Here is a 72089-nt window from a genome sequence, read left to right on the forward strand (position 1 = left end):
GGAGACGGGGACGTTCCAGAAAGTTTTCCCGCTGGAGTTCCTTTACGTGTCAGTAAATATGACGACACGAGGCTGACGTATTTGAACACCTTCCAATATCACCTGAGTGAGCCAGTATTGAACCTGCCAAGTTGAGCTCAGAAAGCCAGCGCTCTAACGTCCGAGCTACTCAGCCCGGCTATGGCTGAGGACGTTGTTACTCTGACCACATGCACGCCATCGTTCTGGCAGTGTGATGATGATGATGATGATGATTGTTGTTTAAAGGGGATAACATCTAGGTCATCTACCCCCATTCTGGCAGTGTGTATCATCTGCTGTTGTAAGATGAATGGGCACAATAGTCGAGTCCCATATCAGCTGTTTGAATGTTATTCTTTAACAACCTGTGTTGATAGCTGAGTGTTACCATTAATGCTTTCAATCTGTGATTAGGAACATCATTACTAAAATTACAGTGATGAAGCGTGTTCTTAGGATATTTACTTCCTGCAATTTAAAATATACAGATTGTTTTTCCTGATCATTACATTTATGGCAAAATTCGTTCTATGTAATTCGAATAAACTTCTGTGTTGATACTTATTTTCAGTCATTCACTCTTCGTCATCCTTTTTTTATCCTCCCCGTGCTACCTGAGCTATGAGGAGTTAGATTGCTAAATTTTTCAAACTAACGATATCAAATGTTCTGTAATGGAGACAAACCTGACCTTGTCTGCTGGCTACTTTCTCTCTGCAATTCCTCGCCCCCAGACATTATTTGCGGATGATATTGTACTCTAGTAGAAAATCTGTTGCAGGAGCGACTGCAGGGGGACCTAGACAATGTGAGGTTGATAGAGGACAATGGTATGATGGTAAATGGGATGAAAAGTCAGATAGTAAATTTCACTCAGTTTTAATTGCTGTGTTGATGGGGTGATAGTACCTCATGGATATCACTGTAAGTACCTAGGTGTTAACATAACGAATGGACTTCATTGGGTAACCATATTAACGAGGGTGTTAAGAAAGATTATAGATCCCTTCACATGGTTATGAGAGTTATTAGGGTGTTAAGAAAGATTATAGATCCCTTCACATGGTTATGAGAGTCTTTAGGGGTTGTAGTAAGGATGTAAAGGAGAGGGCTTAGAAATCTCTGGTAAGATTCCGATTAGAGTATGGTTCAAGTGTATGGAACCCACATCAGGACTGCCTGGTAGGAGAACTAGAAAAGATCCAAAGGAAAACAGCACGATTTGTTCTGGGTGATTTCTAAAAAGGCGTAATGTAAAATTTTCCAAACTTTGAGATGGTAAAACTTGGAAGAAAAAAGACGAGCCGTTCGACTAAGTGGTATGTTACGAGCCGTCTTTGGAGAAATGGCGTGGAAAGACATTCTAGGAAAAGGCCATTTTGAAGGTTACGTTCTTCCCAATGGGCTCTTAATTGATTAATTTAGTATATTTACTGTATGTGTTTAAATACACTTAGCCGTTTACAGAACTATGCTTTAGTTACAAAATACATTATATATTATATAGTTATAACATCTTGTCAACAACTTGAGGGATCCTGACATCTAATGGAAATCAACTCACGACCATTAGAACCGACTCAGTGAATCAGTGCTGATTTGTTCTTAAGGTAAATGCTAGCAAGACCAAAGTAATGATAACATATCACTCAAACAATTTCTGTCAGTTGAATATATTGGTGGTTATTAAGTGGTGGAAAACTTTATCTACCTTGGCTCCACAGTAACGAACTCCGGTAAATATGAGAAAGAAATTCGGAGAATAACTGTGATCGTCAGAACAGCCATGGTAAAACAGACGAACGTGTGGAGATATCGTCACATATCAAGACCGCAAAAATTGAGATTAATCATCTCTCTCATTTTTCCAGTGGCCAAACATCAGTGACCACCGAAGAGTTGATTCAATTGAGGTGTGGTGCTACAGAAGGTTGCTACGCATTCCATGGGAAGCATTTCGCACAAATGACTGAACATCAGTAGACGAAGAAGCGTGAGTAAAGCTTTTAAAAGTAGGAACGATAAAGTTGGAATTCAGGAGGTCGAATTGGGGCAAATATTTATTTATAGGACCCAGAGTAAGGGAATGGAATAATTTATCAAGGGAAATGTTCGATAAATTTCCAAGTTCTTTGAAAACGTTTAAGAAAAGGCTACGTGAACAACTGATAGGGAAACTGCCACCTAGACGACAGCCCCAAATGCAGATCATTAATTGATTGATTGATTGATTGATTGATTGATTGATTGATTGATTGATTGATTGATTGATTGATTGATTGATTGATTGATTGATTGATTGATTGATTGATTGATTGATTGATTGATTGATTGATTGATTGATTGATTGATTGATTGATTGATTGATTGATTGATTGATTGATTGATTGATTGATTGATTGATTGATTGATTGATTGATTGATTGATTGATTGATTGATTGATTGATTGATTGATTGATTGATTGATTGATTGATTGATTGATTGATTGATTGATTGATTGATTGATTGATTGATTGATTGATTGATTGATTGATTGATTGATTGATTGATTGATTGATTGATTGATTGATTGATTGATTGATTGATTGAAATGTAGCTTAGAGTAAATACAATACAAGTACAGTATGGATGTTGATGTCTAGTCTTTTCTTAGTTGTCACAAGGTGTATTGTTTTTTTCTAATATGCAGTACACTGATGCGTATGTGAATAAGGTGTCCAAAACACCTTCCCTCTTTACATAACACTAAAACATCATTACTGATTTTATCAAGTAAAACAGAAGATTATGACACAAGTTTAGGAGCTCAAAGGCAAGCCTAGATGAAAGAAAGAAGTGTTCAAAGTGTTAAGTTCGAGCGAGTTAACAGAACAAGGTGTACTGGACAAAAACATATTTAAACATCCAGTAAGATAAGGAACTGTAGGATATCCGAGGATGACGTTCAAGCTACGAAACGACAATCACGTTCGGTAGAAATGCTCATATCAAGATAATGAAGGACATGTGGACAAGGATACGCAAACTTTGTTCGAAACCGAAATAAAGTTTATCCAAAGAGGCCATAATTATTCTAAAAATCACTAATGGCTGCTAATAAAGCCTGGTGTTAGCTAACGGACCGACTCCGCTCAAGAATTCTATCAGGTATCAACAAGTTTATTATCTACAAAACACAAATAGCACGTAGCATGTCTGAGAGACATGGCTACAGACAGAAGGAGATGCTGTGATATTAGATGCTTGTGAGATGTAGTTAATCAGCATAATTTCTTTTCTTAAATTTGCTTTACGTCACACGGACACAGATAGGTCTTACGGTGACAATGGGATGGGAAAGTGCTAAGAGTGGGAAGAAAGTGATCGTGGCTTTAATGAAGGTACAGCCCCTAGCATTTTCCTTGTGTGAAAATGTAAAACCATAGAAAACCATCTTCAGGGCTGGCGATTGTGGGGTAAGAACCTACTATCTTCTGAATGCAAGCTAATAGTTACACGACCGAAACTGCGCAGCCAATTTGTCGGTACTCCGCAGAATAGTATGCGTCACTGTGACAGAGGAAAATGGAAAAGGTAATCAATAATTGTGTTCGATATATCCAACAGCAGAATTGTAAAATCAGCGGGACTGAGGTAGGCTGGGCATGTGCTGCGATTGAGTGTTCCAGAGATTCCAAGAAGATATTATGCGGAAATCCTAGTGGAGAAAAAAGGAGGTGGACTGGGAACCAGGAGACTAGATGGAGTCAAGGAAGATCTAAAGAAAATGGGATAAACAGCGAAGGTCATAATATCGTTGCTCTAGGCCCTAGATTCTAGAATGCAAGCGCTACCTGCTTCCTTCGTGACGGCTGGCCACCAAGAGAAAAGGGAGAGTTAGAGAAGCTTCGTGCATATAGTGGCGATACTCCCAGAAACCAAATGGATATAATGGTACGGTAAGAATTCGTTTGCGCATATATAATTATTATTATTTTTGGGTAATATCTATTTTTTGTACCTCAGCGAATATTGTTTGAATTTTTTAGTAAAGCTATCCTTTCCTGTTTCTGCGGATTAACTTTTTATAGTAGTAGCATTTGTGAACGTTTATTTTCCTAGAGATCTCTCTAGACTTCTCCTAATATGTAGATCTAATTGCAAGAAAATAAAACACAATTAAAAGTAACAGTTTGTATTAAAATACATGTCTCTTCCTCTTGGGCGTGTGTTTGCATACGTGTTTCTCTAGACATACTCACGGATAACCTGCAAGCTAGGGCATATACTGTTCCTTCAACTCTCATTCATTGATCAATACGTGGCCGTCTCCTGCTTACTCAATAGGGCACGGGTGGTCAAGGCACTCCCACCCTCTCTTTGGTTAGTTGGGTCCCATTCCCAGCACATCCCCTCTCTCCCTTTTCTTTCTTAACCCCCACGGATGACCAATGGTTGGGAGGACAACTTTTTATATGATTTTATATTGTATTTAAAATTGAACTATTTTAGTTTCCACTCTTCTCCCATAAAAGCTTCAAATCATTTTGCGACACTGTGCTCAATTATCCTTCATGAAGAACGAAATTTTATGTACCCACTGGGCTTCAACGTAGCGTAGTGTCAGAGTTATGTGGAACATCACTGAGCTACAGCACACATGACATCACGAAATTACCCTCCGTTCCTTACTAGGCTCTTTCAACCTGCAACTACCCCCACCCCGTAGTACCGAGCAGGATGGCTCCGAAGATATTATTTTCTAAGTTGACGATATCTGTCAATGCAGGAATTTGAAAGTACTAGTACAAGATCACGATAACTGGTGAAAAATAGTACAACAGATCCACCAAGGACCGTAGGACCACAAAAGAAGAACCACAATTCATTACCAGAACTTATTTCCCGACTTCGAAGTGGCGTGGGTTTTATCATTGTCATTAGTATTATTTATAAGCTGTTTATCGTAACATAAATAATAGAGAGCCATTGCTGCTCCGAAGCATTCATTATAAACAGGTCAGATAATGTGTCTTGATATAAGATTGCTCCATGCGCTACCACGTATATTTCTTGATCGCTTACTCTTAGGATATGTATTACCTGTTAATTATGTGTGAAGTGAATTTTTGTAGATTTCTCTTTTTTTAAAGTTGTTTTACGTCGCACCGACACAGATTGGTCTTAGGGTGATGATAGGAGAGCAAAGGCCTGGGAGTAGAAAGGAAGCGGTTGTGGCCTTAATTAAGGTACAGTCCCAGCATTTGCCTGGTGAAAAACAGGAAATGTCGTATGTTTTTAAGTGCCGGGAGTGTCCGAGGACATGTTTGGCTCGCCAGGTGCAGGTCTTTTGATTTGACTCTCGTAGGCGACCTACGCGTCGTGGTGAGGATGAAATGATGATGAAGACGACACATACACACAGTCCCCGTGCCAGCAAAACTAACCAATGATGGTTAAAATTCCTGACTCAGCCGGGAATCGAACCCGGGACCCCTGTGACCAAATGCCAGCACGCTAACCATTTATCCATAGAACCGAACATTTGCTTGGTGTTAAAATAGGAAACATCGGAAAACCACCTTCAGAGCTGCCGACACTGGGGTTCGAACCCACTATATGCCGTATGTAAAGGGGTAGGTACGTGACCCAAACCGCGCAGCCACTTTCTCGGTTTATGCGAACTACTTTGTAGCTTTAGAGCTATTGTTGTGTGTTCAATTTAAAGTTCTAATTTTAGATTATTTTGATTCGCAGCCCAGATTGTCTGGGAAGTAATTGAACCTTTCAAAATGAATAAAAACTATATGTACTTAAACGTCGAGCTATACTCGTAGATATAATGTATACCAACCCAATCGTTGGGACTCTTACCAATCAGCCCAGAGAATCCCAGAACTGTGAATTCAGTACTGATCTCGGTCATTTTGGACATTTTCTTTCTCATCCCTTAGGACTCCCACGCCGATAGAGACTGAAATTGGACTTAAACGACTTCCAGGACCGCAATTCTTGTCATTGACCCCGAAAAGTATGGATTCGACACTAATACTGGCCGTTTTCAATTATTTTTATATGCCACTCCCTCTTAAACCTCCACGTAGGAGTGCTAGGTGTGTCTTATACCTACGGTATTTCCCTCCAGATTAGTATTAAGTCATACGATACCAATTTTGGTTGAAAATGCTGGTTTGCGTACAGTCGCCGTCATTTCTAATAGTTTAGCTTCGCCTATAGCTTTATGTAAAGATATTGCTCCCTAACTGTATGCAACCCACTAGACAAATAATGTATTACGGATTTGCGTAAGCCTTCGGCTGCAATTGTTGGAGAGATCATTTTATCACTTGATTTTAGTACTACTCAAAGTTCACTGAACTTAGAGACCTATCAATGCCTGATGATTCATTGGCAGGCAATTTCGGAGAGAATAAACAAAAGTGAAGCAAATCGGTCCAGTAAAACGGACGGACTGACTGTACAAATATATTTTCAGTAACCAAAAAGCCTAACCAAACCAAATCCCATGGCACTAGAGCCCTTGGCCTACCAAGCGACCGCTGCTCAGTCCGAAGGCGTGCTGATAGCGAGGTGTCGTGTGGTCAGCACGACGAATCCTCTCGGCCGTTATTATTGGCTTTCTAGACCGGAGCCGCTATCTCACCGTCAGATAGTTCCTCAATTCTAATCACGTAGGCTGAGTGGACCTCGAACCAGTCCTCAGGTCCAGGTAAAAATCCCTGACTTGGCCGGGAATCGAACGCGGGGGTCTCCGGGTAAGAGTCAAGCACGCTACCCCTACACCACGGGGCCGGCTTCTTTTCAGTAACGTCTCCTAATATAGAGATGGGGTGTGACCCCGAAGAGGCTTAGTGCAGGTCTTTCGAGTTGACGTTTTATAGGCGACCTGCGCGTCTGTGATGATGGGGCCAGGAATCGAACCCCGGACCCCTTGAACTAAAGGCCAGAACACTAACCGTTTAGCCATGGAGCCGGGAAAAATTAATTCACGTCCTCGTCTCGAGGTGTTGGAGCTCTTTTCAGGCAAACCCCCAATGGAGGTGATCTGCACGCACCACATGAACCACATACCAGTCCTCCACCATTTTTAAATTTCTGGCAGTGCCGAGAATCGAACCCTGGCCCCCAAGGACGGCAGCTAATAGCACTAAACGTTACGGTATAGAGACGGACGTCATAATGTAAAAAAAGAGAAAGAGAAGCAGATTGTCTCATTCGAAAATTCAGTTGACTAATCATTATAGGCTTCAGGAAAAAGGAGGGTAGAAAGTGAATAGGCTATCTAAAGTAATTGTAGTAAATAAACATCTCGGGAATCATATAATATCCGTGTTATTTTAAGGTGGTAAATCGTAGAACAAATTATGGCCTGTTCCCAATTCAGCCATGGCAGTCACTAACACAAAAGATAATGGCTATGCTATTTATTGAAGTGCTATTTCGTTTACAGTTTTCAGTGCTATTAATACGATTTGCATGGAGTATTTTATATTGTAGCCAATTTGTATATCAGATTATTTCAGACTTCCTGTTACTTTTGGAAAATAATTTTATTTTATATGCCAACTTCGATCTTAATTTCGCGTTGCAGTCTACTGTGGTCTTCCGGCGTAGACTAATCTTGGGAGCCTTCTCCTGGCGAAAGGTCTCATGCTGGCGGACGCTTCATCCCAGGCAGCTTCCCACCCGGGTTTACCAGGCATGTGCACTACTGCCCGTCGAGCAGGTCCCACATCCTCCTCAGCATTGTAAGTAACGATGACCACACTTCCCTTTTCGCCAGGAACCACTTTTGATCCCTTGATAGAAAATCCGGAGTTTGTTTCTATACCTTGGACATCACCAACTTCTCCGTCATCAGTTTCGTACCTGAAACACAAGGACCAATCAGATCTTACGTCCTAATTCTAGTGCTATAAATCCAATATTATTATGATATATTTAAAATTGTACTACTAAGCAAAGTAAGCAAGTAATGTTTGTTTCAAGGCCCACTAATTATTTTTATTGTTTGGGAGACGCCGAGGTGCCGGAATTTCCCCCCTCAGGAGTTCCGTAAGGTGCCGGTCAATATACCGACACGAGGCTGACGTATTTTAATTCCTTCAAATACCACCGGACTGAGCCGGGATCAAAGCTCCCAACTTAAGCTCAGAAGGTCAGCGCTGTACCGCATGAGCTATCCATGTCGGCAAAGTGAGCAAGCACGTAAGTTTGTAGTTTTATGTAGTTGATGATATCGGAAACATAGATACGAAATATCCAGTTTCATATGAAATCCGAACTACGTTTCATTTCAATCTTGTACTTTCATTGGCTAAGATTCGAACAGCGGCCGCCTTGATGGGGCACCAATTATTGTATCACTCAAATATCCCAGTCGGAGGAAATGTTGTAGATTTCTAGTGTTTGTTTTGTGAGCAGAAGCACAGGTTACTACTGTGTTAATTATCCGAGTTAGCTAATAACATTATTTTAAGTACGTAATGCACAGGTTGCCGGCTTTGGAATATATTCATGTATTCCTACTCCTTTTGAGGTAATTAGTCGTCCCAGGAAGGTAAAATCAACCACAAAAGTTGCCGTTATTCTTCGCTTTTTATTGTATCTCAACCCCAAAACCTACGTGAGCCTCGTAGTTGATTGTAGCTACCTGGGAAGGTAATTTACCTTAGTTCGACTTGGGGTACATTACTTGCCGTGATAAATGATACTGCAATGCACTCGACATGTCGATAACTTGTGCATAAGGTACCTAAATAAAGACACGGTTTAACCTATACAAAGAATGTAACAGTAGTTATACCAACCGTAGAAGTTTCAACTGTATGTTAAGAAACACAGGCCGTTAATAGTCAACATTCAAAAGGCTTTTTAGGTAGTTGAGTTTGTTAACGCACTTGACTACTGTGCTCAAGGTTACGGGTTTGAACCTCAACTCGGTTGGTTTTTGTAATAGAGTAAAGTCGTGTTCTCATCCCGAGATGGTGCAGCTGCTTTCAGGCACACCGCCAATGGAAGAGAGCTGCATGTACTATTTCAACTACATACCTGCCCTCCTGCCATTCTTAAATATCTGGCAGTACGGAAATTGAACCCGGGCCCCCAAGGATGGCATTAATAATAACACTAAACATCAAGCTACTGAGGCCGATGGTATTTGTGATAAAAATATTATTATTATTATTATTATTATTATTATTATTATTATTATTATTATTATTATTATTATTTTCACTAACAAATCTATATACTGTATATAGAATCTCTATTATGTCTGTCATTCGCAGTGATATTGAGAAATCGAGAATGTTTCAAGAGCTGAAATTGGTACCAGTTAAAGTCTGGTGTGTCTTCTTTAGAAGAAGAATACAATGAACCTTGTAACCTTTTAATGACTACCAAATAAATAATAATAATAAAATAAAATAATGAATAAAAATATATAAATAAAATTACTCAAAAACTTAATAAAATTAATAAACATAATGAACCGAAATGTCCGTAGTATGGGCGCCAGAGTTCACCAGAATGGATCCCTCGAATTTCGATAGAGCATGATAAACTTTATATCCCAGGGCGTTTACATAATGCTGCGTACTGGTACATCTGCTGCAGGCCTTACCTAACCTCCTGAAAACGACTAAATAGGTAGGAACTGCACCTACGTTCATCAATAACTCCACTGATTCTAAAATAGCTAACTGTATTCTTAACCAAATCCGTGCATGAGCACCTCATCAACACACAAAATTATACATATAATACACACACAAAATATTGCTGGAAGACTCCATATTTACGAAAATAACAATGAAAACAGTGGGAAAACGAAAGTGAGAACTAAACTACAATTTGTAGATAGTCCGATGAACAATGTACATGTATGAAGATAAATACCCTTCACTGTCTCTATATCAGTTCGACTTACCGATTCTCATAATCGGCAGTTATCACATCACACCGATACTGTACCTTGTAATACTGTGTTCACATATTTTAACACTTGTTGTAAAGATATATACACACGTCTGTCGATCCTCAACATAAATTATGGAAAGTCTGAGATAGCTTTCACCAGCATATGCCAGACCTCCACAAGTACTACAATATTTAATGCATACGCCCTCCACAATTTGATGATTATCCACTTTCCACGAACATAACAAGACTACGTTCCATGAACGTTTGAAGTCCAGTCCATTGCAGCCGTATGACTCGAATACCGTATATCAGCACCACTTCCTTCCCGTACAGTGTGTCAGTTGTCGTTCCTTCATACAGTGTTACCGCTTGTAGTTGTAGTAGTTGTCTTCCTTCTCGTTCCTTTACAATCCCCCTTGTTGCCGCCGTATGATCAACCTTTATAGACATCAACATCCCGCTCCTCTCAGATGATACGTCTGGATTGGTGCTTGCCCGCCAATCATGAGTGATCTCTAGTCAAGACTAAGCCCTGAACTTCTCCTATCTCCCAAGAGATAAACAAACCCTGGGGTTTATTACATGAGTCAACGAACGTCCCTAATACAACAACAAGCTCATCTCATCAGGCTGGGATATATACATGACTCATGAAATTTCCCGACACAAGTACATCACAACAAACACTGGGGTAGCCACATGACTCATCCAAATTACCACAGTTATTAAAGCAATGTTTTCCCATTCCTGCAAAACAAATTACTCATACCTACATATGTGGATATCTTCCAGCTTACAAATATAAATGGCAAAATACACAAATGGAATACTGATAATAATAATGATAATAATAATAATAATAATAATAAATCGAATACTGACAATAATATCTCTAACTTCTACATATAATTCGGGGGTGTGATATATGTACTATCACATAACGCCCCCTTGGTGAATCGATGATATCACATATTATGATTCACCATAAAACAGAACTTCATACATAACCTTATAATGACATAACTGAACACTTAATTTACTGTAATAATGATGTATACATTGCGTCTACTGCATTGTATTTGCACACGCAAAATACAATTTGTCCAAACTATAATGATAATAATATGGCTATATACACACAACTCCGATTGTTTCATATACATCCAAGGTGCAGATCCTATCTCTTATATCTGCGAAGGCTATAGATATTAAATGTCCCAAGGACCTTATTTTCAGCGGTTAGGAGCCTATAAGCACACTTGCCTATTCTACTGTCCACAGTATACGGACCCTAATATTAATGAAAAAACTATACATAAACTTAACATCAGCATCGATAAGCGAGGAATGTGTACCGTAATAAAATCCGAACACATCTCTAATACAATCTATCTCACACACAAACATTCATCCCATTCGGTCACACAAGAATTATACAAACTTTCATTCGGAACATTCATAACCAAGAAATCCCTATTTCTGAAATACGCGGGAATCTCACAATGTTTACTTTTCCACAAACTCATAATTAATGCAAGCAAACAAATCACATACTTTTTCATACATTCCACATCGATATTACTCAGCACGTCGTTCACATCATTCACACAACTCTCAGTCTTAAATGAAACATTACACACCCGCTTGAATAGACTTTCTTTCATCTCACGCACACTTCCATTCTCACTCACGTTCACTCCATTACTGAAATTCTTACCATAATTCACTATAATGTTGCTATAATTACCACTTAATGACCCGGCAATCAAGTCATCTTCACCACCTTCCATATCAGCTCCTACTTGCACCACTTTCATGTCAACAACACTGCTACTTTCGACTCTCTTATCAGAAGTTTCATTAATCTCAAAGTCACCATTTTCACACATAATGGACCTAACTTTACTCTCCTCACGTACACTTAAATTAACAAAAACATCCTCATGATGTATACTCCGTGAACACTCTTCACTCACAAAACAACCTTTATCGACTTCACGAAAAACTTCACTTTCAATTTCAGAAACTTCTGTAGGATTATCGATCGCAACACCGCTATTACCATCACCACTAGCACAAAGTAAGACATCCGACACATCATTCTTACTTTCATCACGCCCCCTATACTCAAAATCTCCCTGAACACAAAACACATGGTCATTCAATAATTCCTCTTTCACGTCTAAATCATAACTTACCTGTTTCATCACGTGAATAGGAATTTCGGTATCGGACTGCCTATCTGACCCAACTAAGAAGTCCGATTCCGGTTTAAATTACTTGACGTGGACTGTTCACTATTATCATGTCTCGGCACTTGATCTGGAGGTCTTTGATCCGTACGCCCCCTACTTTCTGATTCTCCTTGATTAGGACTTCTGCCATAATATTCCTGGTGATTACCTCCTTGATTAGAGTGTCTGTTTCCCCTTCCGGAATTACCACCCTGATTCCCTTGCCTAGAATGACTGAAATTCTGATTATTCCTAATGTAACCATAATGTTGAATTGTCCAGTAAAATTGATAATAAGAGTGGAATTACGATCATGACTTTTGTATTTTTTTAAAGAAAACTACGTTTCTGTCAACGAAGTTATTGTCTCATTCGCCATGATGAAGTAAGTGCACAGCTATGTCCATCGGAATGAGTTCGAACTACGTACATCCTGACTTCTGTTGCCTTCCAACTGGTACTACTGTAGACATGGGTTACAAGAACAGTGCAATGTTGACCATCACACTGTTTAATGAAAACTGCTATATTTCATTATAAAATCATTTTTCCATTCTTGGGTAGGATAAGAAATTATCTCCATCGATAAGCACGAAAGTAAACAGCCTGTTTGTGGCCATGGTCGTTAAGACATGAATTCTATATGGTCTGACAATGTGGTTCGCTGGTTCAATTCCAATTGGTTGGAAACAATTTTGCCATTAGAATGTTAACCAGCAGGGTAAGGGAAGGTCGTGCTACACAATTTCTAATCACAATATTGCAAGACTAAAGCTTGGATTAAATTCCAAGCCTCTCCACAATGCTCATATGGAGTCAGAGCATATGACGCTGTTGATGGTGATTCATCCTTCGGATGGCGACGTGAAGTATTCCGCAGACCCCTTGGTGCTATTCGACAGGGGTAGGCTATGTGCCTGCACCGGGCTTCACCCTCTTCTTTCCCACTATCTACATCACATCATTAATTCCATTTCATCTCATTAACTCCTCTGATGAGGTTGTCGTCAGGAAGGGCACCCGGTCGTGAAAGCTCGCTATGAAGATTCATCTCACTTCATACCCGGCCCCGAAGAGAAACGGAACAAGGGTTAGACGTACAAGCACGAGATAAAACGCCTTCCACTGAGTTTGAGGAATGGCATCTTAACAAATATTATTTTCTTTTTTGCTAGTGGCTTTACGTCGCACCGACACAGATATGTCTTATGGGGACGATGAGATAGGAAAGGCCTCGGAGTTGGAAGTAAGCGGCTGTGGCCTTAATTAAGGTACAGCCCCAGCATTTCCCTGGTGTGAAAATGGGAAACCATCTTCAGGGCTGCCGACAATGGAATTCGAACCCAGTATCTCCCGGATGCAAGCTCACAGCCGCGCGCTCCTAACCGCACGGCCAACTCGCCCGGTAACAAATATCTACCTTCGATGCTTCGTTGTACTGGTAGATGTTTCTATGGTAGAGAGATGATTCGTCTGAGATGAAACTTCGTATTCTTGGTTATTTTTCTCGACAAATTACCTGTCATTCAACGACGTGAGGTTGTCATTTTGACGTTTGGAGAAAGATAAATATTGAGTAATGTTAAGACACAGGAAAGTTGATTGAAACTTAGATTTCGTGCGCTTCGATATGTGACAAGTCTTACAGTGGACTTAGATTCTGACAATTGATTGAAACTTAGATTTTGTGCGCGTACAGAAACTTCGATATGTGACAAGTCTTTATAATTGTGGAACTTAGTTTCTTACCACTTACAATTGTAGAACTTAGTGTTGTGAATTCAAAGTGACACACTACTACATTATTTATTATTAACTGAGGAATTTCTTAAAACTCAGTCAGCTTATTTTCTTTCATTTATTAAGTAGAAGTGATCATGAAAGTGTTTAAATTTTTTCACTACCATAAATGCAAGTGATCACCTTCACACAATTTATACTCGTGTGTTTCGGCACAAGTGATTGACTCTGGGTAGAAGTGAACGATACTCATTCCAAAATGAATTGAATTTACAGTCGTGTATAATAATTCCTAACTTTACTATTCATTCAAATTTTAGGTTGAAAGGAACGATACTTAATTCAAACAGTTGAATTTTGAACTGTGCAAAATAATTGTCAACGTTATTATTTCCTCAAAGTGTTTAATAATTTGTTAGTTCGTTACTGACAGCAGTGTCCGTTGGATAAACTCTTGAGCAGTAGTGTCAAGTGCGACCATATTTCAGTGTATGTTCATGAACTGTGATCTATTTTCTTTCCTTAATTTAATGCTATCCGCATCTTCATCTTTAAATAACATTTAAATTCTATCTACAGGTGATTAGTGAAGATCGACTTCATATTACGTCAATATTAGATCAAATGTTGGTGTCAAATAAGTATGGACATTCGTGTGAGTAATGAAGCCAGTGATTACCCCGCAAGATCGTCGGAGACCGTCTAGAACTTCAGAGTTACGAGTTCGATTCCATGTCGGACCAATCTGGTGTTACAGCTCTATTCCATGGTGACGAACGAGGCCTGCAGAACGATTTCCAGTCCAGTTCAGCAGGGTGACCTTGGAGTATGGGTTACCTGATAGACAATATTGAAGACGACACAACTACAGTGATAATATTTCACGTTAAATTCATAAAATATAAAATAACATAATATAACTTAAAACGTTTAACATTTATGTCCCATTAGTGATTACTTTTACGTAATTTAGTACCGGTGGGATTCTTTTTAGTGCTGACACGAGGCTGGCGTGTTTTAACACCTTCAAATATTGCAGAGAAGATCAGGATCCAACCCAACAAATTGTGCGTAGAGAGCAGCGATTTACCGTCTGAGTAACTCAGACCTGGTATTTGAGAGGCTTTTGATTGAAATTTATCGTAGACCATTAAGTCATTCATGAAAATTGTCTTAGGTTCAACTATTACTCCAGTAAGTGGTATTACCTCATTCATTTCACAATTTTCTAAGACGTCCTCTGTAATTTAAATGGAGAATGTAGGCCCTATTGAGCATTTAATTGTTAACAGTCCATAACAAGCTGTTGTAGGTGTTGTTTCCTAACTACAGAAGCCAATGACGTAGAACTTTTCTCAAAAATTACTTGATTACATACGTCGAGAATCCCTATCAAACGTCAGTAAACCGGGCGAGTTGGCCGTGCGTGTAGAGGCGCGCGGCTGTGAGCTTGCATCCGGGAGATAGTAGGTTCGAATCCCACTATCGGCAGCCCTGAAGATGGTTTTCCGTGGTTTCCCATTTTCACACCAGGCAAATGCTGGGGCTGTACCTTAATTAAGGCCACGGCCGCTTCCTTCCAACTCCTAGGTCTTTCCTATCCCATCGTCGCCATAAGACCTATCTGTGTCGGTGCGACGTAAAGCCCCTAGCAAAAAAAAAAAGAAAACGTCAGTAAGACATAAAATATTTCGCACTTCTTTCAATATTTCTTTGACAAAAGAGTAGCGTTACAAAAATGTTGCAAAGTTTGGGCTGGGAAGACTTGGGAGAAAGGAGATGAGCTGCTCAACTAAGTGGTATGTTCCGAGCTGTTAGTGGAGAGATGGCGTGCAATGACATTAGTAGACGAATAAATTTGAGTTGAGTCTTTAAAAGCAGGAAATATCACAATATGAAGATAAAGTCGGAGTTCGAGAGGACAAATTGGGGCAGATATTCGTTTATAGGAAGCGGAGTTAGGGATTGGAATAACTTACCAAGGGAGATGTTCGATAAATTTCCAATTTCTTTGCAGTCATTTAAGAAAAGGCTAGGAAAATTACAGATAGAGAATTTGCCACCTGGGCGACTGCCCTAAATGCAGATCAGTAGTGACTGATTGACATCAATACAGGAGTAAGACAAAGGTGTTATTTTATCGTTATTCCTGTTTCTTCTTCCTGGAGGCTTGTCCAGATGCCCATTCCTTCCACTACACACATATTGGTTCGCTTTTCAGTCCAAGGCAAGCCGAGAATGCGGCAGTTTCTTCCTTTCCGTCTGTTTGATTATTTTAAGTAAACAGCAATGAATAAAAATATTTATAGTATTCCACAATGAATAGCTCGCGTAAAGTAGTTCACTGCTTGGTGAAACAAAGACGTGCTTGAGGAAACGACCAACAGTTTAGATACTGAGGCCAGTAAAGATAGCCTACTTCGAAGTAATGAAACATGATGGTGCTTGTTGTTTAAAGGGGCCTAACATCTAAGGTCATCGGTCCAGTAATGAAACGATAAAATTCACATTGATTTTTCACGGTCAGCATATCAGGACCAATAACAGTACGTAGCCACAGTATTCAACAGTTTGTTTATCTTGGCACTATTTGTAATGTCAGAGGCGCAGACATAGGCCCCAACTGTCGAATTCGATTTATGTCAGCTTTATTTCAGATCATGCACAGCATTTGGTCATCCACCTTACCAATTTCAAATATTCAACTTTGAAACATGGAAATTCGCAGCTTAATATTAAACGGCTAAATTCTTCGGTGCTTCAAACTGTCCTAGATCTCGAATGAGCAAATATTACGAAGATTGCACTCAAAACGACAGTCGATATCTATAACTATGCATCAGATGAAACATTCTGGCAACATACTCTGCACTGTGGTGGACACCCCTGGAGCGAAATGAAAGCAAAGTCGACCACAAAAATCTTGGCGTCAAATACTCAAGGGAAGATCTCAGAACAGTTGCCTCGGGATGTTGCTGACGAGGTTGCAAACCGACAGCGTTTGAGAGTTCTTGCCGTTCGATGCGCTTTACACGAGACCAGATGATGATGATCAAAATTCCGTTAGGGACTGACTGGAAATAGCAATGCAGTTCTCAGTTCTCATTAGCAGGTATTGCTATTTGCTTTACGACGCACCGATACAGATAGGTCTTATGGCGACGATAAGAGAGGAAAGGCCTAGGAGTGGGAAGGAAGCGACCGTGGCCTTAATTAAGGTACAGCCCCAGCATTTGCCTGGTGTGAAAATGGGAAACCACGGAAAACCATCTTCAGGGCTACCGACAGTGGGGTTCGAAACCACTATCTCCCGGTTGCAAGCTTACAGCTGTGCGACCCTAACCGCACGGCCAACTCGCCCGGTCAGCAGGTATTGCAAGTTGCTTTACGTCGCACCGACAAAAGATAGGTCTTACGGCGACGATGGACAGGAAAGGGCTAGGAGTGGAAAGGAAGCGTCCGTGGCCTTAATTAAGGTACAGTCCCAGCATTTGCCTGGTGTGAAAATGGGGAACCATCTTCAGGGCTGGTGACAGTGGAGTTCGAACCCACTATCTCCCGAATACAGCACGTATTGAATATTATTAGTAGGGTTTTTTTCAATGGGCTGTACAGTACATTTGAAATGTATTGACTTTAAGATTTAAAAATATTTTAAACTTCAAAACTTTTTTTTTTTTTTGGGTACAGATATAGCCTACCTCATACAAAAGAGACAAGGCAAGATTCCTTTCCACATACATTTATATTTATCTAGATTTTGACAAAGACATTGAGACTAATTTGCCATTTAGTGTAAAATTATTACTGGAATATTTCTTTTTCTTTTTCTTCTTCTTCTTCTTCTTCTTCTTCTTATTATTATTATTATTATTATTATTATTATTATTATTATTATTATTATAAGTAGTAGTAGTAGTAGTAGTATTTAGTTTCCGTTTCGGCCATCTAAATACCATGTTTGACAATTTTTGCAGTATGATTAACCTTCTCTGCCTTCACTCTCTGCCTGTATCTTTATCTTTTCATTCTTTCCCTTATTTCCTTCTTCTGCTCTGGTGCATATGACCTCCCTTTTCTCAGTAGCGTTTTCCCAGTGTCCTAGAAACCGCGTAACTTCTTGAGAAATTGTCTAAATTGATTTCTGTCCACGATATAATCTTCCGGAACCCCATCTTCGTCAAGTCCAACCTCACTTCTAGAAACCATTTCAGCTCTGTCTTCCTCTTCCTGAAGAATTCTGCTCTTGTCCATCTTCAACAAATGTGCACAGAACTGTACCCTTCTCTTCCTCATCAATTCAAGCGCTCCTTGTGTTCTATGATACAGTTTTTTGTTAGATTTAAGTCTCCATTCCCCCTTTATTACATTTGGACCCAGAATATTTCTTAGCATTTCTCATTCTTTCTCCAGGATGTCTTCAAGTCCACCTGTTCCAATCATGTCCAATGTTTTCGCTGCATACAGGCACTCAAATTTAACAACGGTGTCTAGATGCCACAATTTAGCCCCATAAGGTAAAGGTGCTCGTTGTCATATGAAATGCAATTTCCATTTTTTTCTCGCCCGCTCCTTAGTGGCATTCTTTTCCGACCCATTCTCTTGCAATGTTTCTTCCAAATACTTAAAGATTTTAACGCTCCTTAGTTTTTGTCTCCTTACTTCAACAACTGAGGGGCTTCTTTAATGTTGATCATGAACGCAGTCTTCCTAGAAATAACTGAAGCCCAGTCTTCTTTGGTATCATTTGGAGTTATTCAATCATTTTCTTAACTGTTGCTATATCATTGGATAGCATCACTAAATCATACCAAACAATCTATATTTATACTCTCCCAATCTTGAAAGTCTCTTTGTTAGGAATTCCCTTCTTCCATTCCCTCCTTAATGACATTAGTTCTGATTTCGAATGGCCCAGAGATTTCCCCCCTGATATTTATTTTATTATTATTTCTCTCATTCTTCTTCCCCAGTTGCCGCCTCGGCACTTACATTTTTGAATCATAATATACAGTAGATGGGCTAGATTGAACAGTTTGAACAGTTGTGAGCTGTGATCCCCCTGTGGGTGGGGATGGTAGAATAACACCCACGGCATCCCCTGCCTGTCTTAAGGGGCTGCTGAAAGGGGCCCAGGGGCCCTTAACTTGGAAGCGTGGGTTGGTGACCACGGGGCTCTATTCTGAGTCCTACCATTTCTTCACTTACTTGTGCCAGGCTCTTCACTTTCATCTATCTTATCCGACCTCGCTTGGTCAACTCTTGTTCTTTTGCGACCCCGATGGTATTAGAGCACTCTAGGTCTAGGGTATCTTTCATTTTCATGCCCTTCATGGCCCTTGCCTTCCTTTGGCCGATAGCTTCATTTTTCGAATTGCCAGGTCCCTTCCAGTTTTTCCTCTCTGATTAGTATTATATATGTAGAGGATGGTTACCTAGTTGTACTTCCTCTTAAAACAATAATCACCATCACCACCCACTGTAAGCAGTGAAGCCGGTTTAAGGAAGAAGCATACTGTTACGTGTTCATACGACTGCCAGCCCTTTGGAAGCTCCTTCGGTATTTCCTGGAATGGGTGAGTGAGTCGTCAGGCCGGGGACAACCCCCTTCCTCCCAGCCAGCATGAGGGCATGTGTCGGCCTTTTATACTATGCCTTTCGCCTGCTGTTTGCGTGGATTTTCTGGAAGATGAAACTCGATCGTTCTCATTTCGACCACTCCTGAAGATACCAGAACTTCACCAGCAACCATTGGCGTACGCAGAGGAGGGATTGGGGGTATAATCTCCCCCCCCCCCCAAAAAAAAAAAATTGAAGTTTAGAACTTGTGATTATCCGGCTCCTCGGCGTCTCCGAAAACCGTAAAAGAAGTCAGTAGGGCGTAAAAGCAATAACATTATTATTATTTAGACCTGCTGTGAAGATTGGAGATGTCGTAAATAGCCACTTACTAGTGAACTGTTGTCATTCATTTTCAAGTATAATAAAATTGCTTGTGTGTGTTTGTATTAATTGGGTCATCCTAAATTACATTATTCGTAACAATACGTTCTGAAGTTTAATAATAATAACAATAATGGTTTTACGCCCCACTAACTATTTTTATGGTTTTCGGAAATGCCAAGATGCCTGAATTTAGTCCCGAAGAAGTTCTTTTACGTGCCAGTAAATGTTCCGACACGAGGCTGACTCATTTGAACACTTCAAATACCACCCGACTAAGCCAGGATCGAAACTGCCAAGCTGAGGTCAGAAGGCCAGCGCCTCAACCACCTGAGCCACTCAGCCCGGCTCTGAAGTTTAACATCTATGACTACTGTAGTACGTCTTCATTGTCCATGGCCCCACATTTACAATATGGTTGAGTGTGCCACTGTAACTTGATGACTGTCTTGAATGTGGTATGCCCCTCAAGCATTGAAATTCAAATGCCCGTGACTGTAGGACAGTATTTTCACTTGAATAATAAAGGGCATTAGGCCTTCAGCTGCCGCCTCTAATCTAACTGGCTGAGTAGCGATCTTAATTAGGCGCTCACCTTTTATGCTTAACATTAAGGGATCGAATTCCCGTGTACTCGGTTGATAAGCCGTTGGCCGTTGATTTCGTTTTTATATGATGGGATGATCCAAACATAGGAGACATTTTGCTAATGGGTTTATGTCGCACCAATTCACACTTTGAGTTCAGGATTTCTATTAGGAATGTGCGGGTTTTACGGGGTTATACGATGACACGGACCACTGTCTGTTTTCCATAGATCTCCCGTCACTTCATTTAGCTACCTGGGTCTGAATCAAACTCGTCCTCTTTGTCCACTTCATCTGACACTGACAGGCAGGGGATTCCAAAGTCTGGAACTTGTTAAAACAAAAGAGAGTAGTGCTTTAAAACCTATGTAATTCCGTGCTTTTCCATTTTCACATCGCGCAAATGCTGGGGCTGTACCTTCCCACTATTAGCCCTTTTCCCTATCCCATCGTCACCATAAGACCTATCTGTGTCGGAGCGACGTAAAGCAAATTAAAAAAAAAAAAACTGTGTCAATAGATTTACTGGCACGTTCAGTAACCTTTCTTAAGACAAAGTTATAGCAAGGCGTTTTTTAAAAGACGTAAATCATGGCAAAAGAGACAACCCAACATGAGCCAGAATAGTTACTGCTGCAACAGAAATACGCGAGATAGGCTGAGGATCCCTGTGGGACGTCTGCCTTTCCCCGCTACATCCCGAGGTCAAATCGCGGCGACGTAAAAATGCGTACTTAGCATAATAGAGAATATATCCACGATCTCTCGTTTCTCCTGTCAACGCTGCCATGTTTTATATGTGACATCGACGGAGCCCACTTAGCCCCCCACTAATTTGAGATTTTAAGGCCGGATGCTCTTCATGTCACCACACACTCGTCCTACTGAAACCAAACCAAACCAAACCCCATGGCACTACAGCCCTTGAAGGGCCTTGGCCTACCAAGCGACCGCTGCTCAGCCCGAAGGCCTGCAGATTACGAGGTGTCGTGTGGTCAGCACGACGAATCCTCTCGGCCGTTATTCTTGGCTTTCGTGACCGGGGCCGCTATCTCACCGTCAGATAGCTCCTCAATTCTAATCACGTAGGCTGAGTGGACCTCGAACTAGCCCTCATGTCCAGGTAAAATTCCCTGACCTGGCCGGGAATCGAACCCGGGGCCTCCGGGTAAGAGGCAGGCACTCTACCCCTACATCACGGGGCCGGCGTTCTACTGAAACTCCCCCCCCCCCACGAAATCAACAAGGACTGTCGCGTTTGGACCCGAGTACATAGACAACTGCGCCGTTGTTTTCCAGTAACTTTGCATAACCATTATATCAAAACATGCACCAAGATGGCGGTGGTTCAAATCTCTGTCAAAGTACCACATAATAAATTATGAAATGACACAGAATGAAAGAACTGTAATAGAAGAAACCAGATATAAACTAACAATATTTACAAGTTAACGAATAGGTCTAACGTAACTTACTTGTAATCAAAGGACCCATCAGGATTGATTTTCTTTTCCTGGTGAATAATACTTCCATTCGATTCGTCCACCTGCTTCCGAGCTGTTGATTGCGGGGCCGCACAAGCTACGGCGAAAACTGCACCAATGACAATCTAAAGTACAAAACAGTATAAAAAGAGAAATCATTGAAAATCTAATAATTCCTGGACAAGATATATTTAAATCTACTAAGCCTTATTGTAACCTTGCGTCAGGTTAAGTGTTTGAAAACATCATACGTTGCGTTAAAAAGATGTAACGAAATAACTATTTTTCGAAATAACCCAGGTCAGTATCCCTGACGTACGATCTGACCTACGTCTACCTGCTCTACATCCCTCAACAACGGAAACGTGAGAAAGCTGCAGAGAGTACAGCGCCGCGCGGAAATACTAACTGACCGCTATTCCTCCTCCCGTCTAGCAACATTCTTTCCCATTGGGACAACAGCTCCCTCCAATCCAACAAGGTTCCTTCCCACTAAGACAATAGTCATTCTTCCTCACATCCATGAAGGTTCCTTTCCATTGCGACATTAGTTCCACTGCGGAATAGTCCACCACTCCTCCTCGCATGCAATAAAGCTCCTTCCCACTGAGACATTAACTCCCTCTGCGGAACAGACCGTCTTTCCTCCTCCCATCCAAAAAGGACCCTGTTCATTGAAACCTTAGCGCCCTCTGCAGAAAAGAACACCCTTCCTCTTCCCATCCCAACAACGTTCGCTCACATTAAGAAATTAACTCCCTCTGCGGAACAGGCAGCTACTCCTTCCATCCAACAATGTTCCCTTCCATTGAGATATTAACTCCCTGTGCGGAACAGGCAGCTACTCCTTCCATCCAACAATGTTCCCTTCCATTGAGATATTAACTCCCTGTGCGGAACAGGCAGCTACTCCTTCCATCCAACAATGTTCCCTTCCATTGAGATATTAACTCCCTGTGCGGAACAGGCAGCTACTCCTTCCATCCAACAATGTTCCCTTCCATTGAGATATTAACTCCCTGTGCGGAACAGGCAACTACTCCTTCCATTCAACAAGATTCCCTCCCATTGAGACATTAACTCCCTCTGCGGAACAGAGAGCCATTTCTCTTCACAACCAACAAGGTTACCTGCCATTGAGACATTGTCCCGCAGGAGTTCTTTTACGTGTCAGTAAATGTACCGACACGAGGCTGACGTATTTGAGCACGTTCAAATACCACCGGACTGAGCCAGGATCGAACCTCCTATGATGGAGTCAGAAGGCCAGCGCCTCAATTGTCTGAACCACTCATCCCGGCATCCCTCCTACATCTACTCTAATCTGTTTTACATATCTATTCCTTAGCCTACCCCTACCATTCTTACCGCCAACACCTCGCTAAAAACCAACTGAATAAGTCATGGGTGTCTTTAAATGTGTCCTAATATTTTCTCTCTTTTTCTAGTCAAATTTCGCCAAATCACTTTGCCCTCATCAATTCGATTTAGTATTTCCTCATTCGTGATTTTGATCTAACGACGTCACTTTCAGCATTCCTCTATAACACCACATTCCAAAACCCTCTATTCTGAGCTAGATATAGTCCATGTTTCACTCCCATACGGTACCACGCTCCAGAGGAAAGTCTTCAAAAAGTCTTTATAATTCCTATATCGGTGTTTGAAATGAGCAAATTTATTTCCTTAAGCAAGGCCTTCCTTGCTTGCACTAGTCTGCATTTTATGTCCTCCGTACTCTTTAATCGTTAGTTATTCCAAGTAACAATATTCAGCTACTTCCCTTAAGACATAATTTTATAATCTAATATTTTCTATAACACCTGACTTCGTTCGATTGCACTTCATTACTTTTGTTTTGGATGCATTTATTCTCATCCTGTCATCCTTCTCCAAGACTGTGTCGATAGCATTCAGCAAATTCTCCAGAACTTCTGCAATTTCAGATAAAATAACAATATCACTGGGAAGTCTCAGAATTTTTATTTCCTCTCCTTGGAGTTTCATTCCCTTTCCAAATCCCTCTTTCAGTACCGTTACCAATTTGTAACATTGTGGTGGGGAGGACGTTACAACTTGTTCTATATAAACACAACAGAATTATTTTTGTACAGATCCTTCTTTCTCGGTATCTGATCCCGATCACCTTCATAATATCAAGTAGCTTGGTCTAATCAACATTATCGAATGTCTTTTATAGATCTACTAATACCATGTCCAGCTCCACCGGGGTGAAGCTCTTTTCAGGAGACGCGGCGGCGGCCGTGGCCGCACGAACCGCGACGCTCCCACCCTTCGAACGCAATGTCGCGTTCAGTTTTAGCAACCGACCCTCAGCCAGGCGTGGTCCGGGAACGGAATCCATGGACCGCAATGTGCGTTCGAAATGTCGATGTTCATGTATCCTGCAGTTCACATGTCGACGCGCAATTTGCTGCGTTCTTCATCGACCCACGAGCCGAGTGATCCACCGTTCAGGTTTTTTTTTTTTTTTTTTTTTTTTTTTCATTTTTCGATCGTTCTCTCCACGGTGAGTGGAGGAGAAGCAATTATTTTCATGGGTTTCTCGTCACAGAGCTAAGAAGTATTTCGAGCATGGGCGTTGCGTTAATTTAAAACCTTCCCGCCGGGCCGAAGCCGCGACGGGTACCCTCCACTGAGCGAGGAGGTAGGTACCCAATGCCGAACGTCTGCGTCGTGGGAGACGCGGACCGCGACACTCCCCCTGTCGGCGACGGCCGGGGCCGCCGCTTACAGCGTACGAACAGGACTCGCCTGAGCTCGCAACAGCGGGCTCGGCAGGAGTCTCGCTCCTCGAGGGAGCCTCGCCGGAGGAGAGGACCGCGCGGGGCCGTCCGACTCCTCCTTCTCGAAATGTTTTTTGATAAAACAATTTCGGTAATGATCCTTCCGCAGGTTCACCTACGGAAACCTTGTTACGACTTTTACATGGGATTGTCCTTTTTTAATTCGATTTTCTAAGATCAGACGTAAAGTCAGGTTTGCTTCCCGTGTTCCTACATTTCTTTTGAAGCCGATTACTTGATTTTATTTTTGCGGGTGGTAAATTATTGATGTTATTTATTGTGAACTAACTTATCTTATGCATTGTGTTTTAATACATTAAGTGTGTATGTTTGCTGATAACCGAAAGAGTTGGCCGTGGAGTTAGGGTCGCGCAGCTGTAGTTTTAATTCGGAAGATAGTGGGTTCGAACGCCACTGTCCGCAGCTCTGAAGATGGTTTTCAGTGGTTTCTCATTTTCACACCACGAAAATGCTGGGGCTGTACCTTAATTAAGGCCACGGCCGTATCTTTCCAACTCATAGGCCTTTCCTATCCCATCGTCGCCATAAGACCTATCTGTATTGGTGCGACGTAAATCAGATTATTTCCTGATATGGATCGGGCTTGAGGAGAGATGAAATAAATGACATGTTTTACGGCCGAATGCCCTTCCTGACGCCAATCTCAATAGAAGAGCTAATGAAGATGTAGCTTATGAATAGAAAGTGTCACGGCATTTCACTGGAAGTTACGATGAGAAACTAAAAAAACCATTCTCAGGACAGCCAACGGTGAAGTTTGAACCCACTCTTTTCCCGAATAAAGAGCTATGCTCTATATCCGTAGCGCGTTACGCGGTGTTTTTAATGCATTTGGTAATTTAAAACAAATTTTTTAACCATGTAACTTCTGCCTAAATTGCCTTAAACTATCGCAATGGTATCGTTATGTTGGGCGTAAAATTCTCTATTCAATATACACATATTATGGGTCGGAATTTACATTCAGGAGTCGATACGAAGCAAATTAGGAAATGTTCACATATTCGATCCCACATAACTTTGTAGCTACGAGTTTTAGGGCAACTGTTGTGCTACCATCATCTCGGGCTTAGAGCTTTCTGATGGTACACCACATGAGGGTACGGAATTGATGTTTAGACAGGCAAATGGCTGATTTTTCAAACTTTTTGTGCAAATTTTGAATGTCACAGTCACGTATTTAGCTTGTGGTTATTTCTTAATGGATACAGTATTTTTGCACAGACCAGAGGAAAATGTAGCTTCCACTGTAGTCGCAGTCTATTTTATGGCTGTGACGGTATGGAAGCTGCTGAGGTATGGGTGGTGTTGAGTGACGACATTTGGAGCACATCTAGTGCATAATGACGTTATGAAATGAAGATGACATTATAGGGCGGGTCATGTAGCATTAGCAATCTGTAGCCCATTGAGGATCCAACCAGCCTACGGGCTGAACAGTAATATGCAGACAGTCAATTATTCACGAACTGTACCTGTATTTGCTATAATGGCACTCCTATTTGTCAACCTGTCTAATTGTGAATAACATATATATGTAAATGTTTCACGAAAAGGCATAGAATCATGAATATGTTTTGGGCTTAGAAGACGAGAGAGCGAGTATAGGTTCTTTGGTTGTTCCCCTCTTAGTAGCCTTTTACGACACGCAGGGAGTACAGATAATTAATCCTTTCACTCCACACATATGGGAGATAGTTCCGATAAATCGAAAGAAATACGTAGCATCATGTTCTACGTCCAACAAAATGGCCACTGAGTTGTGGCTATAAATATTCGTGAGATACGTATTATGAGAAAAATTCTGCTGCCTTCGGTGACGTTACCGTGTGTGAGGGGCTTTGCTGTGACCTGGCCAAAACGCCAATCAAAGACAGTGGAAACTCGTTTAAAACACGGCACACGATAATAACGTGTGGAAGAAGATGACGAAGACTTAGTATAGACAAATGACGAACACTGGTTGCCTGGTTGCAACTGTGTCGATTTTTCAAAGACCCATATTATACTACATAGATTGGCGAAAGACTGCCATCTTTGAAGAAAGTTGAATGCTTCTCCGCCATGTTCTCTGGTGCCAGAAAGGAATAAATACTCACTTATAAAATGATATATTTCTTCTTGCATTCCCTCTATTCCTGCAATTAATTGCAGTACACGAGTTAGGTATCTTCCCTTGTTGTCAACTAACAGCTGACGAGTGCTCCAGGAAATATGGCGGATGTGTTGCAACTTTCCTCAGCTAGGAGCGCTGTATGAGCCCCTTCCAGCCAGTCTATGTAGTGTAATATAGGTCGTTGCGATTTTCTCTCTACGCTAAATTGGTGACGTTAATTCCAGATATACCGCAGAGTCGAAAACATATCCATGTTAAAATGAGTCCAGGATCGTTTAAATCGATGGACGATTTCACTAGCTATGGTGCTCCGAAGTGTACTGAGTGCGCGTGATCGAGCTTTGAAAGCCCAAGGCCCTTGCGGGAAGAGATTACATCGTCACACTAAATTTGTGGCATTTAGCTGAGGCCTTGAATCGCCTAACAATATCAGAATATTGAATGCATCACTTATGCCCGGTCTCTTCAACTCTGTGTTAAATTTCATTTAACAATTGTTATTAATTGAATGGGTGCTCGCAAAAACGGGCTAACCAACAAATTTGGAAAAAATTAGTTATGTGCTGCTATCAGTTGCGGAAGGTTCAAAGTATCTTCTGTTAGGTGGGCTAACATGAGGCAGTCCTGTACGATGAGATACAATGCTTTGAATTTTATGCCATTTTATTTAGGCCAAGTTTGTTATTGCAAAATCGGGCTAACAGACTTTTACGGAGGAGGTCGTAAAGATGGCGTTGCTGTATATGTAGGTTAGCAAACCTTATCCCCATGTATACTAGAGGGTGTGGGTGTTTTTTGTGTTTTTGTGCCAGATGAATGGAAGGATTTAGTAAAAAGAGCTAGAGTAAGAAAGCCATTCCAAGTAGTAAAAATGGAAGTGATAAGTCTGTGAGCACTCAACCTTTGCTAGAAAAATTAACCAAGAGAATGGTATCTGTAAATAAGCAAAGAGCACTAATTAGTAAAGTTTCAGGCATACTATTTATGAAAGATGTACCATTTAAGTATTTTTTAAATATTTATATGGTATTGTTGAGGAATATGATTGTGTTGACCTTCACAAAAGGAACAGTAATGGTGGTCGGCCATCACTTGCTAGTGTTCAGTTGTCACCAAAGTACAGTGTTACAAGGCCAATAAAGCCAGCAAAGCTTAAGGACTTGCTTGAGCTACTTGAATATATCCCTGCAAGATATCACCAGTATTACAGAGAACTGACAGCTGGCAATGATCAAGAGGTGACTGAGGAATCATTTTCCAATGCATTAGAATATGACCCATATGAGGGAAAGTTATGTCATATTTCAAAATAAGTCTGAAGCATCTTTACGTCTAAAAAAACCCACGGACCTTACGCCCTTGGAAGGGCTCTGGCCTGCCCAGCTACCGCTACTCAGCCCGAAGGCCTGCAGATTATGAGGGGTCGTGTGGTCAGCACGACGCATCCTCTCGGCCGTTATTCTGGGTTTTGGAGACAGGGGCCGCCATCTTACCGTCAAATAGCTCCTCAAATCTAATCACGTAGGCTGAGAGGACCTCAAATCAGCCCTCGGGTGGAGAGAAAAGTCCCTGACCTGGCCGGAAATCGAACCCGGGGCCTCCGGGCGAGAGGCAGGCACGCTACCCCTACACCATGGGGGCCGGCATCTGTATGTCTAGTATAAAACATCTTTTTTGTATTGTATGGTCATAAAATAAAGTTTGGTTACGAATCTAAGGTAAACTATTAACTATAGCTAGGTCAACGCAGAAGTCAATTTTCTTTCATTTTTTATATTCCTATTGTTCCAAGCACTTTTCATTTTTAATATAGTTCCAATATATGGTATTGATAATTTAAACGTACTACATCGAGATAAAATAATGAAACAAATATTATTTGTATTCTATAATTTTTGTTTTTTAACATTTGCAAAAGTTGATTTATCTCTGTTCTGACAAAATGTTTGTTACGAAACAATTGTTAAAGACAAATTAATACATTTCCATAAGATCTGAACGCGTTTGGCAGTGACCGTCTGCAATGCGGATCAGGTTGACAAGTCTTCACTCTCCGTAAGAATCGCATCGAGCCGTGGTATCCGCTTTGAGACAAATGTTAAATGATCCAGTGAGGTCGACGCTGAAAAGAACATCTATGAACCGTGCTCCCCATACTTCAGCAAATACTACAACATCCGTCGAGACAGATGGTCTGAAATAGGCTTGTTATTCGGTTCCAGAGACAGTGTAAACAAGTACACATGGAGTATCATGTAGGAGTTAGTTGGAATTCATCACCCTACGTTAGAGAGCATGATAGTAAATATCAAAAAAGACGCAGTCAGCATCGTAAATTACCAACTCGACTCGAATTCGCATAAGTTACGGCATTTTACAAATTCTGATTTGTGCTTTTCACAATATTGTTGTAGGTCATTTTATTCTATACAGTAATAAGTACCGTTCTAATAATTTGTTTTCCATTTCGAAATAAGAATCCCCGTAGTCACTCATAATTTGTGAACTTATGTCATCCTGGAATATATAACCAAGCAAAGTCATTACGTGAAATCAAAGAGAAATACAATACAAGGCCCTTGGAGGGGTGGAAGGTATATGCTTGAACTATCCGCAACCTCGGCATTTGGTGGGATAGAGTGGTTAGCACTACGCCCGGTCGCCTTTGGCCCCGGTAATTAACCTGGTACTCATTTTTGGTATAGGCTGAGTGAACCTCAGCTTCGTGTGCACGTCCGGAAGTGGAGATCTCGTTTCTCGAATTTTTCGAATTTCTGACTGGGAACCGAACCCGAGTACGCCTTTACCGCATTTGCCAGCCAGTCCCCATATACATACGCAATGATCATGGAAGACAAGATAAAAAGGAAACGTCGGCGTGGGTGGACAAGACATGGGACCTCCAACAGAGGTTCGACATCCACGATACGGTAACTCTGATAGGGAAAAAATAAATTAGGTAAACTTACCCCACGGTGGTCCCCAACCTCCTACGAGGAGACGTCATTAGAAGTAGAAGAGAAAAAAATATTGCCAGTTGTTTAAATGCTGTTTTTACTCATTTAAAAATTAAAACTAATGTTGTAATACATTGTTCAAATTATTGATTTAATGCTGTATAAAATCAGAAAAGGCATACGATAATGTTGATTGAACCAAGCTATTTCACATTCTGAAGGGGATCGGAATCAGATTACGAGAAAGAAGCATTATCTACAATATGTACAAAAATCAGTGTGCAGTGATAAGAATCGATGGTTATGGAAAAGAAATAGGAATCCAGAAAGGAGTGAGGAAAGGCTGTTGTTTGTCCTCCCTCGTGGTTTAGTGTTTATGCAGAATAGGAGGTAAAGAAAATCAAAGAGAAATTTGAAAAATGAATCCCAGTCCAAGGGGAGGAAATCAAAACTCTGAGATGTTCCAATGATATTGTTATTTTATCTGAGACTGCAGAAGAGCCGGATAAATTGTTGAATGATATGGAGTCTTGGAAAAGGAGTACAAGATAAAAATAAATAAATCCAAAACAAAGGTAATGGACTGCAGTCGAATGAAGTTAAGTGGTTCAAACAATATTAGATTAGAAAAATGAAGTCTTAAACGAAGTAGATGAATATTGTTACTTGGGTGATAGAATAACTAATGGTAGCAGAAGTAAGGAGGACATAAAATGCAGACTAGCACATGCAAGGAAAGCCTTTCTCAAGAAAAGACACTTGCTCACTTCGAACACTGGTATAGTAATTAGAAATATGTTTGTTTAGACTTTCGTCTGGAGCGTGGCATTGTATGGAAGTGAAACATGGACGATAACTTGCTCAGAAAGAATGATACATTTTTGAAATGTGGTGTTACAGAAGATTGCTGAAGGTGAGATGGGTAGATCGAATCACGAATGAAGAGATACTGAATCGACTTGATGAGAGAAGAACGATTTCGCGAAATTTGACCAAAAGAAGAGACAGAATGATAGTACAAATCTTAAGACACCCAGAACTTGCTTTTAGGGAAGTGTAGGTGGTAAGAACGACAGGGGTAGACCAAGGTATAGATATTAGAAACATATTAGAGTAGATGTAGGATGTAGTAGTTACGTAGAAATGAAAAGGTTAGCATAAGATAGCGCGGCATGGAGAGCTGCATCAAACCTGTCTATAGATTGATCCAAACAACAAAAACAACAACCTTATTAATCAATTAATGTAAATCAATAAACAGTAGATAGAGTTGATCCATAACAAATACGAGGTGAGGAGTCGTATAGACAACCTCAAATAATTTCTGAAGAAACAGCTAAAGAGAAGATCCAAACAGATAATTTCCTACAATAAGGAAAATATAAGAAGTGTCTAGAAAACAGTACGTATTATGCGGCCACAGTGGCCTGGAATCAGGCGCAACCAAGAATCGAAATGGTTAGGATATGTAAACCGTACAATCTTTCTCAAGAAAAGACACTTGCTCACTTCGAACACTGGTATAGTAATTAGAAATATGTTTGTTTAGACTTTCGTCTGGAGCGTAGCATTGTATGGAAGTGAAACATGGACGATAACTTTAGACGAAAATTATCTCAAGTCCAATTTTTATTCCCCGTCTCTCCTAAAATATTTATATCAAACAAAATTAAACGCCAATTCATCTACGTATATGGCATATACAGCATGGATAATATTAACCTGATAAGCTTCCGAAATCCATCAAAAGTAGTTGGTGCGACGTAAAAACAATAACATTATTGATAGGCTAATCATTATCCTAGACCATAGAATGTTTTCATTCTCCTGAAGAACTGACTATTTCTAAAATGATTTCAAGTCATCTTATTGTATGCAATTTCAACTATCCAGAAAAAAGAAGTAGGATACAGGCTTATCATCTTTCCTCTTGCATCTGTATAGAGCAGGAAATAAAGTAAATAGAGAAATTCCGAAAAGCAACTAACATTCGAGATAATTTTTTTTTTAAAGGTGTCAAAATTTGCTGTGGGAAAATCAAAGTATCATAAAATATATCTTTCGGTCATGACCTTCCATCAGCGGTTGCTAATTTCAGATGACAGCCTGCCGTAAGACATAGCCTGCACGGTTATTAGGAAACATGTTTGGCCATCCGTCACTACTTTAAATCACAGCCTGCTCCGGCTCCACGGCTAAATGGTTCGCGCGCTAACCTTTGTCCCAGGGTGTCCCGAGTTCGATCCCTGGCCGTGTCGGGTATCTTAACATTAATTGGTTAATTCGTTTGGCTCGGGGCTGGGTTTCATGATATCTCCAGCATTAGAAATCAGCTTATGTAGGGCCCCATTCTCACAGACATGTAGGTCGCCTAATAGGCTTCTCCAGAAGCCATATGCCATTATTATTATTATTATTATTATTATTATTATTATTATTATTATTATTATTATTATTATTATTATTATTATTATTATCACAGCCTGCAAGTCACGAATTCAACCCAGGGCGCAATGAAACGAAGGCCATTACGCCGATCGTACAGTATATGCCAGCATTAAATATTTCTGAAGATATGTGAAGAACATGATGATTAGTAAATAAGAATCATGGACAATAACTCAAGCAGAAGAAAGAAAGAAAGAAAGAATGGAAGAAAGAAAGACAAATAAAACTGTTCAAATGTGCGGAGCGTTAAATGTATGGAATATGGGTAGATATTATGCTAATGGTTTAACGTCGCAGTAACATATTGATGGTCTTCTATTTGCCTGGTGTGAAAATGGAAAACCACGGAAAGCCATCTTCACGGCTGCCGACGGTGGATTCGAACCTACCATCTTCCAAATGCAAGCTCACAGCTTCGCGACTCTAACCGCGCGGCCAACTCGCATGGTAGGTGAATAGATGGGGTCACAAATGGACATATTATTATTATTATTATCATTATTATTATTATTATTATTATCATCATTATTATTATAATTTCTGTGGATTTGTGCTAGAACGTCTGTCTCTGGATCCCAAGATCTTGGATTCAAACCCAGTAAGGTAGTCGGATTACTGAAGGGCGTTACTCCATGTTGTACGATGTCAGCACGTAGAAGATTTTTAGAGACACTTTTGGTTTCTTCCAGACAAAATAAATTCAAATTGAGCCTAAGATCACCCAACAGTTATTTGTTTCTCTGGCATCTCGTAAAGTGAAATGGAAAGTCGAAAGTGACACGCAAGCAGGCTAAACTGCAACAAATATTATCTTGCATCCGTTACCTGAGGCTATACGATTATTATTATTATTATTATTATTATTATTATTATTATTATTATTATTATTATTATTATTATTATTATTGCACATATTGAGACACCTAAGACTTCGTCAATTAGCTCTGAAGCGAACTGTAGAGGATAAGAATGGTACAAGGCGGTGAATACATCAATGTGACAATATTAGAGTCGTTGTGCGATGCAATTGTATGGAAAACTACATAAAACCAGGTTATGGACACACACACACACATACACATTGCTGAGCAAGCCTGGAAAAAATGTTTTACAACATTTTTTGTTAACGCTACTCACCAGAATATTCATTTTACCCAGAGAATCACCGCACACCTTATGAGTGGCATCTCATCACCCACGTCTGTTTTATACGTCCTAAATTGTACTACGTTAGTCACATCGATCGACCTTGAAACTGTTGGAGCACCAATGCAAACTGCTAATCTGAATTAATTACCTGAGGAATTCTTAGAGGATTATCTCCCGTTCACGATACCTTGCTGCTGTAGTGTTTAGTGTCACTAAGATGTGATGGACCACGTGGATTCGACTTCGAATTCCGGCTCTACTAGCTCTGCTGTATGTCCAACCGGGCGAGTTGGCCGTGCGGTTAGGAGCGCGCAGCTTGAGCTTGCATCCGGGAGATAGTGGGTTCGAACCCCACTGTCGACAGCCCTGAAAATGGTTTTCCGTGGTTTCCCATTTTCACACCAGGCAAATGCTGGGGCTGTACCTTAATTAAGGCCACGGCTGCTTCCTTCCCAATTCATAGGCCTTTCCTGTCCCATTGTAGCCATAAGACCTATCTGTGTCGCTGCGACGTAAAGCAACTAGCAAAAAAAAAAAAAAAAAAAAAGCTGTATGGCGTCCAGAAAGTAATCCTTGTCCTGGTTACCGTCAAACAGGAAAGAATCTGAAAAAATATTCTCTTATATTTCATGCACATTTATTTTCCATTGAAATGTCGTATGGCTTTTAGTGCCGGAATATCCCAGGCCGGGTTCGGCTCGCCAGCTGCAGGTCTTTCTATATGTTACCCGTACGCGACCTGCAACACATACAGCTAGGCAACACATACAGCTAGCCCCCGTACCATTGGAATTAACCAATTAAGGTTAAAATCCCCGACCCGGCCGGAAATCGAACCCGGGACCCTCTGAACCGAAGGCCAGTACGCTGACCGTTCAGCCAACGAGTCGGACTATTTTCCATTCATGAATCGCGTGAAGCTGAAACTCTTGTTGAGTCACCGCACGGGTTGAAAGGTTGTCACTCCTGCTTCTTCAAGCCTATCTATCACTCCCTATCGAGTAAGTTGGCTATGCGGTTCGTGTCACGTAGCAGTCAGCTCGAATTCGGAAGATAATAGGTTCCTACCTCATTGTCGGCAGCCCTAAATTTGGTTTTCCGTGGTTTCCCATTTTCACACCAGGCAAATGCTGGTGCTGCACCATAAATAAGACCACGTTCGCTTTCTTCCAAGTCCTAGTCCTGTTTTATGCCACCGTCGCCATAAAACCTGTCTGAGTCGGAGTGACGTATAACAAACAGCTAGCGGGGCTGAGTGGCTCAGATGGTTGAGGCGCTGGCCTTCTGACCCCAACACACGTCAGCCTCTTGTCGGTAGATTTACTGGCACATAAAAGAACTCCTGTGGGACAAAATTCCAGCACCTTGGCGTTTCCGAAAACCGTAAATGTAATTAGTGGGACGTAAAGGAAATAACATTATTATTACACATAGCAAAAAATTATCTCTGCCTAACCTTCATAATGTTACGGTCCAGCCTACGCGACCGGTCTCACCTATGGGTTTCCCTGTTCAAACTCAGAATGATAAGTAACAGATGTGCGAACTACAGTAAGCCCTGTTGTATAAATTATTCCCCTTTTAATGTCGCACGGAAGGGATTCTTCTACGATCGATTATGAGCTCGATCTTTGTGACAACTAAAATAAATCATTATTTCCTCCCTAAACCAAGCGACCATTGTTCATTCCGAAGTCCTGCAGATTTCGAGATGTCGTGTGGCAGCACGATGAATCCTCTCGGCCGTTATTCGTGGCTTTCTAGACCGGGGCCGCTACCTCACTGTCATCTACCTCCTCAGTTGTAATCAAATAGGCTGAATGGAGCTCGAACCAGTCCTCAGATGCAGGTAAAAATCCCTGACCTGGCCAGGAATTGGACCCGGGGCCTCCAAGAAAGAGGTAGGCAAGCTACATCTACATCTTGGGGCCGGCATTTTTCACTCCATACGTGTTTTAAAGTTGACTTATGCTTTTGTAGGCGTTCCTCCCTCTTGCACGAGGCATAACACGACCTTTACACAAATAACCAACGTTCGAATGCAACTCTGACTGAGGAAACCCGCTGTGCAATATTTCCCTTTAGACAGACACTAGATGGTGTTACTCCTACCTGCTTTGTGCACATGTGCTGAAATGCTTATCATTTGCGTATAACAGCCTGTTGTAGGCCTAGCTTTCATGCAAATTTAACCCTCTACTGCATGAATTAATTTTCGTTTTCGTTTGGTGAAGAAAATGTCAAGCTTGAATGTTCAGCATGCGTTCAGTGTTTTACATGTACCAGCAATTCTTAACTGGGGCTAATAGCTTAACCCTCGTGTGTGATGTGGGTTGCCATCGTGGAATATATATACGATTTTTCACGATTCTAGGGGAAGGAACGATCACATCACATCACATCGACCACAAACCTCTCGCTGTGGACACCTAGATTTCCACATTAACGCTGGGCGGGTGCCATCTCAACTCTACCTTGCACCTCGCCAGCGCCAATAAAGCACATAGGCCTGACACCGCAAAGGAAGTCGACCTTCCCTTCAATATGCTCACTTGTATTATCAATGGTGTTGATCCAACCATTTCGGAAGATGATATCACCAGCCACCTTCACTCCGCCGGCATCCCCGTGGACTATGCTTACCGGTTGCTGGGCGGCTACACCTCATCAGCATCACCGAAGATCCTTCTCTACCTACCTACGTTGGACGCCTGGAAACGCCTCATCGCCACTGGAGTGACCATTCACCACCGTTTTTACCAAGTGGAGCCTACTCCCAAATCCATACTAGCTCAGCTCTCCGCCGACCCAACTACCCTGCCCGCATTAAACGCGCCTCCACTTCAGACATCGCAACAGCTGACACCGCCCTCCTCTTCGTCTCGCCACACAACTATCACAACCTCGACCTTTACGATGTCGGCCTTTACCCCCTCCCATAATATCACTACAATAACGACATGCCATCCATCGCCCATTATGATATCACCCCCTCCTCTTTCCACCACCACCGAGCAATCTCATCTCCAGCCACTCCCTGACACCCCCTTGGACTCCACTGCAGCAGCGCCGCCGCCGCCTCCACAATCTTTCCACGAAAATGCCGCAGCCGCCGCCGATCTACAATCAACATATCACACCAAGTATAGCTGCGTGATCCTCGGAGTCGATCCTACCCTTTCAGCTCGCACAATATTCTTCACCAACTTCAGGCAGAAGGCATCCCTGTCCGTCGAGTTTTTAGGATTCAAAATGCATCTGGCCCGACATATATGGTTCGTGTCCAACTCCCGACATTTCACGATGTTCAACGGCTGATTACAACTGGCACATACATTTACAACCACCGCTACAGAGTGGAGCCTTCAATCTCCCCACCCCAACCAGTTCGACATTCCCCCAGCAACACTCCTCGTCGCCCCCGGCCAGCCCCATCATTTCAACCTAGTCCACCACTTCCCATGCCTAGCTTCCTTCCCCCACACCTTTAACGCTAGACCTTCTCCGATTCCTCACCTCTCCCCTCTGCAATCTTACTACAACCTTGCACATCCTCACCATCCATCTCCAACCTGGAACTCTCGTATAAACTCCCCATCTCGTGTACATCTTATATGACTTTGTACCTCTTTACAACAAAGCTATGTATTAAAAAACAAAGAAAACAAAAACAAAAAAACAGTAAAACACGTAGGCAAAGGCAAAGGCAAAATTCCTGTCCCATCTCCTTCTTCTTCAAATCCTTTTACCCACCTCTTCCTTCACATCTCCCCAACCCGCCCGCATCTCTTGGCCAGAGAGAGAGGGCGTTACCCTCTAGGTGGCCCGGCCCACCCCTTCAGGGTGGGAAATGAAAACTTGCTCAGACAGACACAAGTCTACGCCAAGCTTTTAACATTCAAAGACCGAACATTACTACCTACTGGCCATGGGTACGTAACTGCAAGGCGCAAGTACAGCTTGCACGACCGTACGTCGGTGATGTCTTTGAGGTTGAGCCAGAGATACTCCTGAAGCCTGTGGTAATGTGATGGGGAGGGCCCACGTAAAATAAACGGTGGTTGGTAGGCGTGGATGTTGACGTTGTGGAAGGAGTACCTTTGGTTGTGAATTTACGAAACGCCTCCACAATTATCGGTGGCCTCGTTTAGATCTATACCCTTTATCATTAAATCATTAGAAACTGAGTATAACCATCTCCCTCAACTTCTCTTGCTCTCCATGACCGTGTCCATTATTCTCATAGGTAGCCTATCCTCCTCTATTCGCCTCACATGTCCTCAAAACCGAAGGTGGATTATGCGTACCAATCCTTTATCTCCTCGTTCCGAGCACCCTCCTGCCATTGTTCCCACGTGTTTGCTCCAGTGATCATTCTCGCTACTTTCATATCTGTTACTTCTAGCTTATTAATAAAATATCCTGAATCCACCCAGCTTTCACTCCTGTAAAGCAAAGTTGGTCTGAAAACAGACCGGTATAAAGATAGTTTCCTTCCCTGTGGGTGGGGGACGCAGAATACACTCACGGTATCTCCTGCCTGTCATAAGAGGCGACTAAAAAGGGGCGACCAAGAGATGATGGAATTGGGACCATGAGCTTGCTTGTGATTAGTACCATTAAGTAGGAACACCACCATTATGGGAAGAACACCATGGATATTGGCGTTGCCTGTGATTAGTACCATCGTGTGCATTCCACCGAGGCGGGGGAGCGGGCCCGCGGCATCATGGACTGGTGTCCGTGTGGGAGACGCTGCCGTGCGCCGCGCTGAATTGTGTTGGTTCCCCTGCGTTACCTATGAGTAGTACCACTATAGGCTCCGTGCGCTGATGGGAGAAATGCACCGCTACGCTGCGAGTGGCGAACATTGTAAGTTAATGCGTTTCACCGCCACACCTCGCACATATCCGCTGTCGTCTCACCGCGTACTGCCATGGCCGACTAAATAATAACAATGGGATTTAAGAGTGTTTTATGCAACAACAATTGGCCACATTATTCCAAACTTACACAAAGTGGTCATGTAATAAATTTACAAGAAAAACAGAAAACTACCATTTCACGATAGAGGCAACGTAGTAATTTATGTATCAGTAGTGGAGTGGTCATAACGAGATTAGTGTTCATATACACATTCAACAATGCTGTCTTCACAAAAACATCCTTGGTCTATTTCTAATACGATATCATGTTAGCGTAGGTTAATGCTGCTAGGGAGGGAATTGATTTTAAATTTTAATTAATTTTAAACATAACCATGTTTACTTGGCAACAATCGTTATTATTTCATGAAGGCGAATAATTGTTTCCATGAAATGTAAGCATACTTCAGCTGTTGTTTATGCAGTTTTGCTCAGAACATGTCACCTCGCGTACTGATCGACTGTGTGAATGGTCTCGACCTCGCATCTCAGACGTAGGGAAATAGAACTACAACAGGGGGAAGAGAGTAGAGGAACCTTTTCTGATAAAAAGGCTCTGGCTTGATGTTGGACCTATTAAAATTTCTGACATTGAAACCGCATGTACACTGTAAAAATTATGCATGAGAAGAAAAGTTCAGAATCACTTAAAGTTGCCAATAAGTGGTTATTTATATTGTGTCTCTGTATGTATAATATGTTCAAGTCCACCTCCGTAATATAACGGTTGGCGCTACTAGCTGAATCCTGACACTATCAGAAACTTAAGATTGGCATGAGTGTTGGTATGTGGTTAAAACGGCGTATGCAGCCCATTTCCATTAAGGGTGAGCTTGAAAAGAAATGCACTACCTCGGGACGAGGACATAAATATACGGATGTAAAATACGGTATTTCTATGAGCTATTTATATTGCGTAATTATATTTCTGTACTGCCTTTCCAAATTCATTTCGTTAGGTTGTAACGGAATACTATAAAATTTCACAATTTGGTCTATAGTACAGTACGGTATATTTATTATTATTATTATTATTATTATCATTATTATTATTATTATTATTATTATTATTATTATTATTATTATTATTATTATTATTATTATTATTATTATTATACCAGCTATAATTAAGACCGTGGCAAAACAATACAATGTGTATCTGGTATGATGTGTGTTCTCTAAAAATTATGGCCTACTGCAGCTTGCATTGCAAATGTAACATTGCTATAATAATTTGTTTCTAATTGTTTACCTATTGGTAAAATGGTTAAAATACATGTTTTAAAGAGTTAGTTTGTATTAATTAAAATTTATAAGTCCAGAATTCTTGCGATTTACTGCTATGATCCACCGTCTTTTCAAATGAAGTTCATGAGGTCGTGAAGGAAATCTTTGTATCACAGTATCTATTAATGCAGCCAACAACAAGAATATAGTTCTGCCCGAACGTTATCGCAATAAAAATAATCATCTGAAGACATAATTGTAAAATGATTCTTCTTCTTCTTCTCATTCTTCTTCTCCTTCTTCTTCTCCTTCTCCTGCTGATTCTACTTCTTAATTTTTACGACACAGTGTGAAGTAAAACTATTTCCTTGCTGAAAAACATTGTGGATACAAGAAACATGTTTAAAACGAGATATAGTACAGTTTCAATAAACTAATCGTGTAATTATTAATATATTTACAGCAAAATTTACAGTAGATAATAAATCTTAGCAACTCTAATAATACAAGTCTGTGTTCAAAAACGAAGTGGTGATGAGACTATCTTCGAATGTAAGCATGTTCAGAATGAAGTTCATCAGACAAGAGGTGGTTCTAGACCGATTATCTCTCTCTTGAATGGCTTCTCTCCAGGATATTTGGTCTTGTCTACTGGAGGGTGCTCCCTGATGTACTTTAATGCCTTGAGTATGGCCTCAGGAGTAGGTGGAGGTGTGGGTAAATGGGAACCTATTGGACGATAACCTCCGTCATCTGCCTCGTACGTTAACTGGTATGAAGTTCCTCCGTCGTCCACGTATGAATTTGATCCCCTCTTGATCAAAGCTCCGCTGACAAGCACGCCTTTTTCTTCAGCTTGGATGCCGTTACTTGTCTTGAAGCTGAAATTTACAAAAAATAACATGAGTACATGTCTTGTAAAATGTTATCACAGCCCAGAATAATATAAATTATATTCTCTCAGCCGCCGAATTAATAGGGTGCCCAAATAGTGAAGAAATAACATTCGTATGGCGTAGGTAAAGAACAAATTGATATTTCTACACTGTCTGACAAAAGAAATTGAAGCACCCAGAATAAAAAGGTTGGATGTCAAAGTAACTACGTATACGTACATACCATCGGCGGCTATGTAATGTTCAGAGTTGCAATTCTCTGTGATAGGTAGAACAGCCACCAGAGTGCATTAGTATTGTTGATATTTAGGGTTGTTTACAGGCTTGTTCAGAGACCATTCGCTTTGAATAATGACATGTTTAAATAGTTCAGAGGTAGCGGTACATACTGGTCCAGGGAAAAGAAATACTGAAACCATTCGCTTTGAATAATGACATGTTTAAATGGTTCAGAGGTAGCAGTACATACTGGTCCAGGGAAAAGAAATGCTCGAAAATTATTTCATACACACACATAAAGTAGGATATAGAAAAAAAAGGAACATTTATACCGATATTGAAAGTACCTTAATGGAGATCAGCAGCTACCAGAAAGAGATTGTGGTATAACTTGCATTAACAGCGAAATCCATTTTGAATGAACTTGTTGATTAGATTACCACAGCAACGAAAAGAATAATTAAACATTGCATGCAATCAGTGCCCTCCCCTTCATCGCCCAAGTTCGTAGGTGGAGGAACTTAGTTTAGTTGTTGGTACGTCATACTAGAAACTAATTAAAGTTGGTACCATGAACTAATTGAACTGAGTTACATCCTGAATGCCAAATGAACATTAAACAGCGCTGCGCTGGTCAACCTTCACGGGAGTTGTACCTCTTTTATATTTATTTGTGACCGGCTGATGTTGATCAAGAATACTGGTCGAAACCGGTACCAAATATAATTAAGTAGGAACGTAAAATTTACAGTATTCTTATTTGAATAGTATTGAAAACTTGAACCATCATACATCTTCTTTCAACTTAATAGTGAACTCACTTCAATACGTAAGTAAGGTAAGGGTGTATTCTGCCCGAAGGCAGGTCCGAACCTCCACAGAGGTGTGTCTGAGCCGGAGTTTACGTACGGGAGGGTGGCCAGCTCCTTTCCGCTCCTCCATTCCTCTAACCCCCACCAACAGGTCGTGACAACCCGTCCAAATCTTGATCACGCCTAATGTTGCTTAATTTCGGAGATCTTACGGGATCCGGTGTTTCAACACGGCTACGAACGTTGGCACTTATATACGGAACACTATGAAATTCTTATCTCGTAATTCCATTCATGAGAATACCCCGTTTCTCCATCTCTCTTGTGAAGGCTTCCCGTGTTGCCTGAGAATGGAACAGAATACTCCAATAACTGGAAAATTATTCTTCTTCTCCTTCTCCCGTTTTTTCCACACTTGTGCGTTCACGGGTGCGATCTGTGTCGCACGTATGGATCTGGCCCTGTTTTACGTCTATCTTTAAGCACTGAAAATGTCAGGAACAGTCTTCAGCCATTGCTCACCGCTCAGTTTTCGGCTTCGTCTGTAAACTTTACTCCGAATGTTACAAAGTTTCCTTTGTCTAGACACGATATATATACAAGCTCTCTCTTATACACCGAGATCGAGCGCACGGTGTTTGTACTCTGCGCTACGGCAGCTGCCTCAGCCAAACTTAAGTCGTCCCGCTGTGGGTGGGGGCATTAGAATATACCCTGCCTGTCGTAAGAGGCCCCAGAGGCTCTCAACTTGGGAGCGTGGCTTGGCAACCACGGGGCCCTTAGCTGAGTCCTGTCATTGCTTCCACTTTTTTGTGCGAGGCTCCTCACTTTCATCTATACTATCCGACCTTCCTTGGTCAATTATTGTTCTTTTCCGACCATGACGCTATTATTCTTCCGAGGGCTAGGAATCTTTCATTTTCACGCCCTTCGTGGTCCTTGTATTTCTTTGGCCGATATCTTCATTGTTTTTTTTTTTCGAATGTGGGATCCCTTCCATTTTTCTCCCTGATTAGTGTTATATAGAGGATGGTTGCCCAGTTGTACTTCCTCTTAAAACAATAATCACCACCATCAACAGCCCTGAAGACAGTTTTCCATGGTTTTCCACTTCCACACCAGGAAAATGCTGGGGCTGAACCTTAACTAAAGACCACGACCGCTACTTCCCATTCCTAGTCCTTTCCCATCCTTGCAATCGCCGAAAACCTTTGATGTATTGGTGCGACGTTAAACCACTAGCGAAAAAAAAAATTGAGGAACGTTTGTGTCGGGTGTGTGAACGGGACTCTCTTACGTACAAGCTCACTGTAAGCACCAGCCGACTACAGCAAATCTGGGTAGTCTAAGTCTCAGTCCAAAGATGTTCTCCCCGTTTCTGTCTGTAGTTGTCGATACATTCAGAGAGTAGGTTGATTCCCAGGTCGTACTGATACCATAATTGCGCAGGCGATCTGTACTTACAGAACCCTTTTCTGATCCAAGGTACATCATTTTTTTCAGCTGTTATAGATTGGTAATCTCTTACAGAAATCACTGACGTAATCATTCACGTATCACAGCCATACAACACTGTAAGTAACGTAACGATTTTTAACCCTCGTACTGCACACCGGGATCCCACTGACCCCGTAGAAATATAATCAATAATAATAATATTAATGATAATAATAATAACTGAACTTCACTAGACCGCAATGTGCAATCCACGTCACATTAACATATTATCTTACTTTTTATTTTATTAGCTTCCTGAAAATGATCAAGGCTGCCACAGGGACAAAGCATGCCGGGTGAGTTGGCCTTGCGGTTAGGGGCGCGCAGCTGTGAACATACATCCCGAAGATAGTGGGTTCTAATCCCACTGTCGGTAGCCCTGAAGGTGGTAATATTAGGGATGCCTAGCATTTTGCAGGTATTTACAAAAAGGATGCTTATTATTTTTATTACTAGCAGTTTTACGTCGCTCCGTCCGGCTCCATGGCTAAATGGTTAGCGTGCTGGCCTTTGGTCACAGGGGCCCCGGGTTCGATTACCGGCAGGATCGAGAATTTTAACCATCATTGGTTAATTTCACTGGCACGGAGGCTGGGTGTATGTGTCGTCTTCATCATCATTTCGTCCGCCTCCGTAGCGTAACGGTTAGTGTTATTAGCTGCCGTCCTCGGGGGCCCGGGTTCGATTCCCGGTACTGCCAGAAATTTAAGAATGGCAGGAGGGCTGGTATGTGGTTGAAATGGTACATGCAGCTCACCTCCAATGGGGGTGTACCTGAAAAGAGCTGCACCACCTCGGGATGAGGACACGAGTTTACTTTATCATCATTTCATCCTCATCACGACACGCAGGTCACCTACGGGTGTCAAATCGAAAGACCTGCACCTGGCGTGCCGAACATGTCCTCGGACACTCCCGGCACTAAAAGCCTACGCCATTTCATTTCATTTTACGTCGCTCCGACACAGATAGGTCTTATGGCGACAATGTGATAGGAAAGGGATAGTAGTTGGAAGAAAGTGGCCGTGGCCTTAATTAAGGTACAGCCCCAGCATTTTCCTGGTGTGAAAATGGGAAACCACGGAAAACCATCTTCAGGGCTGCCGACAGTGGGATTCGAACCCATTATCTCCCGGATGCAAGCACACAGCTGCGCGCCCCTAACCGCACGGCCAACTCGCCCAGTACAAAAAGGATGGATATCGTTCCACGAGCACCCACCATCAATCCAACCACCTGAATACATACAAGGGCGAGGTTGTGGGAGATTACAAGTACCACATATTTGTCTCAAATTTGACACTTGGACCAATGACCTTCCCTTTTAAACAACAAGAATCAATTTGACTCTTTTGAGTACCGGCGCCTTATAACTGGGTCCTCCCAGCTATGGTATGGTAATTCTCACTGAGCAGTACGCGGTCCTCAGTCTGAGATGTTGTACAAAGGGCATTCTGAAAAGTAAACCTTATTTCTCGTAAGCTTTACATGATGGAAACAAAGAGCGTTAAACATACAATGTTTTTTCAATCTTCAAATTAATATGTCATTGTACTTGCCTGTATTTGTACGATCCATCAGGATAGCTGTCCATTTGCTGCTGAAGAATGGTGGCTTTGGCATCCTTCGATTGATACCTCTGCTGGGGTCTGGCGGCTGCCAAAACTAGCACTGCACACAGGATCACCTATATGTAGAAAGAATTATTAGAAATAAATATTTTATACTAGTTTATTACGCCGCACCGACACAGATAGGTCTTATGGCGACAATGGGGGTAGGAAAGGGCTAGGAGTGGGAAGAGAGCGGCCGTGGCCTTAAGGTACAGCTCTAGCATTTGCCTGGTATGAAAATGGGAAACCACGGAAAACGATCTTCAGGGCTGTTGACAGTGGGGTTCGAACCCACTATCTCCCGAATACTATATACTGGCTGCACTTCAGCGACTGCAACTATCGAGCTCAGCAGTAGAAATAAATCATCCGTCCTCAAGTAAGAATGACCATAAAGATCCGGAATACATAACTTACAGTATATAATTGTAAGAATGAAGTTATAGGCTACTTAATAATTTTTGCTGTAAAGTTCACCGTAAGCCAGAGAGTACGATTTCAGGTATACATGCAACTGTATAATTTGCAGATAATATCTTACGAACTGTAATACAATTTTTATCCACACCACAAAACGGAATTTTCAAATTTTGGAGGGTAGTGGCTGAGTTTTTCGACAAGGTGCCTCTGGATCTAAACAGGAGGCCTCTGACAATCCACTAACCAAGAGGAATATTATATTTGGCTGACAGATATGGCGTATAAATATCATGGGCTATGAATTATTAGGCCAACGGCCGTAGCCGTGTTGAAACACCGGATCCCGTGAGATCTCCGAAGTTAAGCAACATTGGGCGTGGTCAGGAGTTGGATGGGTTGCCACGCGCTGTTGGTGGGGGGTAAGGGAATGGAGGAGCGGAAAGGAACTGGCCACCCTACCGCACGTAAAACTCCGGCTCAGGAACACCTCTGCGGAGGTTCGGACCTGCCTTCGGGCAGAATAACCCTTACCTTTACCATGAATTATTAGACGTTCTGTATAGATATGAAAGGGTTTGTAAACCACCTCTAAGATGTTCTGTTCAGAACAGAAATTGTCATAAAGTAGTCAAGCTGCCAATTCGATCATATTGCAAAATAATTGAATCTTTTATGTACGTGTAAATAAATTACTGTTTTTATCAATGCTGAAAGCTATGGTATACGCATTATTGAACTGTTTTGAAGCTGTTAAATGTATGGATACCTTTACTGTTTACAATTCTGATGGTTGATGCCATGAGGTTCAACATAAAGAAGTGATGGAGGCACAAAAATGAAAACAATGTTGTTTGTGGAATAATTGTCATTTGAGGAAAGGGTGCCAGAGGGGTCCAAGAACAGCATAATGTACCGTATACGGCAAAACAATCGACAATGAAATGTTACTGAAGTACGGTATGTGTTCAAAATGTGAACCATCACGAGCCACATAATGTTTCTGAAGCTTATTGAAGATGTTATTGAGAAAAGGTTGCTATAAGGACGTGTAAAAAGGCATTGTGTCCCGGCTTTCTGGAATAAATTTGTAGGTGGTTCATCTGTATTGAAAACTGATTCTTTCAATGCGGCCCATAAGTACGCCTCTGGGGCGTGATATCCGGGGAGCAGGAAAGGTACGAGAATGGAGTTCCAAAAGAAACGAGGCGATCTACAAAGTGTCGTAGAGGGGCAAATGATTCCTCCTTGGTGTGGGCTGTAGCTCCATCTTGTTGCATGCCTTGCCGTCGGAGGGGCAATTTCCTGACACGACAAAAACTGAGTTAGTCTCACACTAATGAAGTTAAGATGACATATCTGTAGACTACCTGGTCCAGTGATTTTTTTGTTTTTGTTTTTTTTTCTGTCTAGCATCTTTGACGAAATATTCCATGATGTGACACCCAAGTCGTCTACGATTCTTGTTGGTGGTGACGGTTCTTGGACGGCCTGTTTTCTCCTTTCTTTGACATAAGACTGACCCCGTATGAAGGAACTTGTCAACGATAGCAAACACTGTTCTGTTAATTGGTGCTGCTAATTAAATCTTTCTCTAGCGTGAAGCAAACTAGGCCCATTCTGCGGCCCAACTCCGTATGATCAGAAATACTGTTCCACTATACGCATCTTCTCCTCTGTTGTGACACGCATAATTGCAGACGTCAACACTAGACTGAAATCACAATATGTCAAACTATTATGTACAATAAATAAATAAACACGTCGTTGCTACGGAAACGCGGACGGAAGATGAGCAAAAATGTCAGTGTCGTTTGTTTAGCTGCATGCCGTAATAAATGAGACGTTGGAAGAATGAGAATCAGTGCGGAGGAAAACAAAACAAATGTGTTGGTGAGACGAAAACTTTAATGGAAATTGGAGATAAAGATATTGTATTGTGTAGAGTTTCAAGTTATTGCAGAATTATAATGTCGGTTCAAGCGGAGACGCAATAGGGACCAGAATATGAAATCAACATTGTTTATTTCAAAAGTAGTCTCCAAAGTTACACAGGCACTTGATCCACTCTTTCACCAAGCATTGAATACCCTGCTAGTAGCACTGCTTAGGCTGGTTCCAATCTCGCCCAAAAGAGCACTACGAACAGGGTACTCACCACTGGAGAAAAAAAATAGGACAAGCGCTTGCTAAAGTCTTTATTAACAGCCTACGTAATCCATAGAAAGAGGGAGAAAAACAGAGTATTCTGAAAGTATTTAAATTATAGTTTGCACTCTCCTCCCCAAAATCCACCTCGTATCGAAAATGTAGTCATGCACCATACAGGAATTTTCAACATGCCCGCTGAACATTTTAGCTAAGCAAAAAATGGATTCCTGTTTTATCCAACATGCTTAGAGTGAATGCCATCTCCTAAAAAATGAGAGATAACCCTGACAGACTACATCTTAATTGATTTCACCGAGTGTGAGCTTTCATTCGGGAGTTGGTGAGTTCGAATCCCACCGTTGGCAGCCCTGGATATGTTTTTCTGTGGTTTTCCATTTTAACAACAGACAAATGCTGGGGCTGTGTCTTAATGAAGGCCATGGCCTCAATCTTTGCCCTTTCCCACATTTCCGTCGCCGAAAACCTTCGATTTGTTAGCGCGACTTTAAACGAGTAGAAAAAATATATATACATACACGCACAAAGACACCTCCGTACATGCCTTAAGGTAAAGGATTCCACCATTGTTAACTGCAGCACGTGATGGGGTGGAGTGGTTAGCTGTACGCCCGTCCCCCTTTGCCCCCAGGAATTAACCTGGTACTCATGTGTGGTGTAGGCTGAGTGAACCTCAGGGCCATATGCACCTCCGGAAGTGGAAATCTCGTTTCTTAAATTTTACGACTTCCTGACGGGGATTCGAATCCACGTCCTTCCGGGCAAACCGAGCACGCCTTTACCGCCTCGGCCAGGCAGCCCCTTTATATATGCAGTATATATATATATATTGATTCCCAGAGTAAAATATGGCGTCTGAATTGGCTCCGAAGCACTTCATGAACTCCCACTGCATCACAATTTTATTTTTCTGTTTAACAGACACATAGTTACAGTTTAAAATGTTGTACAGTCATATAGTATTTCAGTTATTACATTTATCTTACTAAAATGGTACATCTGTCGACGTAACAGTACGAAGCAATACAGAAACCAACAACTAAACAACTTAGTAACATTTTATCCAGGCCTGCATAATGGAGACAGTTGTAAGTCTGTTAATTTTTTTTAATTGTTTTTTTTACAATTTGCTTTATGTTACACCGACACAGATAGGTCTTATGGCGACGATGGGATAGGAAAAGTCTAGGAGTTTCAAGAAAGCGGCCGTGGCCTTAATTAAGGTACAGCCCCAGCATTTGCCTGGTGTGAAAATGGGAAACCACCGGGAAACCATTTTCAGGGCTGCCGATAGTGGAAAATGGTTTCCCGGTGGTTTCCCATTTTCACACCAGGCAAATGCTAGGGCTGTACCTTAATTAAGGCCACGGCCGCTTCCTTCCCACTCCTGGCCCTTTCCTATCCCATCGTCGCCATATGACCTATATGTGTCCATGCGGCGTAAAGCAAATTGCAAAAAGGAAACACCGATTCTTCTTCCATTTACTCACCAATCTCTCCATCCTACCCGACATTACAATAGCGTGGTTGTACGTGGACAGATCTTGCAAGGTTGCTCATCTTAGTTTTATACAAGGTGATTATTCACGCATATTCGAAGGTTGCCAGAGGTGGTGTTAATCGGGAGGAGCTAACAGTAGTTAATAATGTGTTCCGAATGCAGGGTTGCTAGCGGTCGAAGGCCGGCTCCTTGAGCAGGAAGTTGAGTCTAGAATGTCCTTCGCGTGATTTTAAGCACATCAAAGCAGAAAAAATAACTTTCAAATTACATAGTAGTAAAGTTATGCATTTGTGCATCAGTTACTAGCCTGGTACAGCCCTTGTAATGCACGCCCTCCAATGAAGCTCGGCAGCATCTGCCAAGTGTTGGAAACTCCGTGTTCATGTGATGGAGCGGAATGCTGTGCGTGATGTGTGACTTGTAGGAATTTTAGTGTTAGCACAAACACCCAACCCAAGCGTCATGGGATTTAACCTCTTAAAATTTAAATCCCATGACCTGTCGGAAATCAAACCCAGGACCACGTGGCTGAAGTCCAAGACGCTGACCAGTCAGCTACGGAGCCGCATATGGTAATAATAAAATTATTGTTATTTTGTTGCTTGTGGTTAAACGTGTCACTAGTACATCGAGGGCCGGCCTGAGTGGCTCAGACGGTTGAGGCGCTGGCCTTCTGACCCCAACTTGGCAGGTTCGATCCTGGCTCAGTCCGGTGGTATCTGAAGGTGCTCAAATACGTCAGCCTCGTGTCGGTAGATTTACTGGCACGTAAAATAACTCACGCGGGACTAAATTCCAGCACCTCGGGGTCTCCGAAAACCGTAAAAGTAGTTAGTGGGACGTAAAGCAAATAACATTATAGTATATCGAAGGTTTTCGGCGATGTATGGATGGGAAAACGATAGGACTGGAAAGAGAGCGGCCGTGGCCTTAATGAAGGTACAGCCCCAGGAACCACGTGGCCAACTCGCTCGGTTAAAGCATTCGAGCTCTCTAGACCTTCTCGTTCGTCGTCAGTCGTGAGATTACTTGCATGAAAATTGAAAAGGTCTAAAGAGCGTGAATGCTTTAATATTTGCAATCGGTTTAATCAAATTATGGTTTACTTTTAGGAACTTTTAAATTATTACGTTATTCGTATAACATCCTTTCAACTAGGCCTACATTTAATCGTTTTGGAGATGCTGAGATGTCGGAATTGTGTCCCGTATGAGGGTTTCTTTTAACGTAAAACTGAGGTTATGCCCATCCAAGATGGCGACTGTCTACGTCAAGAAGGGCATCTGCCGTGAAACTGAGATCTCGAAGATGGCGACTGTCTACGTCGAGAAGGGCATCCGCCCGTAAAACTAAGGTTAGTCCAATATGGCTACCGTCTACGTCGAGAAGGGCATCTAGCCGTAAAACTGAGGTTAGCCTCATCCAAGATGACGACTATTCACGTCGAGAAGGGCATTTGCCCGTAAAACTTAGGTTGTCCCCCTCCAAGATGGCGACTGTGAGGTTAGACGGGCTCTCTTATGCAAAATCCGCGTCGGGAAGGGCAACTGGCCGTTAAAGTGAGGTTAGGCCCCTCCAAGATGGCGTCTGTGAAGTTAGGCTCGCTCTTTTACGCAAAATCCTCGAATCGACATAGTCACACTACTACACTAGGGGTCAATGATCTCGTGTGCTGACTGAGCAGAAAAATGTTAACTAATGATCCAAAACTGCTATTGCTCTTACTACTTAAGGAGTATAAAACCTCAATATAGTATTTATTACAGAAAAACATCGCACCCGGGAAACTGGAACTCGTTCAAGATGATTACATAAAATCTAATAAAACAGTAGAGCCCCGCAAATTAGACTTCATGTGGACTAAAGTGTGTCGAATTTCCGACATGTCAAGTTTTACGGAATAACGGGTGGATTATTCACAATTCACAACAATTTACTGCATATTACTCTGGCGGTAAAGGCGTGCTCGGTTCGCCCGGAAGGACGTGGGTTCGAATGCCCGTCAGGAAGTCGTGAAATTTAAGAAACGAGATTTCCACTTCCGGAGGTGCATATGGCCCTGAGGTTCACTCAGACTACACCAAAAATGAGTACCAGGTTAATTCCTGGGGGCAAAGGCGGCCGAGCGTAGAGCTAACCACTCTACCCCATCATGTGCCGCGGTAAACAATGGTGGAAGCCTTTACCTTCCACTCCTCCAAGGGCCTTCATGGCCTGTACGGAGTTGAGAGTTGAGAGTTTGTCTTTTGCATACTACTCTGATGAAAGTTCAAGCACAAGACAGGGCACAGAAAAGTACAACACGCCCTAAAATTAAAAATAATATTTCATACTATACAGAAGAAAAATTTGTAGGAAAAAATGTCGTGATGCTTGACTGACTCTCGCACTCATTTCCTCCACGTGCAGTTTCGTCAAGTAGGCTATGTTAGAAATTACATTATTACAGTGCAGCTCATAAAAGACTACATTATTTATTTATCTGCTTGACCAGCGAAGATCAATTAGCGATTAAAAGAAGAAAGAATAAATAGTGCTCGTCAAGTTGTCTAGTTACACGGCATGTGAAGTTACACTAGCCAACATGATTTTGCGGTAAAATAGAAAATATGTAATTCTTATGGAAATCGCTGCCTTGATTCCGAAAATGATGCTATTTTTTCCTATCTCGTCTTTTTGACGCAATTCGGTTTTTTAGTATCTGCATGAATTCGTAAGATGTAATGTTGAGAGATGTTCTCGCGCAACTATTTTTAGAAAGCAATTATGTGATTTGATTTGTTATTGTTTGCATTTTATTATAAGTTTATTGCTGTCCAAATTTTCATTTTGTAGTTGGGGGTTTCCTGGTAAATTCATAACAAACTCCCCCAGATACGCAATAGACCGCGAGGTATGTAGGATTGAAAATAAGACAGTTGAGAGTTTGTCTTTAATCTTAGACCACTTGAATAAACAGACGTATTGAAAGCCCCAGCCCTTATGCAATATTTATGATGGACTGATACAGCAGTTTCCTTTCAAGGATAACAGCCCAAAAGTATTATACTCAAGAAAATGAACTTGTATTTTGTACGGATGTTTCAAATCTTCTACGTCAATTGGGAGAGAAAGAGTATGATCCTAGTAACTAACGTGTTTTTATTGACTCTTAGAAGCTGTTTTTCTTCATAATGCAAATGTTCTATCATCCGTCCACTTGCACACTCCACAAAAATGTCTGAAACATACGAGACCTTAAAGTTGGTGCTTGAAAAATTTACATATCTTGAGCATGGGTGGCAAATTTGCGGTGATTTGAAGATCATTGGATTGTTGCTGGGACAACAAAAAGGCTATACAAAATTTCCCTGTTTCCTATGCGAATGGGAGAGCAGGGCACGGGATAAACATTGGGATACAGTGAATTGGCCAGAAAGGAAACAACTACAACCAGGATCCAAACATTTCTTGAATGTAAGTCTTATTGACCGTGAAAAATTTCTACTTCAACCCTTGCACATCAAATTAGGATTGATTATTAATTTTATTTATCGTATGGCATATATACATATACAGGGTGAAGCGTAATTCGCGCACTCGGGCGTCGCAGCGCGACTCCTTACATGCCAGCAATAAAAAAATGTCTCTTACAAAATTTCGTCCTGCGAGTATATCCGGTAGAAAACGGACGTTGAAGAGTAGCAATCTGGCAACACTGTAAGCATATGTAGGGTAACTACCGCTGTCAGCGCATTCCGCCCGTGCTGTATACTTGGTGCAGTGGGTAGAGTTTTTAGTTGGCATGCAGGAGATCGATGGTTCTGCTGACAGAGGTAGTTACCCTAGATGTGGTTACAGCTTTGCCAGATTGCTACTCTTCAACGTCGTTTTTCTGCCGGATATACTGGCAAGACGAAATTTTGTAAGAGACATTTTTTTTATTGCTGGCATGTAAGGAGTCGCGCTGCGACGCCCGAGTGCGCGAATTACGCTTCACCCTGTATACAGAAACAAGAAAGCAAGTACATTATATTTTAATGTCTAAAGATGTTATCCATTCTAGAGCCTCTGTATTGGCCTCTAGAAAATCAAACCAATCTCCAGGGTAAGCTCTTCTGCTACACTCCTTTACAATGTGTTCGATGGTTTGAAAAGGAGCACCACAGTCACATTCGGGGGATTGTATCTTTCCCCATTTATACAGGGACGCAGCACAGACACCATTACCACATCGAATCCTATTAAGGATGGTCCAAGTTCTTCTTGTGAGTTCAGACCTCGAATTAGGTGAAAAGAAAGGCCAGAGATGTTCACCTGTTTCTGAGATCCAATCTTCCTTCCATTAGGCATAGGGGTTGAAATTGTCTTCTGTGAGCTTCTGAGCGAACTTAACTGGCGGATGTCTAGATTTCAACCGGTTCCTCTGAAGGTCAGGAATATTGGAGTGGATGGGCAAGTCAGGGTACCCATTTATCTTGGAGTATTCTCTCAACAGTGCTTGTGCTCTACGGAATGAAGGAGGCATGATGTTGCTCAAGACAGGAAGCCAATGGGTAGGAGTTTATCTTATTACACCTGAAATAATCCTCATTGTGTTGTTGAGTTGAGTGTCCACAAGTTTCACATGGCAGCTGTTGATCCACACAGGAGCACAATATTCTGCCGCAGAGAAAACCAAGCCAAGGGCAGAACATCTCAAGGTAGTTGCAGAAACACCCCAGGTTGTACCACACAACTTCTGCAGAATGTTGTTACGACTCCTAATCTTTGCTGCTGTATTTACTAGATGTTTCCTGAAGGAGAGTGTCCGATCTAATGTTATACCTAAGTACCTTGGGTAATTATTGTGTCTGAGGACCTTACCGTTAAGAGACACTTGGAGAGTACAGTTTGCCATTTTGTTATTTAGATGAAAGCAGGACACCTCAGTTTTGGTGGTGTTTGGTTGGAGTCTCCATTTCCGAAAATAGTCACTAAGAATGGAAAGGTCATCAGTTAAAATGTTCTCCGTTTCTTTCAGGTTACTATGACTTGTAGCTAAAGCTATATCATCAGTATAGCAAAATTTTTTAGATTTCGTTGGTGGCAAATCTGATATATACAGATTGAACAGGAGAGGAGCCAAGACTGATCCTTGAGAGAGACCATTGTTCAATCTTCTCAGCTTGCTAGTCCTATTCCCTAGAATAACCTGAAAGAGTCTATTATTCAGCATGTTTCCAATTAATTGTACCGTGGTTTTGCACGGTAATACCTGAAGAAGTTTATACAGCAGCCCTTCTCTCCAAACCGTGTCATAAGCAGCAGAAAGATCCAGAAAAACAGCAGAGGTTTTCAACTGTTGCTGAAATCCTGCTTCAATGCATGTTGTGAGTGCAAGGACTTTGTCCCAACAGCTACGATTCTGCCTAAAACCAGCTTGGTCAATAGGAATATGTTGATTAATTACAATGCTAATTCTGTTGTAAAGTAGTCTCTCAAGAAGTTTATAGCAACAACTGAGGAGAGCGATTGGTCTGTAGCTTTGTGGTATATCTTTTGGTTTGCCAGGTTTCAATATGGCAAGGATTTTAGTCTTCTTAAACTCCTTAGGAAGAACACCTGTCTGAAGTATGTGGGTAAAGAAGCTCGTCAACCACCTTCTCGCATTCCGTCCCATATTTACGATAAATTCAGGATGTATTCCATCAAAACCTGGTGCCTTGCCAACTTTCATGTCCTTTAATGCTGTATCAACCTCATCAATCGTGAAGGCTTCAGAGTACTCGGAAGAGGTTGGAGAGGTACATTTAAGTATCCTTAGGTTCTTTTTCTCTGTTTTTGTATGTTTTTATCTTTAATAACCCTTGAAGTTAAAACTGTATGTCAAGGCATTAGATAAAAGTAGCCTATGCTTCCAATATTTATCCACTAAATTTCCCCCATTATCAGATGAAAAAATCAAAGAAGGCGCATTTGATGGACCACAGATTCGTAAACTGATGAAGGATATACATTTCACAGACACGATGACCAAAATTGAGAAAGAGGCATGGAACGCATTCAAAGATGTAGTGACTAAATTCCTCGGCAACATTAAGGACCCTCAATACAAAGAAATTGTAAGGAAAATGTTGGTAAAGTTTAAGGAACTCAATTGTAATATGAACCTTAAGCTTCATTTCTTAGCTTCGCATCTGGATTATTTCCCTCCAAATTTAGGAACTGTCGGTGAAGAACAAGGTGAAAGGTTTCACCAGGATCTCAAAGATGCAGAACGACGCTATCAGGGACGTTGGGATGTGAATATGATGGCCGATTACTGCTGGCCGATTGCACGAGACGACCGTTCTAGAGATCATTCAAGAACTTTAAAAACCCGGAAATTCCACGGAAAACGGGAAAAGATGGAGGTGTGAATCTAACCTGCACATAATGTAAGTAACAAAACTATGTATGTTTAACCATGTAATTTTTATTCAAGTTACGGTTATATTAATTTAAATGCAACTGTACAGCCGAAACTAAACAGGCGTTTTATGCTTCAGTTTCACGAATTTCAATATACATTAAAAATATAATACAAACCATCTACTTGCTTACAAAGCAGCATTTATGTGTATTCAAAGCATGCAAAATATGATTACGTTTTGCAAGCTGAAATTTATATCAATACATAAAATTTAATCAATACTAAGTATCAAAAATTTTACGTAAGAACAACATAATATTTTGTAAAATTGCCACTAAACCAGACGTGATACGCTAAAACTAAATTTTTTTCCCCGAATTCTGCGTTAAGAAATTCATAAAAACGTATTTTCGTTTTTACAGCACAAAAAATGTTTTTTTTGCAGGCTAGTTTTATCGGAAGTCCAGTTAGCGGGATTCCAGTAATAATAATAATAATAATAATAATAATAATAATAATAATAATAATAATAATAATAATAATAATACACTTTCTCTTCAGTTTTGATATATTTTAAGAGACGCAAGGGTGTTTACATGTTATCCAGCAGGAGTTTCTTTACGTGCAGAAAACGAACGACTCTGAGTTGTCCCATTTGAACTCCTTGAAGTATCACTGGGCCCAAATAGGATCGAACCCACTATCTTGAGAGCAGAATAGAAACGACTAGCCGAATGCCCATTAAGGCTGGTTGCATAAAATCTAATCTTCATGGAAGACTTCTGATATTAGAATATCAAATGTTTGATATCAAAAGATATCATTTGAAAGAAATTTAGGATGGTAAGATCTTTGTCAAATGTTTTCTCGCCCGGCCGAGCAGAAGGATAACAACACTATTCGAAGTTTCTGTGTCCATTTCAGTGTACAGAAATGTGCGAAACTGGCCAAAGTCTAAAGAGGCAAGTAATTTAAAAATACCCTTTACCTGGCGATTTGGCTGTGAGCTTTCATCCGGGAGATAGTGGGTTCAAGCACCACTGTCGGCAGCTCTGAAGATAGTTTTCGTCGTTTCCCATTTTCACACCAGGCAAATACTGGAGCTGTGCCTTTATTAAGTACACGAACACTTCCTTCCCATTCCTAAGCCTTTCCTTTCCCATCGTCGCCATAATACCTATCTGTGTCGGTGCGAAGTAAAATAAATTGTAAAAAACTCTATATTTTAGGTATTTTTGTGAAAAACGATGCGTTTGCTAATGTGTGCATAGTACTCTGTCTTCTGGTACGGGCTCGAAAACTTTTACTTACCTGTCTCAGTCTCATTCTTGGCTTTGACTTATGAAAGTGAGGTATAAGCAATGCTAGTAATGCAATTCCTTCCCTGTTGTTATGAATGGGTGAAAAAAATCTCTCATGGTATCAGTTGGTGCGTGCATTCCAGTGGGTTTAGAAGACTGATATTTAACAGCAACTTATGACTCGGTGAGAAAAGCAACAGAAAATTCTGCATTTCCCTTGTATGCCTCTATACAGTTAAAACTGGAACATTTTACGTCCCATTTAGACGTTATTCAGACACAGGGATAAAATTCCTAAAAACGGACCTGCCCTGGGTAAAAACGGGACGTCTGAGATCCCTAAGTGTTTTAAAATATGGATGAAAGGAGCATACATGTGGTCCAATAGGTAATAAAAACGTACAGGTAGTACTTTTAACAGGCTTTTTAATATTAGTTACATAAATAAAACAATTACAGTAAAATTTTCAGGAAGACTCAGTAAGTGTGGTTTCTTCGAGCACATCTGTCGTGGTTGGTTGTTCTTCCAGGATGTCACATGTAACGGCAGGTTCCCCATCTATTAGCTTGCAGCTTGCGGCTGTACACGACGGGATCCCACCGGGTATTGCTTCTCCAATCTTATATTGCACGTCTGAAATAGGCAGCAAAAATTAATGAGAATTTCTTAAAGATCACATAAAAGCTCCTCCAGCAACTGACAATTTGTAGACGGGAGATGATCACCGGAGCCGGCCCCGTGGTGTAGGGGTAGCGTGCCTGCCTCTTACCCGTAGGCCCCGGGTTCGATTCCCGGCCAGGTCAGGGACTTGTACCTGGTCCTAAGGGCTGGTTCGAGGTCCACTCAGCCTACGTGATTAGAATTGAGGAGCTATCTGACGGTGAGATAGCGGCCCCGGTCTAGAAAGTCAAGAATAAATGCCGAGAGGATTTGTCGTGCTGACCACACGACACCTCGTACTCTGCAGACCCTCGGACTGAGCAGCGGTCGCTTGGTAGGCCAAGGCCCTTCAAGGACTATAGTACCATGGAGGGGGGAGATGATCACCGGATCCCAGAGTAAAACCAGCATCGCTTCACTTTTGTTGGAACATTCCCTTCTGCTAACATCCTACCTGCTAATCTTCTTTCTCTGTCTTCCAGAATCAATAATGTTAGATTACAATCTACTACGTAGGTTTCATCATCCTGTATGGTAGGTCCAAGTTCGATTCTTGGATAAGTCGTGAATTTCGGCCTCACATAACATAAATGAGGACATAAGAGGCTATGAATTTATTCTCTTGATCATCCTAGAAGTGACTATAAAAACATGCTTGGTTCTCGTAGATTTGGCTATTAACTGCACTTTATTCCTCCTTCAAGTGGCTACTAAGCACTCTTCGTCTATCGAATTCTCAGAGCTTTCTCAGTCTCGTAGCTGTGAAACTGCATAGGAAAGGTGGTGGTTTTGAATCCTGAATATTGTTTGGTTGTTTCCCATGTATACAGCAGTCAAATGCTGGGACCTTACCTTCCCATTCCTAACTCTGCCACATCCTCATGTTGCCGAAAACCTTCCATGTGTTAAGAGGGACAGTACTGTAGACCACTAGGAAAAAAAAGGAAAAAAGAATCGAACGGGGCTGCCTAGGGAATAAGTATCACGTAATAAGCATTCTCGAAATAAATTTCATAGTCAGTATGATTTTGAAATCTTTTTTATGAATTCTAAACAAATTTACGCTCCTCAGGGCCATGAATTCCGAATTATTTTCCACTACTGTGAAAAATGTGCTCAGCTGGGACTCCAACAGCGCGGAACTCGCCACAAGACACTCAGCCGCCTTAAATTTGGGACGTTTCCAATAAGCTGTTTGACGCTCAACATTGTGATTTTGAACATCATAGAATTCTGACAAGCCCTCTATTTTTTGGAATGCGTTTCCGTTCATTTTCAAGCGATTTTGTGTCCGTATGTGATGGTAATTTTCGAAATAAATATTTCGCACTTCTGTGCATCACAATGTGTCCATCACTATGTGAGTTGTTTTGCTGCATACAGATCCAACGACACCCAACGGAACGTGCTATCACTCCATAGTCTAGAGCTAGACTAATTATTAGCCGTGCAGCACTGTGACTTTAGTACCACAAAATGGCAGCACTCCTACATCACCCGATTACGTCAGGCTGAGAAGAGACTCTTGTTGCTAGATACATCGCGCCATCCTCTCTAAAAATACTGAATGCTGTCATAGGACGTGTTGTCTAGAAATTATTTTGATTTAACATTTTCACGTTTTTGTAACGCTTAGCGGCCCAAGTAAGGTTTCCATACTGTATACGTATTCTACGTCAAAAACATTCTTTGTTGTCCTAGAAGTGGCTATTAGATACATTCTTGGTCCTCCTAGAAGTGGCTATTGGATACTCTCTTGGTCCTCCTAGAAGTGGCTATTAGATACATTCTTGGTCCTCCTAGAAGTGGCTATTAGATACATTCTTGGTCCTCCTAGAAGTGGCTATTAGATACATTCTTGGTCCTCCTAGAAGTGGCTATTAGATACATTCTTGGTCCTCCTACAAGTGGCTATTAGATACATTCTTGGTCCTCCTAGAAGTGGCTATTAGATACATTCTTGGTCCTCCTAGAAGTGGCTATTAGATACATTCTTGGTCCTCCTAGAAGTGGCTATTGGATACTCTCTTGGTCCTCCTAGAAGTGGCTATTAGATACATTCTTGGTCCTCCTAGAAGTGGCTATTGGATACTCTCTTGGTCCTCCTAGAAGTGGCTATTAGATACATTCTTGGTCCTCCTAGAAGTGGCTATTGGATACTCTCTTGGTCCTCCTAGAAGTGGCTATTAGATACATTCTTGGTCCTCCTAGAAGTGGCTATTAGATACATTCTTGGTCCTCCTAGAAGTGGCTATTGGATACTCTCTTGGTCCTCCTAGAAGTGGCTATTAGATACACTCTTGGTCCTCCTAGAAGTGGCTATTAGATACATTCTTGGTCCTCCTAGAAGTGGCTATTAGATACATTCTTGGTCCTCCTAGAAGTGGCTATTGGATACTCTCTTGGTCCTCCTAGAAGTGGCTATTAGATACATTCTTGGTCCCCCTAGAAGTGGCTATTGGATACTCTCTTGGTCCTCCTAGAAGTGGCTATCAGATACATTCTTGGTCCCCCTAGAAGTGGCTATTGGATACATTCTTGGTCCTCCTAGAAGTGGCTATCAGATACATTCTTGGTCCTCCAAGAAGTGGCTATCAGATACATTCTTGGTCCCCCTAGAAGTGGCTATCAGATACATTCTTGGTCCTCCTAGAAGTGGCTATTAGATACATTCTTGGTCCTCCTAGAAGTGGCTATTGGATACTCTCTTGGTCCTCCTAGAAGTGGCTATCAGATACATTCTTGGTCCTCCAAGAAGTGGCTATCAGATACATTCTTGGTCCCCCTAGAAGTGGCTATCAGATACATTCTTGGTCCTCCTAGAAGTGGCTATTAGATACATTCTTGGTCCTCCTAGAAGTGGCTATTGGATACTCTCTTGGTCCTCCTAGAAGTGGCTATTAGATACATTCTTGGTCCTCCTAGAAGTGGCTATTAGATACATTCTTGGTCATTCTAGAAGTGGCTATCAGATACATTCTTGGTCCCCCTAGAAGTGGCTATTGGATACTCTCTTGGTCCTCCTAGAAGTGGCTATCAGATACATTCTTGGTCCCCCTAGAAGTGGCTATTGGATACTCTCTTGGTCCTCCTAGAAGTGGCTATTGGATACACTCTTGGTCCTCCAAGAAGTGGCTATCAGATACATTCTTGGTCCTCCTAGAAGTGGCTATTGGATACTCTCTTGGTCCTCCTAGAAGTGGCTATCAGATACATTCTTGGTCCTCCAAGAAGTGGCTATTGGATACTCTCTTGGTCCTCCTAGAAGTGGCTATTAGATACATTCTTGGTCATTCTAGAAGTGGCTATCAGATACATTCTTGGTCCCCCTAGAAGTGGCTATTGGATACTCTCTTGGTCCTCCTAGAAGTGGCTATCAGATACATTCTTGGTCCCCCTAGAAGTGGCTATTGGATACTCTCTTGGTCCTCCTAGAAGTGGCTATTGGATACACTCTTGGTCCTCCAAGAAGTGGCTATCAGATACATTCTTGGTCCTCCTAGAAGTGGCTATTGGATACTCTCTTGGTCCTCCTAGAAGTGGCTATCAGATACATTCTTGGTCCTCCAAGAAGTGGCTATTGGATACTCTCTTGGTCCTCCTAGAAGTGGCTATCAGATACATTCTTGGTCCCCCTAGAAGTGGCTATTGGATACTCTCTTGGTCCTCCTAGAAGTGGCTATTGGATACACTCTTGGTCCTCCAAGAAGTGGCTATCAGATACATTCTTGGTCCCCCTAGAAGTGGCTATTGGATACTCTCTTGGTCCTCCTAGAAGTGGCTTTCAGATACATTCTTGGTCCCCCTAGAAGTGGCTATTAGATACATTCTTGGTCCTCCTAGAAGTGGCTATCAGATACATTCTTGGTCCTCCAAGAAGTGGCTATCAGATACATTCTTGGTCCCCCTAGAAGTGGCTATCAGATACACTCTTGGTCCTCCTAGAAGTGGCTATCAGATACATTCTTGGTCCCCCTAGAAGTGGCTATTGGATACTCTCTTGGTCCTCCTAGAAGTGGCTATCAGATACATTCTTGGTCCCCCTAGAAGTGGCTATTGGATACTCTCTTGGTCCTCCTAGAAGTGGCTATCAGATACATTCTTGGTCCCCCTAGAAGTGGCTATTGGATACTCTCTTGGTCCTCCTAGAAGTGGCTATCAGATACATTCTTGGTCCCCCTAGAAGTGGCTATCAGATACACTCTTGGTCCTCCTAGAAGTGGCTATCAGATACATTCTTGGTCCCCCTAGAAGTGGCTATTGGATACTCTCTTGGTCCTCCTAGAAGTGGCTATCAGATACATTCTTGGTCCCCCTAGAAGTGGCTATTGGATACTCTCTTGGTCCTCCTAGAAGTGGCTATCAGATACATTCTTGGTCCCCCTAGAAGTGGCTATTGGATACTCTCTTGGTCCCCCTAGAAGTGGCTATTAGATACATTCTTGGTCCTCCTAGAAGTGGCTATTGGATACTCTCTTGGTCCTCCTAGAAGTGGCTATCAGATACATTCTTGGTCCTCCTAGAAGTGGCTATTAGATACACTCTTGGTCCTCCTAGAAGTGGCTATCAGATACATTCTTGGTCCCCCTAGAAGTGGCTATTGGATACTCTCTTGGTCCTCCTAGAAGTGGCTATCAGATACATTCTTGGTCCTCCTAGAAGTGGCTATTAGATACATTCTTGGTCCTCCTAGAAGTGGCTATCAGATACAGTGGGTATTAGTTACACTGTTGATTTCCTAGAAGTGGCTATCAGTTACATTCTCAGTCCTCCTAGAAGTGGCTATTGGATACTCTCTTGGTCCTCCTAGACGTGGCTATTGGATACTCTCTTGGTCCTCCTAGAAGTGGCTATCAGATACAGTGGGTATTAGTTACACTGTTGATTTCCTAGAAGTGGCTATCAGTTACATTCTCAGTCCTCCTAGAAGTGGCTATTGGATACTCTCTTGGTCCTCCTAGAAGTGGCTATCAGTTACAGTGGGTATTAGTTACACTGTTGATTTCCTAGAAGTGGCTATCAGTTACATTCTCAGTCCTCCTAGAAGTGGCTATTGGATACTCTCTTGGTCCTCCTAGAAGTGGCTATCAGTTACAGTGGGTATTAGTTACACTGTTGATTTCCTAGAAGTGGCTATCAGTTACATTCTCAGTCCTCCTAGAAGTAGCTATCAGTTACATCTTGGTCCTCCTAGAAGTAGCTATCAGTTACATCTTGGTCCTCCTAGAAGTGGCCATCAGTTACACTCTTGGTCTTCCTTGAAGTGGCTATTAGTTACACTGTTGGTTTTCCGAGAAGTGGCTATCAGTTACATTCTCAGTCCTCCTAGAAGTAGCTATCAGTTACATCTTGGTCCTCCTAGCAGTGGCTACGAGTTTCGCTCTAGATCCGCCTGGCAATGGCTATCAGTTACACTTATGGTCCTCCTGGAAGTGTCTATCAATTACACTCTTAGCCCTGTTAGAAGTGGCTATCAGTTACATCTTGGTCCTCCTAGAATTGGCTCCCAATTACACTCTTAGTCCTATTAGAAGTGGCTATCAATTACACACTTAGTCCTGTAAGAAGTGGCTATCAGTTACATCTTGGTCCTCCTAGAATTGGCTCCCAATTACACTCTTAGCCCTGTTAGAAGTGGCTATCAGTTACATCTTGGTCCTCCTAGAATTGGCTCCCAATTACACTCTTAGTCCTATTAGAAGTGGCTATCAATTACACACTTAGTCCTGTAAGAAGTGGCTATCAGTTACACTCTTGGTCATTATAGAAATGGTTATTAAATACACTCTCAGTTGCCCTAGAAATAGCTATAAGTTAAACTCTTGTCATTATGGTATATCTAAAGCACAACAGCATATTATATACTTACCTAAACCTAATCCTAAACTCAGATGCTACTGCAAGTGCTCAAAATTATTCAGAAAGTTCAGTATGGGACGTACTTAATAGCTGTAAATTTGCGTCGAAGATTCGTTCAGAAATGCACTGACGCCAAGATCTGATTTCCGCTATAAATGAGTCTTGGCAGTGGTGGTGATTACCGTTGTAAGAGGAAATGCAGCTTGACAACCATCCTCGTCCTAAATATTCTTTTTTTTTCTTTTTTTCTTTTGCTAGTCGCTTTACGTCGAACCGACACAGACAGGTCTTATGGCGACGATGGGACAGGAAAGGCCTAGGAATGGGAAGGAAGCGGGTGGATGCAAGCTGACAGCTGCGCGCTCCTAACCGCATGGTCAACTCGCCCCGTCCTAAATAAATTAATGAAGGTATTCCAATATATATATATATATATATTTCTTGATAATGGACTTTATATCTGAGGAATTGGCAACCTTGTGCATTATATTCATAGACACTATCATCGTAAGGCTCATGAATTCAAAGGGTTAAATGTAAGTTGACAGAAAATAACGGCATAGAATTAGGAGTATTTGATGACTACGATGAAGGGTTCCAGATTTGGGAAGGAATGCTGAAGAATGGTGACACTTTCAAATGCCTGAGATTGATTGATTGATTGATTGATTGATTGATTGATTGATTGATTGATTGATTGATTGATTGATTGATTGATTGATTGATTGATTGATTGATTGATTGATTGATTGATTGATTGATTGATTGATTGATTGATTGATTGATAATACCTTTATTTGTGGCGGAGTTAGGGCTCAAGGCCCTATCTTGCACTTAACCACTAGAAGAGTATACATTTGTCCGCCACTGTGATGTAGTGGTTAGTGTGATTAGCTGCCACCCCCCGAGGCCCGGGTTCGATTCCCGGCTCTGCCGCGAAATTTGAAAAGTGGTACGAGGGCTTGAACGGGGTCCACTCAGCCTCGGGAGGTCAACTGAGTAGAGGTGGGTTCGATTCCCACCTCGGCCATCCTAGAAGTGGTTTTCTGTGGTTTCCCACTTCTCCTCCAGGCAAATGCCGAGATGGTACCTAACTTAAGGCCACAGCCGCTTCCTTGCCCTCTTCCTTGTCTATCCCTTTCAATCTTCCCATCCACCACCAAGGCCCCTGTTCAGCATAGCAGGTGAGGCCGCCTGGGCGAGGTACTGGTCATCCTCCCCAGTTGTATCGCCCAACCCAATGTCTCACGCTCCAGGACACTGCCCTTGAGGCGGTAGAGGTGGGATCCCTCGCAGTGTCTGAGGGAAAAAACAACCCTGGAGGGTAAGCAGATTAAGAAAAAGAAAGAGTATGCATTTGCAAAACTTATAATTACAAATAACACAAATAATAGTAGGCTCGTTAATTTCAATATTACAACTAAAGTACACTTAAATGACATAACTGCAACAATCCATTTAGTTGTTCATTCATTCCGTCAACGATATTATCCAGCAAGTCAGCTGGATCTGCTCAACAAGTGCTCACGGCAAGCCACTTTAAACTTGCGATGAGAGGGAACGTCCCTAATGTTCGCAGGTAGAGAATTCCATAACCTGTCTGCAGAGATTGTGAAGGAGCGATTGTAAACAGAAGTGCGGTTTATGAGCATGGCAAGAGAGGAGCCCGATCTTGTGTTGTGGTCATAATAGGATGAGAGGTTAGAAAAAAGTGAAGACAGATAGTTGTAGTATTAGTGGAAAGTATTTTATTTAGAAGTGAAGTTCACGGTGCTGGTACACACGAAGCCACGACAGCTCTTCTTTCTTTCTTTCTGTCTTTCTTTCATTCTTTCTTTTTTTTTACAAGTTGCTTTACGTCGTACCGAGGTCTTATGGTGACAATGGGGTAGTAGGAAAGGGCTAGGAGTAGGAAGGAAGCGCTCGTGGCCTTAATTAAGGTACAGCGCCAGCATTTGCCTGGTGTGAAAATGGGAAACCACGGAAAACCATCTTCAGGGCTGCCGACAGTGGGGTTCGAACCCACTATCTCCTGGACGCAAGACAACTCCCTATAATGAGGTAATATATGAGCATCATATCGCAGATTAAAGATATGTCACCGGGCGAGTTGGCCGTGCCCGTAGAGGCGCGCGGCTGTGAGCTTGCATCCGGGAGATAGTAGGTTCGAATCCCACTATCGGCAGCCCTGAAGATGGTTTTCCGTGGTTTCCCATTTTCACACCAGGCAAATGCTGGGGCTGTACCTTAATTAAGGCCACTGCCGCTTCCTTCCAACTCCTAGGCCTTTCCTATACCATCGTCGCCATAAGACCTATCTGTGTCGGTGCGACGTAAAGCCCCTAGCAAAAAAAAAAAAGATATGTCGCCGCACTGAGTGGCTCAGGCGGTTGAGGCGCTGCCCTTCTGACCCCATCTTGGCGGGTTCGATCCTGGCTCAGTCCGGTGGTATTTAAAGGTGCTCAAATAAGTCAGCCTCGTGTCGATAGATTTACTGGCACGTAAAAGAACTCCCGCGGGACTATATTCCGGCACCACACCGTCTCCGAAAACCGTAAAGTTAGTTAGTGAGACGTAAAGCCAATAACATTATTATTATTTTAAAGATATATCTTACTCAGCTCTTCAGGCTCCTGCCGTAGGTTATTTCAGTCAACGCAGTTTCACAATAGTCAAATATAGGTAGTATCAGAGAGCGAAATAGTTGCAGTTCAAGTCGGACAGAGAATACGTTACAGAACCGTTTCAATGGGTATAAGCATTTACGAACTTTATTACATGTGATTATCACATGGTGAGTCCAATTTAGTTCGCCTCTGTGGTGTAGTGGTTAGTGTGATTAGCTGCCACGCCCGGAAGCCCGCGTTCGATTCCCGGCTCTGCCACGAAATTTGAAAAGTGGTACGAGGGCTGAAACGGGGTCCACTCAGCCTCGGGAGGTCAACTGAGTAGAGGTGGGTTCGATTCCCACCTCAGCCATCCTGTAAGTGGTTTTCCGTGGTTTCCCCACTTCTCCTCCAGGCATATAACGGGATGGTACCTAACTTAAGGCCACGGCCGCTTCCTTCCCTCTTCCTTGTCTATCCCTTCCAATCTTCCCATCCCCCCGCAAGGCCCCTATACAGCATAGCAGGTGAAGCCGCCTGGGTGAGGTACTGGTCATCCTCCCCAGTTGTATCCCCCGACCCGATGTCTGAAGCTCCAGGACACTGCCCTCGAGGCGGTAGAGGTGGGATCCCTCGCTGAGTCGATGGGAAAATCCGACCCTGGAGGGTAAGCAGATTAAGAAAGAAAGAAAGAGTCCAGTTTAGAGTCTCAGTCATAATAATTCCTACGTTAGTCACTAAAGTAGAAGTTTAAAAAAGCAAAGTCATCTCCGTACAGGCCATGAAGGCCCTTGGAGGAGTGGAAGGTAAAGGCTTCCACTATCCGTAACCTTGGCATTTGATGGGGGTAGATTGCTTAGCTCTACGCCCGGCCGCCTTTGCCCCAAGGAATTAACCTGGTACCGTACGCGTTTTTGGTGTAGGCTGAGTGAACCTCAGGACCATGTGCACCTCCGGAAGTGGAAATCTCGTTTCTTAAATTTCACGACTTCCTGACGGGGATTCGAACCCACGTCCTTCTGGGCGAACCGTGCACACCTTCACCGCCTCGGCCAGGCAGCCCATATCAAAGTACAGTAGCTTATGATTTTTTTGTAAGTTGCTTTACGTCACACCCACACGTGTAGGTCTTATTGCGATGATGAGATAGGAAAGGGCTAGGAGTGGGAAGGAAGCGTCCGTGGCCTTAATTAAGGTACAGACCCAGCATTTTCCTGGTGTGAAAACGGAAAACCATCTTCAGGGCTGCCGACAATGGGGTTCAAACCCACTATCTCCCGAATGCAGGCTCACAGCTGCGCGCCCCTAAACGCACGGCGCACGCTCGGTATTTTATATTTTAAAATTATTAGCGGGATGTCCCATTACTTGAGGGAATATAGATTTTTACTGGTACCGTTGATAGTAATAACTTCAATTTTATTCGGCTTTAGGCCTATTAATTTGTATTTATTTGCATACTCACTAAGGTGTTGTAGATAAGTATTTATTCTAATAACTCCAGTATCCATATCACTCCGTTTCGAATGGTAGTAAATCTGCGCATCATCTGCATTCACTTGCAATTTAATGATTAATTTGGATGATAGTAACAGTGGTCCGAGGAGCAACCCCTAAGAGACACCAAGAGACTTACTTTGCCACCCTGAAAGCATATTTCCAACTGGTACACTTGCCAGGGATTTTCAAGCAAAGAGGGAAAAACCGAAGTGACACTCGATTAAAATTCAGGTCTCGAAGTTTCTGCAGTAGTACCTGAGGGTTGACAGTGTCGAAGGCACTACGGAGATCTAATAATGTCAGTACATTCACGTCCCGTTCGTCCATTGCACGTCTGAGATAATATGTCATTCAAAGTAAAGCTGTCGCAGTGCTATCGTCTTTTCTGAAGTCGGATTGAGAGGGATTGGAAACCTAAGTGCGGAAGTAGACTACGGAATACACGTAGCCTGGATTAATTAGATAAAAGTATTGATGCATAGCGCATAAAACAGTAATTATGCCAATAATGCTGTACAGGGAAGAGAAATTAGGAATCAAATGAGATTAAACTGGAGAGAGCCTCCGTGACTCAGGCGGCAGCATGCCGGCCTCTCAAGCACTGGGTTCCGTGGTTCAAATCCCGGTCACTCCATGTGAGATTTGCATTGAACAAAGCGGAAGCGGGCCAGATTTCTCTCCGGGTACTCCGGTTTTTCCTGTCATCTTTCATTCCATCATTGTTCTCCAATATTATTCAATTACATCTGTAGGTCATTTATCATTGCCCCAGAGGAATTAGACAGACTTCAGCAGCCGGCACATTTCTTATCCTCGCCACCAGATGGGGACCATGCGGTTAGGAACGCGCGGCTGTGAGCTTGCATCCGGGAGATAGTGGGTTCGAATCCCACTGTCGGCAGCCCTGAAGATGGTTTTCTGTTTTTATACCAGGAAAATGCTGGGGCTGTACCTTAATTAAGGCCACGGCCGCTTTCTTCCAACTCCTAGGCCTTTCCTATCCCATCGTCACCATAAGACCTATCTGTGTCGGTGCGACGTAAAGCCACTAGCAGAAAAGAAAAGAGCATTCCATTCCTTACCGGGTCGAATGACTAGAAACAGACTATGGACTTTCATTATGAGAGTAAACTGGAAGTGGTAGAGAGGAAGATGCTAAGTTGGATATGTGAGGTTACAAGGATGGACTGGACAAGGACTGAAGAAATTATAGGACCTGTAAATATTATAGGAATATCAAAGAAAGTGGAGGAAAGAATGTTGCAGTAGTATAAACACATTTCGAGATGGTGTCAAGGTTATGTTGACAGAAGGATATTTGAAATATCAATGGAATAGGAACAAGGAAGACCGAAGTGACGGAGGGTGGTGTGAGAGAAGGAGATTGAATGAATACGACGTTTGGGACCAGTAAAGGTGGAGTAAGCTCACAAGAATCGCTGACACAGTCTGAATGGGAAAACCGAGAGGTAAAGAGGAAGAATTAAAAGAGAATAACGTGATTCGGAGGGAGGGAGGGATGAAAATCAGTTTGTATACTGATACTGAGTTACTGTAGTACGTGGCTGCCCATTGTAATTGCCTGTTTGGATCAACAACCAGGAGGATATAGGATGTGAAGAAACAAGATTTCTGCTCGTGCGAAGGAATGCTAGATTAATTCATGATGGCAGCGGTAATATGGGCAAGGATCTTCAGATAGATATAACTATATGTCCACTCAATGAGAGGATTACCACATCTTATTTATTGTTCGTTCTGTTAACGTACCTTCCAAAGAGCACTTGGGTTCATCCTCGATTTTCTGTGTTGTCCTGTCGGTCACTTCAGTGGCCTCACTTAGTTCCGTTGGGTCCACCATCGCCTCTTCGTCGGCCTCCACGGCGACGGAGATACTTCGAGCTAATGGCACATCTGCGTGAGAAAATAATTTTCTTAGGACCGTTTGAGACCCTCTTTATTCATTCTTAAAAATATTTCACCACAAGACTGGAAATTCACGGCTGACATTTTGACCAGTATTCTGAGAGGGCCTCTTCCTTAAATCCTCGCAATCATTAGAATGTAATTAAGAATTTCTGGTGAAATGTTATAGGAAACCTTACTATAAGAATAAGTAACAACTTTTCAGCAAATCGAATTCATAACATATAAGTAAAGACCAAATGAATAAAACAAGAACTGTATTCAACTCTGAAGTAACGTGTTTCATAAAATCAAGTGGACATCTTCAGATTATTATTATTATTATTAGTAGTAGTAGTAGTAGTAGTATGTGAATGTGAATGTGAATGTGAATGTGCATGTAGAATAGGCTGTAAAGGAAATCAAAGATGAATTTAGGAAATAATACAATCCTCAAGGTGAACTCGGAGATTTGCCGATTGCTTGAGAAATTCCTGAATGGTACGTACACATTATTGGAGAAAAATGCAAGATGAAAATCCTTCTTCCTCTTCGATTTTTTGTCTAATTTATTAGCGTAGGCAATTCTAAGGACCGGCCCAGTTTCACGGCTGGATGCTCTACCTGACACAAGCCCTAAGTGGAGGGATAAATTCACTATTGCGTGTTCCTTTGGTGGTTGATAGTGTGATATGTTGCATGTAGATGGAGGGGAGTGTTTTAAGAGGAACCAAAAAACTAGTCTCCGAGCCAGTGAATTAGCTATCCGAAGTTAAAATCTTCGACCTGACCGGAAATCGAACCCGGACCCTATCAACCGAAGCTAGTACGCTGAACATTTAGTCAAGGAACCGGACTAAAGTACAAGATGAAAATAAATAAACTGAAAATAAAAGTAATGAAATGCAGACGAATAAATTCAGTGTTGCGTGAAATATTATGTAAGATGAATATTGCTACTTTTTTTTTGTAAATATCGATGGAGTTCGGCCCCGTGGTGTAGGGAGCAACGCGTCCGCCTGTCACCCGGTGGCCCCGGGCTCGATTCCCGGGAGGGTCAGGGGTTTTTAATTGTACTGATTAATATCCCTGGCTTGGAGACTGGGTGTTTGTGACGTCCTTAAGCTTCCTTTCCTCACACATAACATTCCACACTACCGCCATTCCAGTTATATGCAGGTTCATACAATATGGCGCCAGTAGGGGCAAAAGATCCACATGGGTCGACGCCCCGAACAAATAGCATTTATATATATCGATGGCAGAAGTAATGAATAATATGCAGACTAGCTCAACCAATGAAGCCTTTTCTTTTTTAAAAAATAGAAAGATGTTCTTGAGAAGTTTTCTGTGAATCATGACACTGTATGGAAGTAAAGCATGGACAATAACTAGAGCAGAAAGAAATAGAATAGAAGACTTTGAAATGGGGTATTAAAGAAAAATTCTGAAGATAAGATGGGCAGTTTGAATCACAAGCGAAGAGATTCTGAATCTGAATTTGGCGAAATTTGAGTAGAAGAAGAAAAACATTGACAAGGCGCACCTTGTGGCACCCACACGTTTTTGTCAGATTTTGAGGAGAATTTAGGAGTGTAAGAACAGTAGGGATAGATTAAGACATGAATATGATAAATAGATTCTAGAAGATGTAGAATGCAGTTTTTTATTTTTATATATGTAGCGAATGACTTTTAGCGCCGGGAGTGTCCGAGGATATCTTCGGCTCGTCTGAAACCCATGGGCAGCCTGCGCGGCTGTGTGTGTGAGGGGATGGTAGAGAGAGAGAGAGAGAGAGGGGGGGGAGGGGGAGGGGAGAGAGAGACCTGGTGTCAACGCATAGCCTACTCTTATCGAATAATACCAAGGGGTCTGTTCAAGGTTTTACCGTCTCCATGCGACAGACGAATCTTCAGCAGCGTCATAAGCCCTTACTCCATATGAACACTCTGGAGAGGTTTGGAATTGAATCCAGGATTTTAGCAAGCAATCTAGTGAGTATAAGTTGTATACCACCACGTCTTCCACCCTGCCGGCAAACATGCTGATGGGGAACATTTTTCCATCAACGGGATTCGAACCGGCTAACGATGGTATCAGACCGTAGAGGCTTGGCACCTTGTCGATCATGGTCAGCAGACGGGCTAGGATGTCGTGGTTATATAGAAATGGAAAGGTTAGCGCAGGACAGGGAAGCACAGAGCGCTGTGTCATACTCGTTTATGGACTATGATTCGAAATAACAACAAAAACATTATTATTAACGTGCGAGTTGGCTACACGCCGGCCCCGCGTTCTAGGGACACGAGCCTGTATCTTAGCCAGAGGACTCGGGTTCGATTCCCAGTCAGGACAGGGATTTCACCCGGATCTGAAGGCTGGTTTGAAATCCAATAGACCTACGGGAAAAGAACTGGGGAGGTAACTGACGGTGAGATTGCGGCCCCAGTCTAGAATGCCAAGAATAACGGCCGAAAAGATTCGTCGCACTGACCGCGCGTCACCTTATAAACTGCAGACCTTACGGCTCAGCAGCGATTACTTGGCAGGTCAAGGCTCATTATGGCTGGAACGCTATGGCGTTTGTTTCTTTGAGTTGACTACACAGCACAGGCCGTGTAACTGTACACTCAGGAGATGGTGCGTTCGAAACTCACCGTCGGTAGCCCTGAGAATGAACGGGCGATAATCATAATAGACAGACTCCACCTTTCTCTTTTGCTCCCACGCTCAGTCCCTTCATACACACAGCAGATGCACACAGTCAGGTATGAACACAGGGCTGCTGACTTCCACAACATACTATGAATGTTCCTTGGCTCGACTCCAGAGAAAGTCCGGTAATTCACACAGTCAACACAGAAGTTCACGAGCCCACTCTACACAGTGAACTACTTAACACTGACAACTGACAGCAGCAACTCAACAGTGCAAGCCAGCACTACGATACTCCTCACAATAATGACAATTAACACTGCTCCAGTTATACTCACGCCAGCTGTTTCGCACACAGACTCCAAGGCAGTCAACACACTGTTCGCGGCTAGCCTCCTTTTTATAGCCTGATGATGGACTACTAGAATATTCGGCGCTCAGCTAGAGGCGGAGCGTTCTCGTTGTACCTTCCACAAGGTGCACGAGGTAAACCAGACAAAGAGAGCAAGAGAGGAGAGAC

The 72089-nt window shown here is 42.0% G+C and overlaps 1 protein-coding gene and 1 non-coding gene across 2 annotated transcripts; both read right to left on the reverse strand.

Annotated features, from left to right (window-relative positions):
* Window positions 1-7432: 7432 nt before the first annotated feature.
* Window positions 7433-33553, reverse strand: LOC136868097 (larval cuticle protein 65Ag1). The gene is made up of 3 exons (XM_067144752.2): window positions 33422-33553; window positions 21927-22060; window positions 7433-7892 (listed from the first exon to the last, which is right to left on the reverse strand). Exons 1-3 carry the CDS (start codon window positions 33431-33433, stop codon window positions 7616-7618), a joined length of 423 nt encoding a protein of 140 aa, XP_067000853.2. The 5' UTR covers window positions 33434-33553; the 3' UTR covers window positions 7433-7615.
* LOC137497103 (5.8S ribosomal RNA) lies at window positions 24263-24417 on the reverse strand. Its single transcript, XR_011017639.1, has one exon. It is a non-coding gene; the product is annotated as a 5.8S ribosomal RNA (ribosomal RNA).
* Window positions 33554-72089: the final 38536 nt, after the last annotated feature.

This window comes from Anabrus simplex, chromosome 1 (assembly GCF_040414725.1).
Source record: "Anabrus simplex isolate iqAnaSimp1 chromosome 1, ASM4041472v1, whole genome shotgun sequence".
In the NCBI taxonomy this organism is placed as follows: Eukaryota; Metazoa; Arthropoda; class Insecta; order Orthoptera; family Tettigoniidae; genus Anabrus; species Anabrus simplex.

What these genes read in the sequence shown, in the direction of transcription:
- LOC136868097 (XM_067144752.2), bottom strand. An exon ending in GATGGGTCCTTTGATTACAA is followed by an intron (nt 7,893 to 21,926) that starts GTAAGTTACGTT and finishes CTTGTGTTTCAG; the next exon opens with GTACGAAACTGATGACGGAG.